Here is a 72,089-nt window from a genome sequence, read left to right on the forward strand (position 1 = left end):
AACCCAATCTTGTCAAGGCATGTTTGATAGTAATGTTCTGCTCTCAGAACTCTTCCTTACTAAGTTTTGTTTGTTTATAGCTTCACTCTAGTCTCCATGCTACAACACCAATGACAACCAGTCTTCTTATGGAGGAGTCTTTACAAATCTTCATACAGTCCACACAGAGTCTCTAATAGCATTCATGACCTCTGATAATGTCTCCACACATCTTTAGTGAGTCCACCATTAGTTGTACTGAGCTCTCCATAAGAACCAACTTTCTATTCAAGCATCTGTCCTTATTCTGGCTACTTCTCCCTTCAAACAAAGTTAGATAAAACTTTATTCATTACATCACATAATTATTCTTCAGGTTGCATTGTTTACTTGATTAATTGTTTCAAAGGGTAACATGATTAGCTGAGAAGCTCACCCTTCAAATGCCTTCTGTCCTGTTGGTTCTTCGGCCCTTTCCTGTTCTGTTGGACCCTACGGCTGCCTATGTTTCCTCCAGCTTTTTCAACAACATTGAACCCTGTTTGTTCTCTATTTTTGTATATTCCTGATGCCTCTGACCATCAGTTTCCTCTTTTCACTAGCTCTTTGGCTTCCTCCTCGGTCACTGTAGTTTCCTCTGCCTCGCTTGATCCTCGGTCGTTGTGGCTTCCTCTGCGTTGGCTTGCTTCTTCGGCTTCCTGATCCTTTGGCTTCCTCTATCTATTCAGGTTTACCAATGCTCACAGGACACATTCATTCATAAGAGAGGACCAAAATACACAGAGGAAACATGTTCCATGTTAAAACTGTAACAATGCTCCTTTTTCAATAATTATAGACATACACAGGACTTTACAGTTTAACGGAGAGACTATACCAATCATGGTGGACCCACATGCCACGTCACAATCGCAATCGTAATCGGCTCTGTTCAGGCCTATTGAACTATCAGAACTGTTATCATAATCCTTTTGGCCTAAAAACCCCGCGCAATGGAAATTTAAAATACACATAAATATATGAGAAAAACTGGCCGAAACGCTAAAGGGCGGACTTCAAAAAACATTACACCCACATCTATTCCTGTATCGGGTCCGCAGTGCAATCGCAATCTGTAGTCGCAGCTTATCGCAGTCCTGTATAGGTTGGGCCCATAACATCGCTGATGGCCAATGGCCGTGCTAGACATGATATAATTTTGAGCTATGTTACAATTGGACCATCGGGTCCATGACATATATCGCAATCAACGCTTTTGAAGTGGCAAGGCCTTAAGCACTTGCAATGTGTCAGGTGTGACATAACAATAAAGTCATATTGTAATGTTTAAGCGGGTCCACAACATATCGCTATTATATTATATTATATTTTATATATATATATATATATATATATATATATATGTATATGTATGTATGTATGTATGTATATATGTATGTGTTGCAAATCGCAAGTGTTAATGTGGCAAGGCTTAGAGCCCAAATATAACGATATATATGAAATATACTTAAACCCGCTTTGAAGCACTTACCCAGACTTCACCTGTTTATACACCTGGACATATATGTCATTGGGTCTGCATGTATATATTGTAATCGGGGGTTTTCGGGTGATGGCGTATAACCGAACCCACTGATTACAATATTGTTGATCTGATAGTGTATTTTCATATATATGTTATATGCTACTCTGCCTCTGCCTTTAACTCTTCCAAACACACACACACACACACACACACACACACACACACATATGTATTCCACTCTTTGGCATCAATGGCATATATTACTCCCGATATGGATTCGGTAGCTCTGATAGCTCTATTTTGCTCCTCCAATATGCTCTCCGATAGCTCTGTTTTGCTCTCTGCTTCCTCTGATAGCTCCATTTGCTCCTATGTTTGCTCTGTTTTCTCCTCTGTTTGCTTTGTTTTCTCCTCTGATATGTTCTTCTTTGGCATATATATATGACATATATATATATGGCTCCTCTTGTAACAAACTCTTGCTTATGGCTTGGCTATCCTGATGGCTTTGCTCTTGTCTCTTCATGGATTTACTCTGCTTACCCTTGGCTTCATATCATCATCTAGTATCTAGAATATTGCCATATTGACATCAATGACAAGCTAGGTCAACAATCTACCCCTTTGTTATTGATTGCAATATTTTTCTTCTCTCCCCCTTTGACATCAATGGAAAAGGAGTGCTCTAGGACTCCCCATATCAAACTGCTTATGTTCTTCATGAATGGTAGATCTTCATGGGTCTGTGACTCCCCTTGTCATAGTGCTCTTGTTTTTTACTCAAGATAGAAGGATTGATGCTTTATCATCAATTAGAACATTATTCCCTCTTCATGTCTCAGAACTACTTTATCATGGCTTCAACAGTGCTTAAAAAATGGTCTACTTCAATTCTTTCTATTAGATTGCAAATAGCCATACACCAAGTGTCCAAGTTTAGGTTTTTATGCTTCAATCCATGTTGTTATCTCCACAGTCAGAATTGAGAGGCCTTCATAGTCCAAATCAAGAGAAAATGCCACTGAAATTTTCTTTCTTGTTATCTTTCTTCAGATCTGAGTTCCTTTGTGTCTCTGTGCTTCTCCTTGAGTCACTGCCATCCAGTATTCAACATCACTGCATTTGGATGAAATGGTGAGAGGTTGTGCCTTACTATTGCTATATTTTCTCAGTGACTAGTATTAGCATAAGTTATATTTGACTGCACAACATTCTCCTTTCTATGAGCCATCTTTTCATTATGTTCTTGTACATATCTTAGCAAGTTATTTCCCTAGTATATTTAGATATCCAATCTGTGACTGTCTTTTAAAATCATTCTGCTGATTTGCATCTTTTTGCAATGCTTCAGTTTTGTTATATGTTACTAGCTACTCTTACTTCAAACTCTATTCCAGATGTATTTGGTTGTTTGAAGATTTCCTCTATTAGTGTCCACAATTTATCTATTCTCACATTAAATCCCCAAGTCAAGACATTTAGCATAGGTAAGATTAGCACCATAGTTATTTGCCCTATTTCTCTAGCATTAGATGACTTTCTTTGTTGCTCCAAATACTACTTAGTGATTAAGTGGATGCTTACAGTCCAAAGAATGGTTACAGGATCATGTTCTTCAATGGAGTGCCCCTGAGAAATGATCTTTATCAAAGAATGACTGTTAATATAGCTCAACAAGGATTTCATCGGGACCCTTTCACTAAAGCTTTTGCAATAATGATCAAGAATCACAGGCTCCCCCTAACTGTATCCATCATCTCTTTTGGCAAAGTCTTCCCATGAAATTCTTAGATTGTCAAAATTCAAGCCAATGACATATGTTGTTGGCTTGAGAGTTCAAGGGACTTTCGGATTGTATTTGCTTCCTTCTCCATACTTGTGTAACTTTCTTCTTTTGCATGGTTCCAGCTTGTGTAAAAGCCCAAGTTAAGTTACAATCACGTGCCATATGACCAATGTTATGACACTTGATGCATTCTACGTTGTTCATGAATAAGTATTCAAGATTTCTTCCTGCAAAATTGTTTCTTGGAGATTGTTGGGGACTATAATATCTATCTATCTTTATGATATGCTTTACAGTCTCTTGCCATGTGACCCAAGTTTGTGCAAGAATAACAATAACCAAAAAATGAACTTTTGTACCTGGGAGATGGAGATTTCCTTGATGTACTTCTGAAGCCTTTTTGCCTTGAGATCCTTCGATGATAACCATTGCCTCTCGCATCTTTGACATCATCTTCATTTCTTCTTGGAGCAGGATTTCTTCTTGGAGCAGGATTTCTTCTTGGAGAATGATTTCTTCTTAGAGCAGGATTTCTTCCATTGTAGCCTTGATGTTTCTCCTTGCCTTTGTTGGAACTGGGAGCATCACCATTTCTTTCTGGATTCTTCACATACCTTTTGTTTGAAGCATTATCATTCTTTTTTGAGGATCCACCTCCATAACCGAGACCTAATTTATCAAATGGAAATTTGTGATAGCTAAGCATATCATCCAAGGCTTGAGAGCTCTTCAAGATTTTTTTCATCCCTTCAACGTTTTTGCTGAGGAAGACAATTTCTTCTTCCAATATTTCACACTCATTATTCTTCTTAGCAAGTTGTTTCTCAGTTTCTTCCTTGATACGAGTAGCTTCATCTTCTTCTATTTTAAGGAAGATGATGTCTGACTTCATTTTGAAGATTTCTTCATCCTTTGCTTTTAGTTGACATATCATGGTGTTTCTTTCCTTTCCTACTTCATCAACCTGTCCTTCTATGACTTCCAATGCTTCCACTATCTTCTCAGCTCCTTGTGCTTGTTTCCTTGCTTCTTGTAGTTGAGATTTGAGAGAGGAGACCTTTACCTTGTACTGACCAATCTCTTCTTCAAGTTTGTTCAAGCTCTTGTGCCTTTGTTCAAGTTGATTTAACAAGGTATCTTCCTATTTCTTAGCTTTATCCAATTGATTTGTCATGGATATGACTTCTTCATGGTGCTTTCTTTTGCTTTGATGAAATTCCTTCTTAAGCTTGGCAAGCTCTTCATCCCTTTCTTGTACTTGAAGCTTGACAAGGTCAAATTTCTCCCTTGTTTGATCTTGGTCACCAGCTAGTACTATCTTCTTAAGTTCCTCATTTTACCTTTTCAAATTGTTAATCTCTTCCATGGCAGCCATAAGTTGAGTGAGGAGTTCTTCTACAAAATCTTTTTCATTCTCTTCATCTTCTAGGTCTGTGGTGGCCTGGGTGCAGGCAATATAGACAACCTCGCAAATCTAGCTACATTTTTTTCTATATCTAGCCAAATTCCTCCTTCTCCACTTCTTGGCATATTAGTCATGTACTGTTAAACTGACAGCCTCATGGGTTTTCCTCTAGAACCCCAATCCTTGTTGCTGTCACAATTTATTACATAGAGCATTTAAACTCTATCGGGACTGTAATTCCAAAGGAATTACAAAAAAACACTATTGGCTCTTTAAAAATGAGGAAACTCTGTTTTCAATTCAAAATACACAATCGGCGGGGATTTTGTTCCAAAGGAACAAAATACACTATCGGTGCTTTAAATGGCCCTTTCATCTGCCTTCCTCCAATGCAATAATATATATCTATATATATCTATATATATATATATATATATATATATATATTGCAATTGGTGATCCCACTATTCCAAGGGCTGAACTCCTCTGCTAGAAACTTGTGATGCGATACACTTGTGGACCCAATAACTTATCCACCTTGCTCTATATTATTTCGGTTCCAGACTGTCGGGGGTTCAGACTTCAGTGGCTCCAAAGGACCTTCCCACTCCACTTGCGATTCTCCGATGCGATAAGGTTTAGACCCGATAAGGTATGAACCAGAATCAATAAAATTTCAAATTCGGAACTCTGTTTGGACTAAGTAATTTCATTATTTTCTGTGGAAATCAGAGTTTTGGCCATGGAACTTTATATAATGTTTTAAGAAGCCTGCACTCGCCGATATGAAAGAAAAATGATTTTAAAGGCTCCACCCTAAACATTAATGGGAAAATAAGGCTAATTCATCGATATTCAAACTCAAAAGAAAGGAATTTAACTGATACACGCATAAAATTATCAATTAACATAGGACAACCAATGTAGATACACAGAGAGAGATTTTCTTAAATGAAAATAAGGCTAATTCATCGATATTCAAACTCAAAAGAAAGGAATTTAACTGATACACGCATAAAATTATCAATTAACATAGGACAACCAATGTAGATACATAGAGAGAGATTTTCTTAAATGATAATACTTCCGGGCACTCTCTAACTCTTAGCATCCCGTTATTTCATTTTATATATAGTAGATAAGCCCTCTCTGTCCTTATCCATACAAAAGCATGGCTTTTACATAGAGTTATTTAAAGCAATCATGCATAAAACTTATTATCACTTATCCATGAGCGATTATTACAGAAAGCTTTTATTCTTAATTCTATCCCTATCCTAAACTAGAAAAGCATGGAAATCGCTGGCTAAAGGACCCCACTCCTTTGCCTATAGATTTTTTTTGGATTTTTTGGAATTAAGTTTGAAGATTTTTCCTCCAAGTCGCATGGTCCTGCATCAGCCTACTTTTGCCTTGATGTCATCATTCTCATCTTCAGCTTCTATGATGGTCTCTGGATTTCCTTCTTTATTTCCATCATCTTCTTGACTAATGGTCATGGTCAATGCTCCTTTTGAGTGAAGGTCATGAATTTTGTCCCATATACCCTTTGCTGATGAATATTTTCCTAGATTGTTATTTATAGAATCAGGTAGCCCATTCAAGATTTCCTTTATTGCTTTTGCATTGTACTCCTTGGATTCTTCATCCATCCCGCTATCAACAATCACTGATTTCCAGATTTCAATGCCTTAAGTGTTATAGACATATTTGGGCACTACAACCCCGAACTCATATGTCCATAAACTAAGGGCTCCTTAAGTCCCTAAAAGTGTTGCTTCACACCCTAAAGTATCATGATCAACTGATTACATCATTTCCCAGAAGTTCCACATGAAAAACTACTCAGAACTGGCCAAAATTGGACCATACAGACTGCTCCATGGGCAAGGTGCGATGCATACTCAAATGGCCTTCTGTGGGGTTCGATGAGCGAGAATAGAAAAATGGAAGAGATAGTTTGCAAGGTGGATGATCATGGAATCTTCCAGAAACTTCTCCTGTGACACTTACCTCTCTGAATTCGCCCAGGGATGAGTAAGAGATCATCAAATCTCCAAGTGGAACCAAGAACTATCAGTTGAATGACACTAATAAAAAACCCCAGAGCTGACTCCCACCCTTGCAAGACATCTATAAATGGATCACTCATCTGAGAGATCTGGAGGCTGGAATTTTGTATTTTGTAAGGAAGTTTTGTTGGTTTGTTGAGAAGAGACATTGCATTGTTGGGTGATTTTCTTGTTCATGAGGTGAAGAGGGATTCTACAACTGGGAGGATGATGCTGGATTAGGCAGCTGGGTTTTAATCCTCTCTACATTACTATTAATAAAATTCTTTGAGTTTTCCTCCATATGATCTCGTATTTGTGAATCTTATTGTTTATGAATGCAATTGTATGGTCAATGTGTTTCTGATTCCACATTGTTTATGATGTTTTAGATAGAGATGCTTTGATAGTTTTTTGTTACTTTGACTCTACAGGTACTCTTTGAAGCAAGACAAGTAGGAGCAGAGTGGCAAATTCTATCAAGGAAAGGAGAAATCAAGCTAGGATCAAAGCGGAAGATCCAGGTTGGTCCTCTGTTCTTCTCTTCCATCTATCACACTTAAAGGAACTCTTGAAAAGCTTTCATTGTTTGTTTCTAAGATAGCTACCCGACTTAGTGGGACTAGCAGTTCAAATCAACACTAGTTTTCCCTGAAACAAAATGGCGACTCCGCTAGGGAACGAATAGTTTTTTTTGTTTGTTTATTGTTTGCTTTATAAAATACAGACGGAGCCTGAAGTTAGCCAGCAAGCCTTCAAAACACATTTGCTATGCAATTGTGAAGTAGATAAACGCTGCTTCAGTCAATCTTTGGGTTGGTTTATGAACTGAACATCTGACTTACAAAGCATCCTAAGTTCCCTTATGGTAGCTCAGAACCTCATTAGATCCTACCCTTATGCTTTGTGTTTACTGTCCATCATTACTCAGCCTAAATCACTGAACTTAGCTGCAAGTTTTGAGCAAAAAAGAAGCTCAGTTTTGTTCCCTGGCCCATCGCACTGTCTATAACTATGAAACCTAGATATATCGCACCTCTCATGTGTTTCAGGTGAGATGCATCCCTGTTTCTCTATGTTGCAGGTGCGATGATTGAGTAAACTGTGTTTTATTCTCTGAAATTTGGTTTTTTCTCTCTGTTTTCAGCTTTATTTAGTAGTTTTGCTATTCATGATCAGTACCTTCTTGCTGTAACCATATTCCTTCACATTATTTTAGCCTCCATCAGTTAGTAATTGTAAATCTTTTTGTGTATTTTTCGATCATTTGCAATCTTTCCTTGTCGAAAGTAGCCTAATCGAACTGTTGTTTTTTATGCAAGTGTCATAATTTTCATTCTGAATCAAAAGAAGAGTGTCGTAAAGTCCTCCTCTTCTAGATAGTTGATTGTACTTTTTTCATTATACTTGATTTTGAAATTATTAGTATTTCAAGTGTCGAAAACAATTTTAAATTTGAAATTGAAAAGTGTCGTCTTAGTCTTCCTTTCGTTTTGAAAAGAGAAATTTGTTAGTACTGTTGCTTTGAAAGAAAATAGTTTAGATATGTACTTAGCATTCTTTTTTTCATCCACACATTAAGAAAGTGGAAAGCAAATGCATGCATGTGCATCTGCATTTTGACTGCTTGCAAAATTTGATATAGGAAAGTGCATTTAGTGTGTGCTCTATGCTCTCTGCTGAAAGAAAAATCGTTATCTTCTTTCCTTTGCAGCTAGGATTTTCATTGCTAAAAGAACATAAACGAATGTTTATCATTTTAGATTGCATATTGAGGAATTTCACATCTACATCACATGGTGAACCTTGAAAGACAAACTTCTAAGAAAGATCAACTCTAAAATAAACCTCAATGAACATAAAAATGCTTTGGAATCTAACGCAACACATATAGAAGTCTAGGCTAGAGACGTGTTTCAGCGTCGTAAAACCTGGTAACTATAATTTGTATCAAAGGTTGGGTGATTCCTCCTCTTTGATACGACAAGTGCCAGTATGGACTTGTGCTACCCGTACCGTCGAGTATATATTGGGAGACCACAATAGGCTAATATTCTTTATCGTTAGGAAGCCGTGTTTGCCGCCCTATCGATTGTAATGCATTGAACACAACATTCAGGAAGATTGATTGCCGTACATAAGTCCTTCGTAATTTCTCTATCATTTATCACCAAGGTGTATTTTGCAGTTTTACGATCGATTTGGTAAACCCTCTATCTAGACTTCCAGATTAGTCACTGTCAATACTTTTCGAATCCTTAAAGGAAAAGTTCCTTCTAAGAACTTGTCACTTCAAGCTCATTAAAAACTGAAGGCGACTAGAGTCACCTTTAGCTTTTTCTCAACTCTTAAAAATTGAAAAAGCAAGTTGCGTCGAAGTGTCTTAAAATTCATTTAAATTGAAATAACATTTTTTCCTCTTTAATTTTGAGTTGATCAAGTAATCCACAATCGTGGAAGAAAGTCAATCAAAACCCCATCGTTCAAGGAGACTGGTGAGTCAACCATCTTTCACCGTAGAAATGAAACCATCCCGGGAAAAGCATTCTCATTTAACTGAGTCCAATTCACCTGATTTACTTGAAACTTGCTTTTCAAAATCGTCAGAGACTACAGTTACTCCAATTATCTCTGGTACATCTGCCTTTACAGAAGAAGTTCCGCAGTTACAAGAGGACATTAGAACTGATCCTAGTGTAACTTAGACACCTCTATTCTTGAAGCAACTCCACCTAGGACTGATCAAGAAATTGAAGTTCACTTACCTGAACATCTGGAAGTTGAATTCCAGAATTCAGAAGGTGTTACCCCTCCATTATCTGTTACTGTAGAAGCTACACATTCTTCAGCTCCAGAAATATTTTATGGACCTGATAGTCTGCCTCTTCCACCCATATTGATTGCTATAGAAGAGATAGTAGAGGATCTTCCACCCAGTACTCCAGTGCATTTTGGAACTGGTATCCACTTACATCCTTCTACTACAGAAGTTAGTTCTTTTTTATCGCAAGTTCCTGTCGAATCACTAGGAAATATTTTGGATAGACTAAACATGTCTGAACAACCATCAACATCTAGGACTGTGTCAACTGACACAGCTGCGGTGGAGCTTCCTACTATCATTCCTACAATGATTGCTGGTATACCATCTGTCCTGGCAAGTTATCAACAACAAGCCGGAGTCCAATCAAGGATTGTTTCGACAACATGGTCAGTTCCTATTTCTTCAAGAGGTAGGGATCTTACATCCTCTTCCTACCTCTTTGTGCCTAGACACATGCCAACTATCCCAAGAAGGATGACCCAAAGGTCCCAATCTCATAAATCTACTGATTGCCAGTTTTGTGTCCCCTCTACTTCCTTTCAGACTAAAGAATCTCATTCTCCTAAAAATGATTCTCAAGTCTTCCTTCCTGATACTAAAATCTTTTCTCTTCCAAGAGCTCAATCTGAGATATCTGCAAAAATAAGTGAGAGACGTTTAGAACCTAGAAATACTAGAAGGACATTCAACAATGGAACAAAGAAAGAAGATTTACAATGGTTATCTATGAAAGATATGTCTGATTTACAATGGTTATCTATGAAAGATATGTCTGATCCAGATCAGACAGAATCAACAAAGCTACACAACTATACAAACTATCAAATTGTTTGTATGTTGCAAAATATTGATGATACAACCAGAGATGTTTTAGAAGTCAGAGCATATTAAAAAATTGCATTCCGGCTACAATGAAATTTTGGGCACACAGAATGAACATACCCAGCAATTGAATGATATCAATTCTAATATGGGTATTATTTCCAAATCTCTTGGTCATTTACAAGATGCTCTTCCAGTCCCTACTTCTCCTTCACATTACAGAGAAGTAGACCTGTCAAGTTCCAAATTAACATTCACTTCTTCTGAACTTGAGTCCTCCCATAAAAGTATTCCTTTTAAGGGAGTAGAGAATATTGGTAAACTTCAAATTGAAAGAATTCAGAAAGGAATAGATTTAGCCAAGGAGAAAACAGAATTAATGAGAGATCAGCTAAACAGATTTCCTTCTCTTGATAGTCTGAGATTACCAAAACAGTATGTTAGTCTCAAAAGTTTTATTGAAAATGGTCAACCATCGGCTCCAAAAGAAATATTAGCCATGTCTGGAGTAACTTCTAACCAAGGTGAGTCAAGTTTAAAGAGAGATAGAAATGAGCCTTATTTCTTCTCACACAAAGGAAGGAAATACCAAGAGGACACTATTGCTCATGAAGCCTTTGCTTCTAGTCCTTTTGGTAGATATTTAGAAAGATTAAAAACCACCTCCACAAACCTAGATAATCCCTCAGGAAAGGGATATGGTAATACTCTGCTAGTGAATATTGATTGCTTAAGTAATGAAGAAGTGATTAATGTCCTACATAATACTCATGCTTGGGCATTACAAAGGAAAGCAGAAACTAAGGCAAGTTGGTCTGATATTGTTACCCAGATTGTTTGGTCTTTTACTGGTATTGCAAAAATGTGGTGGGATAAATTGTCTGATAGAGATATGACATAGATTGTTGAAAATGAAAATGATCCCTTGAAAGCCTTGTTTGATTCTTTAAAACATGAGTTTGTGGGATGTGTGCGAGAAGACTCAACTCATCATGCCCAGTTATTCCTGTCTCTGAAATTATTTGATATTGATTATCTACAAGAATATTTCTGCACTATGCAAAAATTGCTTTATCAAGCTCATGACTCTCATAATGTTGCATATCTGAGATATTATATAGCCTCTATGCCAAGAAAAATCCTAGATTTGATAAACCAATACATAGGCACTAATATGGTCAATATTGAAAATTGGTCTTTTGCAGCCATCCATCAGATGATAGTCTCTATACTTCAAAAAGAATGTGCTGTGGAAAAGGCTAAAAAGAATTTCAAGAAGCAGATGCATTTTAGCACTAAGTTATGCAATACTTTTCCTGAAACATATAATTTTGGTTGCCAGTCAAAATCCAGGAGCAAAGCATTGAAGAAATCTAAAGCTACTTGTTCATGTAAGCCTGAGAGGTATTTTCCTAAGAAAAAGAAATATTATCCTTCCAGAAAAACTTTTAACAAAAGAAGAGTAGTATTTAGAAAGAGATCAAAACCTTCAAAGAAAGTTACTTGCTTTATTTGTGGGAAAGAAGGTCACTATGCAAATAAATGTAGAGAGAAGAAAGATAAGAAACAAATGAAAATTATGGATATTTTCTCTACGATTCATGATCTGAAAGAATGGGATCTTATATCTCATTCTGAAGGTGAATATTTTGAGGTTTCTAGCTCCCCTTCATCTGATACTGAAGAAGATATTCTTGATATAAGAAGAATAGATATGGATGACAGTTCCTCTGATTCAGAAGAATCTTTTATTCCTGACATAAAAATGTTATACAATTCTTCTGACAATTTACAGATGAAGATTGCAATAGTCAAAGCTGAGCTTGATCCAGTCCAGTTCACTGCAAGAAGGAGATTGGCAGAAAAACTTGAAAGTCTAGAATAACAGCTACCTTCTGGGAAGAGGAATAAAGAAAAATTCACAGATAAAGAGTCCATAGAAAAATAATTTGATTCTGTTAAGTTATGGTATGTTCTATGCTTATAACAGTTTACTTCTTTTTCTTATTATATTCCACCGATTAGCAATCACATGTACATAAAGTAAAGTGCAAATAGAACATTAAACGATCGACAGAAAACAAGCCAAGACAAGAGACACAAGATGTGGCGGCTATCCAGGGACAAACCCCACAATGTGTGGGGAAATACTTTGATCAAATCTTCTTTTATCTTCAATAATTCAGCAGAGAGAAATAGTACAATAAATCTGATTCATATCAGTAGTAGCAAACCCTAGATCAGCAGCATCAGTATTAGCGGCTTCATTATCAAACTAGGGCGGACGATATCTCACAAACCGACCGTCGGATTGAATTCATTCCACCACCAAAAGTTTCAGCTTCCAGAGGAGGTTCAGATGAACCTACAGCACAGTTCAGATGAGGAGATCTTCTAGGCCACCCAAGTCAGTCTTTACTTCTGCAGTTGCAGCTTCAGTTTCAGCAGTTTCTTGCTTCAAACTAGGGCAGTCGATATCTTGCAAACCATTCGTCACATTGACTTCATTCCACCACCAAAAGTTGCGGCTTTCAAAGGAGGTTCAGATGAACCTACAGCGCAGTTCCAAAGAGGAGATATTCTAGGCCACGCAAGTCAATCTTTACTTCTGCAGTTGTAGCTTCAGTTTCAGCAGTTTCCGGCTTCAAACTAGGGCAGTTGATATCTTGCAAACCGTTCGTCGGATTGACTTCATTCCACCACCAAAAGTTGCAGCTTTCAAAGGAGGTTCAGATGAAGCTATAGCACAGTTCCAAAGAGGAGATATTCTAGGCCAGGCAAGTCAATCTTTACTTTTGTAGTTGCAGCTTCAATTTCAGCAGTTTCTGGCTTCACATGTGTGAGAGAGAGAGACCCATTTCAGCGCAGTAGAGAAGAGACTCATATCTGCACAATAGAGAGAGAGAGATGTGATGAGATGAGTGAGTCTAAATGAGGAAAAGTCCTCTTATATTTATACACAACGTTGGTGGGTGAATAGATGCGACTGTTGGGCTTCTGAGCCTACATGAGTTGTAGGTCACTTGATAATAATTCCATAATCAAAATAAATTCATATCTCCGTGAATACTTATCGGAATTGGATGATCTTTATATCAATCCTACACCTCTCGAGGAGAGGAATCTAATAAAAATATTATCAGCCATGAATAAGATGACCCACATGAAGTTTTTCCCTGGTTGCCAATTTTAACACTCCCTCTCAACCATGGAGAACTTCATCTGCAATCTGTCTATCAGTCGTTACTATTCATCCATCAAATGCACTACCCTGTACAGCCTGACCCTTGCCCTGCTCTGCTCTATTCTGCCTGTTCTGCTTTGTCTTGTTCTACCTGCACTGATCTGTACTGTTTTTCTTTGTTCTGCTCTGCTCTTGCATTGTTCTATTCTGCTCTGCTTTTGTCCGAATTATGAAGAAGAAGAAATGATCAAGGATGTATCATACTGACTCAAAGTCAGTCTCAAAGTATGTACCACTGGTCCCAGACCAGTCTCAACCAACCCAAAGTCAGCGTCATAGTGAGCACAACTCCAATGGTCCCAGACCAATATCATCCTCCACTGACTCAAAGTCAGTCTCAGAGTATGTACCACTGATCCCAGACCAGTCTCAATCGACCCGAAGTTAGCATCATAGTATGGTACAACTCCTACCACTGGTCCCAGACTAGTATCATTGATTCCAGATCAATGGAGGTCATCCTAGTATAGGGAGTACGGTAGTTACAACGATGCATCCATCGGTACTACTATGGTCCCTAACTTCATTTCCCTGCTCATTGATCAGATGAGAGGTACTTCCCATGAGTCCCAGACTGCATGGGTAGGATGCCTTGACAGGAGAACTAATCAATCCTGTCCTCACAGGAGAACACATCAATCCTGCTACAATTGCCATGGAGAACACATCAATCCAGGCCTCACAGGAGAACACATCAATCCTGCTACAATTGCCATGGAGAACACATCAATCTAGGCCTCACAGGAGAACACATCAATCCTGGTACAATTGTCGTGGAGAACACGTCAATCCAGGCTGCCATGGAGAACACATCAGTCCAGGCCTCACAGGAGAACTAATCATCCTGCTACACAGGAGAGCGAATCATCCTGTTCCACAAGAGAGCGAATCATCTTGTCCCACAAGAGAGCGAATCATCTTGTTCTAGTGTGCACCACCAGGGGAGGGTGAGTCACCCTGTGGTCATATGTTGCTCCAGTAGGAACCGCAAGCCCTTAGAGCTCCCAGAGCTCAATGTATGCAACATGCAGGACCCTTGTACAAAGGTTTCTTGCCGACTCCAAGTCGTTTTGGAAAATCACAGAATAGATCTTTCCTCGGGGCTTTGAAAAGGTGTATCAACCTGTACATCATCTTAATGTGATGGAGCTTCCTTGCTCATTAACTTACCATATCCCAGATGATGTCTATCTGCTAGAGCAATTGACGAATATGGGATTCCTCAATAATTGAATCCCACCTCTGGTTGTTACAGAGAATCACAGTGGTATCCAATGTAAATCCAAACAGCTCACTGAAGAGCTTTCGCAACTAGACTGCCTCACACGAGGTTATGCTAGCAACAATATATCCTGCTTCGGCGGTGATCAAAGCTACCGACTTCTGCTTCCTGCTCATCCAGGATATCGAAGAAGATCCCAAGGTGAAACAGTACCCGAAAGTGCTCTTACGGTCCACCACACTGCCTGCCCAATCAACATCAGTATATCTAAGTGGTCTCACATCTCCGGCAATGTATCTTAATCCATGAGAGATTGTGTCCTGAAGACATCTCAGAAGATTCTTGGCATCAATCCAGTGAGGCTCAACCAAATATGAGCTCAGAATGCTAACTGCAAAACATATGTTCGGACGGAGGTTCACCAAGAACATCAATGCGAATGAGTTTTTGAAACTCAGAGGCATTTCCCAAGTCTGGTCCGACATCACTACCATATAACTTCTAAAAGTTAAGATCCTCGAGGTAGTCATAGGCTTACAGTCCATCATACCGAATCTTTCCAATATATTTACCACATATTTTCCTTGAGATAGGAAAATTTCCCTTGGCTTCTGCCACACTTCAAGTCCTTGGTCCTTCATTTCAAATTCAAACGCCATCTCCCTCTAACATTTGTGAATGAGAGGGTTTGCACCTGTTAGAAAGAGGTCATCCACATACAATACCAGTATGAGAGGCTTGTCATCTTCAACCTTAAAGTAAAGGTTAGGATCGGCTTCACTCCTAGTGAATCCCAGCTTCATCAAGTAGCTATCGATCCTCTCATACCATGCTCGGGGTGCTTGCTTCAGCCCATAGAGAGCTTTCTTCAACCTGCATACATGAGATTTTCGATCATAAATCTCAAATCCTTCGAGTTGCTCCACGTAGACCTCTTCTTTGATCAAGCCATGCAAGAATGCAGTCTTGACATCCATCTGATGTAGGTTCCATCCTTGTGAAGTGGCAAGGGCTATGATCGAGCGGATGGTCGTATATCTAGCAACAGGTGCAAATATCTCATCATAGTCTATACCTCCCTTTTGGGAGAAACCTCGAGCAAAAAAACGAGCCTTATACTTTTCCGTGCTTCCATCTACTGCATTCTTTATCTTGTAAAGCCATTTGGAAGTGACAACAGTCTTGTCCTGGGGTCTAGGAACTACTTCCCAAACATCATTCTTTATGATAGACTCATATTCTTCGGTCATAGCATCCTTCCATACTTGATGCTTGACGACATCTGAGAATGATGAAGGCTCATTTTGTATGATCGTGCTCATGATGGTCAGGTATCCTTGATACCTATTAGGTTTCTTACTTTCACGAAAGGTTCCTCGGGGTGCAAGATGTCCTTCAGCATCATCAAGTAACCCCTTAAGCCATGAAGGCCTCTTCCTAGAAGAGGAAGGCTCATATGGAGGAGGATCAATCAGAACCATGGGTTCTTCTACATCAGGCATTGATTCATCATCCTTTTCTTTCAGTTCCCTGGTGTCGGCTTCTTGAGAGCTCCTCAAAGTTGGAAGATTGATCACCTTGCTGAGAGCCATATCTTCGTCAAAGGTGACATCATGACTAATTATGACTTCCCTTTGACTGGCTACATAGATTCTATAGCCTTTAGTATTTTCACCATAGCCCACGAAAATTCCCTTCTTTCCAGATGCTCCCAATTTATTTCTTTTCTCTTTCGGCAAATGAAAGTATACAGGGTTTCCAAAAATTTTAAAATGAGAAACATCATGTTCCTTACCGCTGAATTTTTTTCAGGAGTCTAGGAACCCAATGCTTGATGAGGGCATCAATTTTGTACATATACGACGGTGATTGTAGTTTCAGCCCATAGAAACTTTGGAAGTCTTTGATCATGTAGCATGGTCCGGACAACTTCCATCATCGTGTGGTTCTTCCTTCCTGCCACACCATTCTGCTCAAGAGTATGTGGTGTAGAAGTCTCCCTCTTAATGCCAGCCTCAGATATGCCTGAGTGAACCAACTGTAATACATCAGAGGTCTTTCTTTGGCTTGAGGGGAATGATCCCCTTTTGATCTTTCCTTCGACACATCCTGAACATACACCTTCTTTCTCTACTTGGAATTCGGGCATCCCTGTCACCATTTTTTTTACACCAAGTAGAGCTTTGTAATGAAGGTGGGAAAACCTCTGATGCTAAAGTTCAGACTGAAGAGTTGTGTCACAAGACATGACACCTAGAAAACTTCCATCGACCTGATATAATGAATCAACACTAAACCCAAGAGTAAAGGCATCTTTAACATTATTTTTCCATATACATACCTTGCCATCGCTGAAGGTTACCTTGTAGCCTTTGTCTTCCATTCCCAAGATGGACACTAGGTTCTTTTTGAGGTCAGGTGCATTTAATACATCCTGGAATTTCTAGCCTTCTTGAATGCATCTAGCCATTAATTCCTCGAAACCAGGAATTACATTATAGTTCAGAAGAGTAGTCCTGAACACATACCATTCAGATGGTAATCCTTCAAGAGTTGTGAGTGCCATTTCTTTGTCAGTAATAGTTTCCCCAATAGATAGGAGATCGTTCTTGATCTCGGTGATTCTTAAGAAGTATGCTTGCATACTTTCATCTTTACCCTTCTTGATTTCCCTCAGCTTATTTCTAAGAAACAAAACTTGATTTGTATCATTAACTTTAAATAAACTCACCAGTTTGTCGTAGATTTCCTTGGAGGTGTCTAGATCAGAGATGTAGGCCACCAAGTGCTTGTCAATAGAGTCTCGGATGATCTTCTTTGTTTTGACTTCTTCATTTTTCCATTTGTTCTAGGCAGCAGCAGATGCATTTGATGAAGGCTCAACAATATTGCCTCTTATATGGTCCAGCACTCCTTGATCTACAAGGGTTAGATCGATAGACATCTTTCATCCGTGATAGTCAGCTTTCTCACAGAACTTGTCTTCGGCAGGAAAGAGTGTTGAGGACCCCATAGTTCTTTTAGGATAGCCTTGCCAATCTTCTCTTCAATGATTGCTCTTGCTCTTGCTCGGGCTTTGTCTTCACCTCAGCTCCGATACCATGTTAAGTTATGGTATGTTCTATGCTTATAACAGTTTACTTCTTTTTCTTATTATATTCCACCGATTAGCAATCACATGTACATAAAGTAAAGTGTAGATAGAACATTAAACGATCGACAGAAAACAAGCCAAGACAAGAGACACAAGATGTGGCGGCTAGCCAGGGACAAACCCCACAATGTGTGGGGAAACCCTTTGATCAAATCTTCTTTTATCTTCAATAATTCAATAGAGAGAAATAGTACAATAAATCTGATTCATATCAGCAGTAGCAAACCCTAGATCAGCAGCATCAGTATTAGCGGCTTCATTATCAAACTAGGGTAGACGATATCTCACAAACCGATCGTTGGATTGACTTCATTCCACCACCAAAAGTTTCGGCTTCCAGAGGAGGTTCAGATGAACCTACAACGCAGTTCAGATGAAGATATCTTCTAGGCCACGCAAGTCAATCTTTACTTCTGCAGTTGCAGCTTCAGTTTCAACAGTTTCCGGCTTCAAACTACGACAGTCGATATCTTGCAAACCGTTCGTCGGATTGACTTCATTCCACCACCAAAAGTTGAGGCTTTCAAAGGAGGTTCAGATGAACCTATAGCGTAGTTCCAAAGAGGAGATCTTCTAGGCCATGTAAGTCAATCTTTACTTCTGCAATTGCAGCTTTAGTTTCAGCAGTTTCCAACTTCAAACTAGGGCAGTCGATATCTTGCAAACCGTTCGTCGGATTGACTTCATCCACCACCAAAAGTTGTGGCTTTCAAAGGAGGTTTAGATGAAGCTACAGTGCAGTTCCAAAGAGGAGATCTTCTAGGCCACGCAAGTAAATCTTTACTTCTGCAGTTGCAGCTTCAGTTTCAGCAGTTTCCAACTTCACATGTGTGAGAGAGAGAGACCCATTTCAGCACAGTAGAGAAGAGACTCATATCTGCGCAGTAGAGAGAGAGAGATGTGATGAGATGAGTGAGTCTAAATGAGGAAAAGTCCTCTTATATTTATACACAACGTTGGTGGGTGAATAGATGCGACTGTTGGGCTTCTGAGCCTACATGAGTTGTAGGTCGGCTTGATAATAATTCCATAATCAAAATAAATTCATATCTCTGTGAATACTTATCGGAATTGGATGATCTTTATATAAATCCTACACCTCTCGACGAGAGGAATCTAATAAAAATATTATCAGCCATGAATAAGATGACCCACATGAAGTTTTTCCCTGGTTGCCAATTTTAACAGATTCCCTGTTCAAACCACTCCAGATAAAAGAGAGTTCATCATCAGATTCAGGTATGGATAAAATCAGTTCTTTAAAGAACAAGATAGAACAATTAGAATCCTCAATTCATCATACTAGATCAGAGATGATTCAGTTATCATCCAAACTCCATATGCTCATCTTAGATTATGATGATTGTAATTCCAAATTATCCAATTTGTTACTTAAGAATGTGTCAGAAGAATTCCCTCAGAAAGATACCAACATAGAAGTAGTAAATGTAATGGTAATAGGGGATAGAGTGGTAATCCCTATAAAAATCAAATTGCCAAAAATAAAAGATTACACTCTAGATGCCCAAATTGATTTTGGAGCCATGAGTAGTTGCTGCAAGTATGGTGCAATTCCTTCCTATTATTGGCAGCCGACTAAATTGTAGTTTAGCACTATTACAAAGGATGTGATGGAAATCAATCACATAGCTCCAGGTTTTCCAATTTATCTAAATGATGTCCAGGTGAAAGTTACATTGTACAGATTTGATACAGGTTCTGACTTTCTTCTAGGACAAGATTTTTTGAATGATCTATTGCCTGTCACTTTTGGTAGAGGCATAGTAACCTTCACCACTTCTGAAGGACCAGTCAGCTTGCCCTCATCTAGTGATTATCAAATAAGAGTACAACTGACAGACCAAGATTTAGTCTACCACAGTCTCCAAGATCTAACCAAGATTAACAGGATTGTCAAGAATGCAGAACTTCATGGTCCTAAAACTTTGGAGAAAATATCAGACAAGCTTCGGAAAGATTGCACTACCTCTAGGCCTGATGCATTCTGGACCCGCGAAAAGTATTTTGTGGCCCTGCCTTATAAAGAAAATTATGTTCCAAAGCCACAAAAAGCCAGTGCTAATCATATGAGCTCCTCAGAGCAAGATTTATGTCGACAAGAGATATCACAATTATTAGAACATAAATTGATAGAGCCTTGTAAAAGTCCTTGGGCTTGTCCTGTTTTTTATGTGAATAAACACAGTGAATAGAAAAGAGGTAAGAAGCAGCTCATCATCAACTATAAAGCTCTGAATGATGCCTTGTTGCCAATTCGCTATCCTTTGCCCAACAAAGAGCTCTTACTTGCCAAAATAGGTAATGCCAATGTTTTTAGCAAATTTGACTTAAAAAGTGGTTTTTGGCAGTTAGGCATTCTTCCCGATGAGAGATACAAGACTGCTTTTATAGTCCCTCATGGCCAATATCAATGGACTGTAATGCCTTTTGGTTTGAAAAATGCTCCATCAGAATTTCAAAAAAGGATGGAAGACATTTTTGGTGGGGAGGAGTACATAATAGTCTACATAGATGATTTGCTTGTTTTTAGCAGACATGTAAATAGCCACAAGATGTATTTAGAAAAGTTTTATGAGCTAGTTTATAAGCATGGTATCGTTCTTTCAGATTCAAAAGAAAAATTTCAGATTGGTAAAGTCAGGATAGATTATTTGGGACTACATATAGAACAAGGACATGTAAATATGCAACCTCATGTTCTAACCCATTTGTTGAAATTTCCTGATGTTATTCTAGATATTAAAACATTGCAGAGATTTCTTGGTTGCTTGAATTATATAAGACAGTTTTATGAGAAACAAGCAGATGATACAAAAATCCTTCAGAAAAGATTAAAGAAGCAAGCAGCAGGATGGACAGAAGAGATGACCAATGCAGTCAGAAGCATTAAAAGAAAAATCACAGATTTGCCAAAGCTTAAGCTGCCAGATACTAATCTTCCATTTATTCTTGAGACAGATGCTTCGGATCATACTTGGGCTACAATATTGTTGCAGAAGCATGGAAGAAAAGAACTGGTATGTGCCTATTCCTCAGGTACATTTTATGATACTGAAAGAAAGTATCCTTCTTCACATAAAGAGATACTAGCTGTTAAAAGAGGAATAAAACAATTTCATTTGTTCCTAAAATGTGTCAGATTCTTAGTCAGAACAGATTTGAAACATATGAAGAGAATTTTGGCAAACAAAAGACTGCTTGAACAAGGAAGTACCAGGCTATTGAGATGGGAATTATGGCTTGATGGTTTTGATTTTGATATAGTCTATAAATCTGGTGAAAATTATCTTGCTGATATGCTCACAAGAGAAGGTTCACAAGAAATTAAAGAAATCAAAATGTTCATGCCATTGCGACAGGATGAAGCATCAAGTTCAGTCTAGTCTAGAAGAGTCAGTCAAGTAATAGTTTGTAGTCAATGTCATTACCATTTCTATTGGGATTGTTTTGTAAAAAAGTTTGAGTCTTTGCCATTAAGTCTTAGGGAACTAGTTCTGCAAAAATGGTTTGAGTCTGAAGATAGCATATGGTCATATGCTAGAGAGCTACCATATAGAGAGAGACCTTGGAGAGTTTATTATACTTTGTCTAGAGAAGTAGAGCCTTCATATCTTGCATTCATCCAGAAAACTGACTGGACATGGCATAATTACTTTACCATTCATCAAAAAGCCAGGATACATGGGTCTATCAAAGTCATTTTCTTTGCTATCAATATAGATAGTGTTGTCAATTGGTGGAGTCCTTGGTTCAAAATCTTTTTGGTCAAGTATATGCCGAGAGTCAATTGGATGTTAGAGCATGATACTAAGTGTACTCTCAGTACTCTAATGTGGGAGTTGCATATAGCTGCACAGAATGATCATGTCATAGAATTCACATTAGTTCATTAGGATTCATTGATAGTTGCAAATGAAGGGGACCAATCTTTTAGTCTCGTTGTAAGTTTGCAAGGTAGGATTTCTGTCGATGAACAATACATACCCCAAAATCAGTATTCATTCCCATTTTATTTTTGTTTCAGAGAACATGATCCCCGATGGCTATATATTCCTAATGAAGTTTTTTCTCCTGAGTTAAATAGCTTAGCAGATAATTATCAAGAAAGGGATCCTCATCATCAACATGATCATGAAGAAAGAGAAAACAATGATTGATTGTAGAAGATCACTCCAATGAAATCTTTGCACATCACCTCAATTGATATGGAATAATTGCTTTTGGTTTCCGTGGGATTTGGTCCAGTTAAAAAATCTCCACTGTGTAAATACTTTTGTAAAAGAGCCGATGTCCTAGATTTTGGCCATTCTGATAAGATTTGTTTTCTGTATGTCAAGATTTGGTCCCCATATGGCTTGGCCTCTAAGGGACGAGATAACAAGTGGTTGTCCCCACTTGCCCGAATCTTTGCTTTTAGTACATTTCTTTGGTCAGTTCTTGATTCATGTACACTTCATTATTGTACTCCTACATTCGGACTATGATATCTTGCATGATAATCTAGCCGAAAGCAGATTTTTCTGGCTTCCAGTTTCCGGTAAAAGTTATGACTAGATTACTGGTTCAAAGGCTATCTATTGATGATCCTTGCATAGTAAAGATCATTCGGGAATTAATGAAGAAATTCTCTCGCTAAGTGTTATGTGTTGTTATCTGACTTTCATTCTTATGTTTTGGTTTTGATATTGAGTTCTATAACTCCCTGCTCTGCATCTGCGCTGTACTCTTATTTGATAATCACTAGACGAGGGCAAGCTGACTGGTCCTTCATAAGTGGTGAAGGTGATTGTGCCTCTACCAAAAGTGACAGGCAATATATCATTCAAAAAATATTGTCCTAGAAGAAAGTCAGAACCTGTATCAAAACTGTACAATGTAACTTTCACCTGGACATCATTCAGATAAATTGGAAAACCTGGAGCTATGTGATTGATTTCCATCACATCCTTTGTAATAGCTCTAAACTGCAATTTAGTTGGCTGCCAATAATAGGAAGGAATTGTGCCATACTTGCAGCAACTACTCGTGGCTCCAGAATCAATTTGGGCATCTAGAGTGTAATCTTTTATTTTTGGCAATTTGATTTTTATAGGGATTACCACTATATCCCCTATTCCCATTACTTTGACTACTTCTATGCTGGTATCTTTCTGAGGGAATTCTTCTGACACATTCTTAAGTAACAAACTGGATAATTTGGAATTACAATGATCATAATCTGAGATAATTATCTGGAGTTTGGATGATAACTGAATCATCTCTGATCTAGTATGATGAATTGAGGATTCTAATTGTTCTATCTTGTTCTTTAAAGAACTGATTTTATCCATACCTAAATCTAATGATGAACTCTCTTTTATCTAGAGTGGTTTGAACAGGGAATCAAATTATTTTTCTATGGACTCTTCATCTATGAATTTTTCTTTATTCCTCTTCCCAGAAGGTAGCTATTTTTCTAGACTTTCAAGTTTTTCTGCCAATCTCCTTCTTGCAGTGAACTGCACTGGATCAAGCTGAGCCAATTCAGCTTTGACTATTGCAATCTTCATCTGTAAATTGTCAGAAGAACTGTAAAACATTTTTATGTCAAGAATAAAAATTTCTTCTGAATCAGAGGAACTGTCATCCATATCTATTCTTCTTATATCAGGAATATCTTCTTCAGTATCAGATGAAGAGGAACTAGAAACCTCAAAATATTCACCTTCAGAATGAGATATAAGATCCCATTCTTTCGGATCATGAATCGTAGAGAAAATATCCATAATTTTCATTTGTTTCTTATCTTTCTTCTCTCTACATTTATTTGCATAGCGACCTTCTTTCCCACAAATAAAGCAAGTAACTTTCTTTGAAGGTTTTGATCTCTTTCTAAATACTACTCTTCTTTTGCTGAAAGTTTTTCTAGAAGGATAATATTTCTTTTTCTTAGGAAAATACATCTCAGGCTTACATGAACAAGTAGCTTTAGATTTGTTCAATGCTTCGCTCTTGGATTTTGACTGGCAACCAAAATTATATGTTTTAGGAAAAGTATTGCATAACTTGGTGCTAAAATGCATCTGCTTCTTGAAATTCTTTTTAGCCTTTTCTGTAGCACATTCTTTTTGAAGTATAGAGACTATCATCTGATGGACAGCTGCAAAAGACCAATTTTCAATATTGACCTTATTAGTCTCTATGTACTGGTTTATCAGATCTAGGATTTTTCCTGGCATAGAAGCCATATAATATCTCAGATATGCAACATTATGAGAGTCATGAGCTTGATAAGGAAATTTTTGCATAGTGCAGAAATATTCTTGTAGATAATTAATATCACATAATTTTAGAGACAGGAATAACTGGGCATGATGAGCTAAGTCTTCCGGAACACATCCCACAAACTCATGTTTTAAAGCATCAAACAAGGCTTTCAAGGGATCATTTTCATTTTCAACAATCTGTGTCATATCTCTATCAGACAATTTATCCCACCACATTTTTGCAATACCAGTAAAAGACCAAACAATCTGGGTAACAATATCGGACCAACTTGCCTTAGTTTATGCTTTCCTTTGTAATGCCCAAGCATGAATATTATGTTGGACATTAATCACTTCTTCATTACTTAAGAAATCAATATTCACTAGCAGAGTATTACCATATCCCTTTCCTGAGGGATTATCTAGGTTTGTGGAGGTGGTTTGTAATCTTTCTGAATATCTACCAAAAGGACTAGAAGCAGAGGCTTCATGAGCAGTAGTGTCCTCTTGGTCTTTCCTTCCTTTGTGTGAGAAGAAATAAGGCTCATGTCTATCTCTCTTAAAACTTGACTCACCTTGGTTAGAAGTTACTCCAGACATGGCTAATATTTCTTTTGGAGTAGATGGTTGACCATTTTCAATCAAAATTTTGAGACTAACACATTGTTTTGGTAATCTCAGACTATCAAGAGAAGGAAATTTGTTTAGCAGATCTCTCATTAATTTTGTTTTCTCCTTGGCTAAATCTATTCCTTTCTGAATTCTTTCAATCTGAAGTTTACCAATATTCTCTACCCCCTTAAAAAGAATACTTTTATGGGAGGACTCAGGTTCAGAAGAAGTGAAGGTTAACTTGGAACTTGACAGGTCTACTTCTCTGTAATGTGGAGGAGAATTAGGTACCGGAAGAGCATCTTGTAAATGACCAAGAGATTTGGAAATAATACCCATATTAGAATTGATATCATTCAATTGTTGGGTATGTTCATTTTGTGTGCCCAAAATTTCATTGTAACCAGAATGCAATTTCTTAATATGCTCTTTGACATCTAAAACATCTCTTTCTATATCATCAATATTTTGCAACATACAAACAATTTGATAGTTTGTATAGTTGTGTATCTTTGCTGATTCTGTCTGATCTAGATCAGACATATCTTTCATAGATAACCATTGTAAATCTGCTTTCTTTGTTCCATTGCTGAATGTCCTTCTAGTATTTCCAGGTTCTAAATATATCTCACTTCTTTTTGCAGATATCTTAGATTGATCTCTTGGAAGGGAAAAGCTTTTAATATCAGGAATGAAGACTTGAGAATCATTTTTAGGAGAATGAGATTCTTGAGTCTGAAAGGAAGTAGATGGGACACAAAACTGGAAATCAACAGATTTATGAGATTGGGACCTTTGGGTCATATTTCTTGGGATAGTTGGCATGTGTCTGGGCATAGAGAGGTAGGAAGAGTATGTAAGATCCCTACCTCTTAAGAGTGGAGATGCATTGACAGCAGGCATGGAGTGAGTAAGTGTGGGATAACTAAGCTTTAATCCAGATGTGCCATCAGGATGTTGGATCAAAGACATTTGTTGAGGTGTCTTTGGAGTATTAAGCTGAGGGTATTTCTGTGATAATGGAACATAAGTATTATTCCACTTATCAGGTAAAGTACATTCACAGAAGCCAATTTTTTGTGGAGCAGTATTTCCAGGGCCAACAATTACTCCTTCCTTCAAATCTCTATCTTTCAACTTAAGATTGAGTGCAGGCATGTAGGTAGAGACAAACCTTAGGCAAATAGATGCATGTAGTTGGGAAATTTGAGATTGGGGAGCAACATCAAAACCATAAAATTGTATATAAGCATTAAGGAATTCATTGATATATGGGTCAGTTAATGAAACTTGATAGCGAGGAATAACAGAAGACCAATCTACCGTTTAAGTACCGGATTGCCACCATATGGGGGGAAGTATGCCTTTTAATTGTTCCCTCCTGAAGAACAACCATATGAGAGTTTACAACAAGGTTCAGGTCAAACTAGAATTACATCCAGTGGTTGGGTACCAATACTGCCTCAACAACCAAGGGTTGTATATTCAATGCAACCAGTCCATCCTGTGTCAAATATCCCCACTACACCTGCTATTGTGTCTGTATCATAAGTACAAGCACTACCTATTGTATGTAAACCTCAAGTTTCTTAGGTTGCAATACAACAACCTCTCATCTCAGCAATTCAATCACAACCTCAGGTCAGTGCCTCCTTATCTGGAGCAACTCAGGCTCAAACAGGTACTATGACTTTGCATCTTGGTCAATCATCCAGTATTGGACAACAACAAATGGTCCAACAACCATGGCTGGTTCAATACCAACAACCGCAATTCCAGCAATCATACCAAGGACCTGAGCAACAAGTCTTTGTAAGTAATGGGAAATTGCATTTCCAAAGTTGTTATCAACAACCATACTATAATGGTTATGCCCATCAACCTTATCAAAGTTACCAACATGAAATACATTATGCTGGTATGCAAAGACCTACTACTCAGGCAATTCCATCTTATCCTAGGTATGCTTCGCCTAACTTGAATCAACAGTTGTCCTTTATAGCAACTCTAGAATTACCAGATCTAAATCATTTGACGAATGATCCAATTGCTTACACCCCTTGGTGGCCTGTAATTCCTCATAAACTTCCCTATGATATTCCTAAATTCAATGGAAATCTAGGTGAAGATCCGTCGAATCATGTGATAACTTTCCATTTGTGGTTTTCATCCAACACCTTGAATGATGATTCGATTAGGCTTCACCTTTTCCAGCGAATGTTAACAAGTCCGACAGCTAAATGGTATATAGAATTGCCTAGAGCTTCGTTTGACAACTTCAGTACCCTTGCCACTAGCTTTTTAACCCATTTTGAGTTACCCATAAGGTACGAAACATGGATAGAAATCCTTACCAACTTTAAACAGACGACAACCACTCACATATCTGATCATATTCATGAGTGGCGGCATCGTCGAAGAATGGTGAAGATGTACGTTCCTGATTAGCTTTCAGCTGAATGGTTTATAAATTCATTGCTACCCTCTATTACAGAGGATGTGGCTAAAGGAGGAGTTGTCACTCAAGAGCAAGTGATTTCTCATGCGCAATATTTAGACTTGATCTATACTCAGTCTGGCATGATCTACAACAAAATTCTTGACGCTCCTAGACTAGAATTTTCTGTTCCCCCCCCCTCCTAAATTAAATAAAGACTCTCATGCTGGTGATGGTGTGATAGGTACGACAAGCACGAAAACCATTAAGGCTACATCTAAGAAAGCCCATATGGTTTCTAGTCAAAAAGCAGATGAGGAACCTCTCGTCTTAGAGGTCAATGCCATGTCAATCGACAAAGGAAAAAATGCTAAGCAACCTGGAGGCAAGAAGAAATGGACAAACAAAAAGAATAAATAGGAGGATTCGACTCCTGATAAACCTTATGGAAACCCTACTGGAAGGAAGAAACCTAATCAGCCATGTTTCATATGTGACGAGGACCATTACACAAAAGATTGTCCACATCAAGCTGAAGTCAAGAAGTTTTTCAAAAAGACTTCAAATACCTCAGCGGTATTGACTGATCAGTTTCCAAATCCAGAAACTAACCTGGTTGATAGTGATCGTGCTTCCCCATCCCAAGCGATTATGCTATCCACCTCAAAATAGCAAAATGACACTTTGATATCTACAAGGAATAGGGATTATGGAAATCCACAATCGTCGAACGGCAAGGCTACTGATCAACCAAGCAGTTCGACAACAACTTCGACAAAAGTTGTTCCACCAATCATTCCTGAATTAACAATAAAACCACCTAAAGTAGTAGTACATAAATCGACATTTAATCCTCGTGCTCGAGCAGCACAGAATTATAATATAGTAGAGGATCTGGCCCATTCGCCATCTGTTATGTCAACACTTGAAGTACTACAAAATTGTCCATCCCAAAAAAAGGCTTTGTTATCAGCGATAGGTGGGATTGATCCAACGGATTCCAATCTAGTGGCCTCTAATCATAAAGGATACGAACCTTAGTTACCAACACAACTTGCTTTCCTCATACTGGTAAAACCCCTCAACAAAACAGTTCATTGAACAATAATTGATGAGGGAGCATCTACCTGTATTATGTCAATGAGTTGCTATAAAACTTTAGGCTCTCCACCCTTGTCACGATCATCAACGACATTGAAATCATTCGATGGAAGAACATACACGCCATATGGGATATTAAGTAACTTGCAAATCGAACTGGGGGGCAAGACAGTAGAAATTGAAGTCGAGGTCATTGATGGAAACCTTGACTACAACATCCTACTGGGCAGGCCCTGGATTTATGCTATGGCTGCTGTTGTGTCAACATATTTTAGAAAGATTGCATTCCCCTTTCAAGGTGGAATTACAATCATTGACCAACTCACCTTCCTCCCCAACAGTTCTCAAGTTACCAGAAGCATTCCATTGATCCATGGAAGCTCTCAATCGCTTCAAAATATCGGAGTAGGTCTCCTAAAAGGCCCTTCTTTAATGGGCTATTTTGCCCTTCCACCTCCAAGTAATATAGCGGAAGTGGCCACTGTGGAAACCTGTCACATGATATCTTCTACATTGTCAAAGATGAAGAAGAATCCTGAAAATTTTGTTAGCATGGATCATCGCCAGGTGTTGCCCCCAAGCCCCATAGAATTGTTGTAGCAATCAATATTCTGGGCATGGGCGGCAAACCCAAATCAACGCTCGACAAGCGTTTGGATAGATAGGTCTCTAGAGTATGGTACCTCTTCTGATCCTTGGTTGCATGTACATTCTATAGATGAAGGAATCATTCAGTCAATGATGATAGGAGAAACACCATGGGAAGATCACCACCATCATTCCCGACCTCAAGATAACAACGAGGATTACTCTAACGACCTTAATCATCCTTCAGTTTTTTATTTTCTATCAAATATTGTAAATACGGTGGATTCAGAGCAAAATCTATCCAATATTGAAGAAACTATTGCCATTAATATCTCGACCAAACTAGATGTTGTAGAGAATATACATGTTGGCAAATCTTGTTCTCCTTCAGAACTGGAAATATACTGTGCTCTCTTTCGTGAATTCAGAGATGTCTTTGCTTGGTCATACGAAGAAATGCCAGGCATTGACTTGAGCATCGTTGAACATGAAATCAAGATGTATCCTGATGTCAAACCATTAAGACAACAACTTCGACTGGTTCACCCAAAGAAATCTGGTACCATTAAAGCAGAAGTTGAAAAAATTTTGCATGCTGGTTTTATTTACCCTATTCCTCTCACTGATTGGGTATCGAATATTGTTCCTGTGATGAAAAAGCAAGGAACGATTAGAGTGTGTGTTGATTACAGGGATGTAAATCAAGCTTGTCCGAAGGACAACTACCCTACACCCTTCATCAACTAGATAATTGATGAATGTGCCAGATGCAAAGTCTTTTCATTTATGGATGGATTTTCTGGATACAATCAAATCAATATCCGCCCACAGGACCAGTCGAAGACTGCATTTATATGTCCATGGGGCACATTTGCATACCGCAAACTACCTTTCGGTTTGAAGAATGCAGGGGCAACATTTCAGAGGGCAATGAATTACTCCTTCCATGACATCAAACACATCGTTCAACCGTATCTTGATGATTTACCAGCTCATTCGCAAAAGTGGACTGATCATCTGTAGCATCTGAGAGCTATATTTCTACGATGCTGACACTACAAGATACGACTCAATCCACACAAATGCGTGTTTTGTGTTGGTTCTAGTCGATTATTTGGTTTCGTAGTTTCTAAGGATGGAATTCGACTCGACCCATGTAAAGTTCAGGCAATCATCGACATGCCTCCACCTTCAAATTCGCTTCAGATTCAGAAACTTCAATGGAAATCAAACTTTCTAAGGAGGTCCATTCCAAATTATGCCAAACTTGCTAACAGTTATACACGTCTTTTGAAAAAAGAAGTTCCCTTCAACTGGGATCAGGTTGCGCAAGCTTCCTTTGATGCTTTGAAAAGTTCCCTAGTGAAAGCATCATTAATGTATGCTCCTGATTATCAAAAAGATTTTAATCTATATCTCGCTGCCATAAATACGACCATCGCAATGGTTTTAGTACAAGAAGACAATGGAATAGAACATTCTGTCTATTATTTAAGCCACAACTTAAATGATACAGAAAGCAAGTACTCCTACATTGAAAAACTGGCTTTGGAAATTGTTCAAGTAGTATAGAGATTTCGAAACTATATACTCTTTCGCAAAACTACCATCTTGTTAGATTGCAACCCTATGAGCTACATCCTGTCGTGTCAATTGCTAGGGGGGAAATATTCAAAATGGATAGCCATTTTGCAAGAGTTTGATCTGGAATTCACCAAATCAAAATCAAAGAAATCTGTAGTTTTCACGGAGTTACTTTGTGACCTCCCATCGCCATCCAACGATTTAACATCTCAAGCATTGATCGTCGATGAAACATTGTTTCTGATATCATCAAGCAACCCGTGGTATGGAGATATACTAATCTATCTCCAAACCCAAACCTTTAGGCCCAACACCTCTCGCTTAGAACAGCGACGTGCTCAATACCAAGCAAAAGACTACATGATCGTCGGTGATACACTTTAGCGTCGTGGTGTTGATAAAGTTTTGTGAAGGTTCCTCACGCATGAGGAGGCCGAAAAAGTCCTGAATGATTGTCATTTAGGCACATGTGGGGGGCGTCTATCTGCCTACGCTACTGCAAAGAAAATCTTGCAAGCTAGCTACTTTTCACCTACAATCTTCAAAGATTGCATAATAATAGTAAGAAGTAACCATGCTTGTCAAATTTTTTATCGTAAAACTAGATTATCACCCACACCTATACATATAGTAGTTGTTGTTGGGCCATTCACCAAATGGGGCATAGATTTCATGACATGTAACCCCACCTCGGCCGGGGGGCATGGGTATATCATAGACTCTGTCGACTATTTTACAAAATGGGCTGAGACGATGCCTACATTAAACAATAATGACGAAACGGCTGCTCTTTTCTTTTTCAATCATGTAGTCTCTAGGTTTGGTGTTCCACAGGCTATAGTCACAGATCATGGATCGCATTTTCGCAATCACATGATGGTTGAATTGACTGCCAAATTAGGACTGTCCCACGATAATTCTACTCCATATTGTCCGTTGGCTAACGGACAAGTTGAAGCGATCAACAAGGTCCTCAAGCGCATGCTGCAGAGAATGATTGGAGCCCACAAACGGGATTGGCATTAATCTTGTATTCAGCTCTATGGGCATATAGAACCTCGTGAGCAATGCAACTGGGTTTACACCCTTTCAGTTGGTGTACGGCCTGGAAGAGGTCTTACTGATTCAATGTGAGATTTCATCTCTAAAGCTTGCAATCAATCTACTCCCTGAAACTTCAGAGGAAGAGGCCCGTTTCTTGGAACTAATCCGTTTGGATGAAACCCGTCGTGATGCCGCATTGGCTAACGAAATGCATATGAAACATGTCAAAGCGTAATTTGACAAAAATATCAAGCCTCATTTCTTCTCTGAAGGCAACCTGGTCTTACTCTACGATCAGGACTCTGATAAATTGGGAGCAGGTAAGTTCCAATCATTATGGATGGGCCCCTACATTGTTAAACAAGTATTAACAAAAGGAGCCTATGAGCTGGTAGATTATAATGGAATTCCACTATCACAACCTCAGAACGGGTTGTATCTTAAGCGATACTATGCTTGATCAAGTGTAATTATCTCTTTAAATGCTTTTGTTTCATTTTTGTTTTCGTCAAGAGTTGTCATTTTGGTTAAGTAATCCACTTTCCATTTATTGCAGATGTCGGACTTTTCGGAACATTTGTTGGGTACGCCGACATAGCTAGTCGTAGAATGTGGAACCTATCTTCTGCAGCCTGGGCCATCTTTGATCCAAGTGGAGAGTTAGTGAGTTTCAAGGGGCTATTTATTGGTCAAACAATGAACAACATCGCTTAGTACAGTGCGTTTATAGAGCTTCTCTCTGATACCATTTTGCATGACATACGCCGACTTATTGTCAGGCTAGATTCACAACTTGTCATTCTACAGCTTACTGGCATCTATTTAGTTCGGAACCCAGCTATCTATCGTATGTTCCTAAGAGTCAAGATTTTGGAAAGGCAGTTTGATTCCATTCAATATCAACACATTTCTAGAAACTTAAACACTTTAACTGATTCATTAGCAAATTATGTGTTAGACAGACATTTGAAACATTTGTAAAGAAAAGCATTTTACATCAACACTTGCATCTGGATCACATAACTTAACCAAAATAAACTCCAAAAATCAAAAATATATAAATGTTTATAGTTTCACATAATGTTTTGTGTACAAGGAAAAATCAGTCATGTGACCAAGTAACTCAAAATTAAATGTAGAAAAGCATCCTATACTAATGATGCTGGTGATAACATGTCACCGCCTGTGCGATCATATGCAGGAGCCTAGTCCATCGACTTGGAATGCCAGTAGTATGGCGCTATAGCCTCAGAGGTAACTCGTCGGTCCTCACATCTTAGATACTAAGGGTAAGACCCTTGATCTGATCCTACAATATTGCCAGGGTCTCTGCTATGTCCAAATCACGAAGGACAGCCCTCCCTACAGCTTCTCCTACTGGAATGCCAGCTTCCGCACTTGGGTGCCTCGCTGGTCTCACTGGCCCAACATCTGCACAAGTACATGAGTTCAATTAGTCTTGATAAATCGCAAAAAACATTATAAAACTAATAAACAAAGATATGGTCAAAATCTTTACCTATCACACCCCACTGCTCGCCAGTCGGCAACACCAAATCTGGGTCACCTCGGAAGTCCATCCCAACATACGGATACTCTGAGTAGACCATATCCTGATGATCGAACCACTCAAAGAAGGCATTAGAGAAAGTAATATGTGGTTGACTAGCATGTCTGGCCATGAGATCGACCCATCTCTACATCCTGGGTTCCCTCAATGCTAGCAATCCTAGTGAAATATGATGTGGCTGCATCAGTGGGATCCTCTCTAAGGCAAAGGCAGTCAAAATGGAACCATATCTGAAGTTCTTGGATCTTCCATTCTTTACCTTGGAGAGTTTTTCTTTTATCACCAGAAGTACTGCATCGCACTAGTTGAATACCTTTGGTTCCAGGCATTCTAAAGCATACTGCACATAAGATCTGTTCGCCAAATGAAGATTTGTGCTACCAACCAATCTAGAGAAGGTGAATAGAATGGTCCTTAGAGACTGATCAGTGACATCTCGGATATTGATCTTTCCGTCTCTAATAGGCTAAGATCCATCTCTACAAAGATGATGGATATAATCTCTCATCGATTCACCCCCACGGGCGGATCTCGACAGTGAAAGAGGGGCACCACGCCTCGATAACCGCAACAAAAAGTAGATGTCCTCGACCGTCAGTGGGATGGATTTACCTCTAATCTGGAACACCTGGTTGATCGGATCCCATGCATTGAGAAAATATTGCAACAAGCTGATTTGTTGCCTCATGCTAGATATACGGAAGAATTTGAGCAAAGCACAGTTTCGCAATGCAGTAATAGTACCCTGATGATGCAAGGCAATCATGTCTTCTTCTTCATGCTCACGTTCACGCCACGTGATGACCATCTTGACCCAAAAAATATCTGAGTCACAGACAAAATATGAATTAGGATCCAAATTTGAGCAAAAACAGGAAAAAATTTCATGAGAAATCATTGTGCAAAGTTTCGCTTGTACTCCCATCGCACCCTGCCTTTGGACTAGGTGAGATGCATACTGACTGGCCAATGCACAACCTAGTAAGCATCGCACCTTTCAATATAGGACAGGTGTGATGATGGGAGAACGTTTTCTTCAAACCCCAGGGGCATAGAAAAATGGGAAAACTTGCTCAAAATTAGAAAAGGATGGAGTGAAAATGAAGAGCTCAGGGTTAGCTCCTACCTGGTCTTGACGGCACGGAGAATAGTCCACCGGATCTCCCAAAATCAGCTGATGAAGTTTGAGGCAGAAAACCACTCCAGAGCTCCAAATCCCAAATTTGAAATGAAATGGTAAAAATGAGGGGTAAAACTACTTTTTATGTTACTATTCATGTACCTCAAGTAAAATGTTAGTTTTTAATTCATTTTTCAAGCATATATATATGTATTTCTAATCAATTTGATGGAGCAATTGAGCAGGTTGAACGACCGAGAAAAGAATCTAACGTGTTAAAATGGTAAACTGAATATCATTGACCAATATCAAGAGCAATGTTCCTGCAAGGTTCAAGCTCGTTAAAAAATCAACCTGCACTGAGCACATGTTGGCACAAGGTTCAAGCACATTAAAAAATAAACCTGCCTCTGGTAAATAACCTTTTGTGATCACTTTGCTATCTGGCCTTTTTAATTTTGGTTGTGTTCCTTCCGTCACCTCCACTTCATTCGGCCTACCATATGCTTCCACTTGATTGCTTACCCTTTTGAGGAACATTTGCGATGAGTGATTCTGATTGCCACCCTCTTCACACTGCCATGTTTTGAGAAGTTCCAAACTTACCTGGAACCAGCTGCTACCCAGAAAAATCACTCGGTCCTAAAAAACAAGTCACTTTTAAACTCCTTTTAGACTCGTTAAATATAAAAATATCATCGAGCTATTAGCCTTCCCAACTCGTTAAAGTAAAGGGAACGTTATCCCTCTCATATATTTTAATCTTTTTGGACTTGAGGGATTATTAAACAAAAATATCGAGCGCTTGTCTTTGTTGGCTCGTTAAAACTATCGAAAAGTCATCCCTTTCGTCTTATTTTACACTTTTTTGGACTTAAGGGCATGAAAAAGGACTGTTGGAGTCTCCTTTTCGTCCATTTTCAAAATCTCTAAACAAGAAAAGGACTGAGTTATCTTTGTCGTTAAACTCATTAAAACAATAGCGATAAACTTGTCCACCCAGACAAGAAGGAGTCTCACTGACGCTAGGCTTGCTAAACACAAAGCGACAGGTTTTCCCGAAGGGAAAATTATAGACCAAGCATATGTTATCCTCCTCAAGCTTGTAAAAAAAAAGAGGTACCTGTTAGTAATAACTGGGGAAAAATGGGAAGAAAACTGGAAGAACTCTATTGGTAGCAAGTCGCTCTTGAACATGATACTTTCACTCCATCACCGTGATTGAGTTGGGTTGGGTTTCCGTTCTCCGTCACCATTGGTCTGTCGTGCCATCCATGTGGTTAATGCTACCAGTCCATATCAATGTCGCCAATATGTTTAAGAGGATTCATTCAGAGAATTCACCATTCAACAAACACCTCATCCAATGCATTACATCCACGCTTCATTTTTCATGACTGCCATTCCTGAACCTCATATCATCAGATCTTTTTCACCTCCACAAAAATCATTTGCTCCATTTTGCATCGTTGATGTGGGATACATCAAGGCCCTCCTATGACAGGTCACTTCTTATCGACATCAGCTCATTATCTAAGAAGTTAACTTAGAAACAACCCTTTCAGTACTTTGAAGCTTGCATGCCTCAATGGCAAGTTTCTCACTTCTGGCGACAGGTTTACATCAATGACCTTCGACCGAAAGACTTTGCGTGGTGTTCGAAATCAGTTCATATATTCACACCACGTGAATTGTACTGTAGTACCTTGAGGGTCATCATCATTATCGGTGATTCCTCTCATGTTTGTTAACAACTTACATCATTGGCTGGTAATCAAGCGATGTCTTTCCAGGTTCGACTTCAGAACATCTTTTCACATGGATCAACTTGTACATCAGGTGAATATTGCACGAGTTTTGAAGACCTCGAATCAAGTTTCATCCATCCGGGCTACGATATATTCAGGAAAATAAAGACATCAATTGTAAATAGAAGCTACACAGATAGTCATCTAGCCATAGAAGATGACACTTCATGCGAAGAATCACCAGTCTACAACAGCAAACGATTGTCTGTCCTATGTACATGAAAATGAATTTATAAAGCTGAGCATGGGAATGCCCGCCTCAGCTAGATAATGAAAATATATGATGATGATGTATTTTATTGTATCTTATACAGGTCACCTTCCAGTTCGAATACCTCGGATCCTCATGAATAAAGAATTTCACCCGACATCAGAAGATTTATGACCTCATGCTTTAGGGGGCAGCTGTTATAGGCATATTTGGGCACTGCAACCCCAAACTCATATGTCTATAAACTAAGGGCTCCTTAAGTCCCTAAAAATGTTGCTTCACACCCTAAAGAATCATGGTCAACTGATTACATCATTTCCAAGAAGTTCCACATGAAAAACTACTTAGAACTGGCCAAAACTGAACCATACAGACTACTCCTGGGCAAGGTGCGATGCATACTCAAATGGCCTTATATGGGGTGCAATGAGTGAGAATAGACAAATGGTAGAGACAGTTTGCAAGGTGGATGATCATGGAATCTTCCAGAAACTTCTCCTGTGACACTTGCCTCTCTGAATTCGCCCAGGGATGAGTAAGAGATCATGAAATCTCCAAGTGGAACCAAGAACTATCAGTGGAATTAAACTAATCAAAAACCCAGAGCTGACTCACACCCTTGCAAGACATCTATAAATGGATCACTCATCTGAGAGATCTGGAGGCTGGAATTTTGTATTTTGTAAGGAAGCGTTGTTGGTTTGTTGAGAAGAGACATTAGATTGTTGGGTGATTTTCTTATTCATGAGGTGAAGAGGGCTTCTACAACTGGGAGGATGATGCCTGATCAGATAGCAAGGTTGTAATCCTCTCTTACATTACTATTAATAAAGTTCTTTGAGTTTTCCTCCATATGATCTCATATTTGTGAATCTTATTGTTTATGAATGCAATTGTATGGTCAATGTGTTTCTGATTCCGCATTGTTTATGATGTTTTAGATAGAGATGCTTTGATAATTTTCTGTTACTTTGACTCTATAGGTACTCTTTGAAGCAGGAAAAGTAGGAGTGGAGTGGAAAATTCTATCAAGGAAAGGAGAAATCAAGCTAGGATCAAAGCGGAAGATCCAGGTTGGTCCTCTGTTCTTCTCTTCCATCTATCACACTTAAAGGAACTCTTGAAAAGCTTTCATTGTTTGTTTCTAAGATAACTACCCATCTTAGTGGGACTAGCAGTTCAAATCGACATTAGTTTTCCCTGAAACATGGAGTCTATAAGAAATTTCTCATTCTTGCTTCCCATATATTAAAGTTCCCATTGAACCATGGAGCCTCCTCAAATTGATTGTCTTCTATCTTAGTAGTAGAGGGAGACACATCCTTGGGAGGATTGGAGACTTTCTTCCTTGACTTCTCCATTTGTGTTCTAAAGATCAACCTTCAAGTTGTTATGCTTTGAATGCAGGTACTGGCTCTAATACCAATTGTTGGAAATACTAAGAGGGGGGTGAATCAATATTTCTTTTTCAACTATTGTTTTACCAGTTAAAACATTTTTATTCATAACACAAGATGAACAACAAGTATCAATGCTTTTATTAATATAATATTTTCAATAAAATAGATACAATATATAGATGGTTGCAATTAGTTTCCAAGCACCAACTTGGACTTTTGTGAGGCTCCAACCTCCAGAGCTCCAACTCTATTTCACCAAGGCAACAATATTGGACTTAGGAGCACCGACTCCCAAGGACTTTAATCCTTTGAGTTCTTGAGACACCAATCCTTCCTACTTCTGAGGCATCAACCCCAAGGACTCCAATCCTTCTTACTTCTGAGGCATCAACCACAAGGAATCCAATCCTTCTTACTTATGAGGCACCAACCACAAGGGTTCCAACCCAATCTTGTCAAGGCATGTTTAATAGTAATGTTATGCTCTCAGAACTCTTTTTACTAAGTTCTGTCTATTTATAGCTTCACTATAGTCTCCATGCTACAACATCAATGACAACCAGTCTTCTTATGGAGGAGCGATTACAACTCTTCATACTATCCACACAGAGTCTCCAATAGCCTTCATGACCTTTGATAATATCTCCACACATCTTTAGTGAGTCCACTATTAGCTTCACTAAGCTCTACATAAGAAACAACTTTTTGTTCAAGCATCTGTCCTTATTGCCACAGTAAATGCTTCAGCATGACTGCTTCTTTGTTGACTACTTCTCCCTTCAAACAATGTTAGATAAAACTTTATTCATTACATCACAGAATTATTCTTTAGGCTACATTGTTTACCTGATTAATTCTTTCACAGGGTAACACGATTAGATGAGAAGCTCACCCTTCGAATGCCTTCTGTCCTGTTGGTCCTTCGGCCCTTTTCTGTTCTATTGGACGCTACGGCTACCTCTGTTTCCTCTAGCTTTTTCAACAACGTTGAACCCTGATTGTTCTCTATTTTTGTATATTCTTGATGCCTCTGACTATTGGTTTCCTCTTTCCACTAGCTCTTTCGCTTCCTCCTCGGTCGTTGTAGTTTCCTCTACCTCACTTGATCCTTGGTCACTGTAGCTTCCTCTACGCTGGCTTGCTTCCTCGGCTTCCCAATCCTTTGGCTTCCTCTGTCTATTCAGGTTTTCCAATGCTCAAAAGACACGTTCATTCATAAGAGAGGACCAAAATACACAGAGGAAACATGTTCCATGTTAAAACTGTAACAATGCTCCTTTTTCAATAATCATAGACATACACAGGACTTTACAGTTTAACAGAGAGACTGTACCAATTAGGGCGGACCCACATGCCACGTCACAATCATAATCAAAATCGGCTCTGGTCAGGCCTATTGAACTATCAGAACCATTATCATAAGCCTTTTGGCCTAGAAACCCCACGCAATGCAAATATTCAAATACACAGGAATATATGAGAAAAATCGGCCCAAACGCTAAAGGGCGGACTTCAAAAAACATTACAACCACATCTATTCCTGTATCGGGTCCGTAGTGTAATCACAATCGGTAGTCACAACTTATCACGGTCCTGTATAGGTTGGGCCCATAACATCGCCGATGGTCGATGGCTCTGCTAGATGCGATATAATATTGAGCTGTTTTACAATCGAACCATCGGGTCCACGGCATATATCGCAATCGGTGCTTTTGAAGCGGCAAGGCCTTAAGCACTTGCAATGTGTCAGATGCGACATAACAATAAAGTCATATTGTAATGTTTAAGCAGGTCCGCAGCATATCGCTATTATTATATATATATATCTATATATATATATATATATATATATATATATATATATATATATATATATATATATATCTGTTGCAACTCGCAAGTGTTAATGCAGCAAGGCTTAGAGCCCAAATATAACGATATATATGAAATACACTTAAACCCGCTTTGAAGCACTTACCCGAACTTCACCTGTTTATACACCTGGACATATATGTTGTCGGGTCCGCACATATATATCGCAATCGGGGGTTTTGGGGTGATGGCATATAACCGAACCTGCCGATTACAATATCGTTGATCCGATAGTGTATTCCTCTATATGTACACTATTCTCCGCTCTGATAGTGTATTCAGATACAACTATGATTTCCACCTCTGATAGTGTAAATGCCTATATATATGTGTTTGTGCCTCCGATAGTGTATTTGCATATATATGCTATATGCTGCTCTGCCTCTGCCTTTAACTCTTCCGCATATATATATGTATTCTGCTCTTTGGCATCAATGGCATATATTACTCCCGATATGGCTCCTTGGCATGTACTACTCCCGATATGGCTTCTGCAGCTCCGATAGCTCTACTTTGCTCCTCTGATATGCTCTCTAATAGCTCTATTTTGCTCTCTACTTCCTCCGATAGCTCTGCTTGCGTTGTTTGCTCCTCCGATATGTTTTTCTTTGGCATATATATATGGCTCCTCCTGTAACAGAATCTTGCTTATGGCTTGGCTATCCTGATGGCTTTGCTCCCATCACTTCATGGATTTTCTCTGCTTCCCCTTGGCCTCATATCATCATCTAGTATCTATAATATTGCCATATTGACATCAACGACAACCTAGGTCAACGTAGAGTAGGTGATACTAGTTAGCGCGCAAGTGTTGTGTTTTCGCCAAGGTTCACTTTAAACAATACATATCTTCCATTGATGTATCATGGACTCAAGAAAACAAGTTCTTACATAAAAGAGCGAACAAAAGATAACTAAATGTTGATAGTTGTACAAGTCCTCTCATACTTTACCCATCTTGTTTCAAGAGTTACACACGGTGTTGGGTGCCAAATCTGCATACTTTTTCCCTCCATTTTTTCTCTCTCTCTCACTCCCTTTGTATCATTTACATTCACTAATAATTATAAATGCATAAGGTAAACCCTCTCCAATTTCCTTCATGGAATGTTTAGTTAATGAAGTAATAGTCATGGAGATTTTTCCTATGCGAGTTACTAATCTTGACATTTCCGTAGATACGGTGGTTAAAGGTCATGGGTGCAAAGCACATACATGATTCTGAGCTTCCAACATCATATCGGCAAGTGTTGTAACAACATAACAGATTCCAGGCCTATTCCATACCTTCCTTGTCTTTCTCTCGGAAACTAGTTGGTCGTTGTAATGATTGTATAATGATAGACATTAGCTGCCATATTGAGAGACATTTTTCTCTGCATACTGTACAAGAAGGGTTTCAATGCTGCAAATCGGGGCTAGCTGTGCAAGAGATTGAGACTATAATAGAAGACTATTTAAATTAATTGAATGCAAGTTATTTTTATGTTCTCTCTATAAGCTGTGAATCCATCGCAACCCTGGTCAGAGTGTTGGGCCCACTCTTCTGATCAGGTGTTGCATTATTTTCATGTGTTGTTATTTCATGTGTGTTGATCTAATTCGATAGATGTTACAGTATTTTAATTAATTGGTGTGATTGTCTTTTATAGTTCTGCAATTTACTCTTATTACTGTCACAATGGTTCTTTTCTTAACTCTGTCATTGAATATAAGATTGGTGATTGATTTTCTCATTGCTACTAGCATATATTTTGTGCGTTACCTTGAAACAAAATATGCACCCAGATTGATAAATTAAATGTGGAAAGGGGTTGAATAGGTATTCACACTCTGACACCAACATTTTGGCATTGTTGCGAGGGAGGCTAACAAGGTGCAAGAACATGATCTACACTGATCTACGTATCAATCTCTCATCTTAGGGAGAGAATTTATTGCCCTAATCTGAGTCCTAAGCGTAGTGTTCTACTTTATTTTATTTTTGTTTATTTTCTGTTTTGTTGATTCCTTAGAAGCCAATCTCTTGTTCTGGGGAATGAATTGATACCCTGCTCCGGATCCTGAGCCTTAGCTATTTTCTTTGGGTTTTCTTTCATTTTATTTTCTATTTTAATATAGGGTCCACTCTCTTGTTATGGGGAGGGAAAGAGTTTCCTCACCTAGTTACAGTTCCTGAGTTTTAGTTTTCTTTCTGCTGATTTATTTTTTTAAATCATCCTCTCATCCTGGGGAGGGGAAAGAGCTTTTTTCCCTGCTCCAGGTCTTGAAATGTGAAATTTTTAACGTTTTCTTTCCAATAAATGTATGAACAATGGTTTGAATAAGAGGGGCAGAGGAGGACCACAAAGGCAAGGAAGGAAGGATTTGGGGAGGAATACCTATATCCAGGAAATTATTACAAAACCTGCATCAGAAACCTCTTCGCGAGCTGCTGCTATGGTGAGAGTTCACACAAAATCTGAAGGAAATTCTATGGAACAACCTATATAGCCTCCAGGCATGGAAGTATCCCTTTCAACAACTACAGGAGAAGTAGGAAGCAGGGTATCAGAGAAAGAAAAGACACTTCCTCTGGTATCAGACAGGGAGGAGGTGGCTAACAGAGGGTGAGAAGAAGAAATATTCTCAAGGATTGAAGAAGGAAACATCAGAGGATTCTCTTCACCTCACGATCAAGGGAGTGCTGTTAAAATTTCACAACCACTTGTTGTTACACAAGAAGAACCTATTGAAGTTCCAAGTGAGTATTGGAGGGTATTTATGGCACTTGCAACATCTTGAATTTAATTCCCAATTGGGGAAATTATGGGTGATGCACCAATGAAGCCTATTCCACTGACCGCACTGCTAAACTTCCATGGGCTTTCCATGGAGGATTCAAACACTTTCGTATTCGATTTTGATATCATTTTCAGAGGGTATGACTATTTCAATGATGCTCAGAAGCTGAAAATTTTTCCTGCTACATTAAAGGGGACAACATTGCGATGGTTCATGGGTTTAGGATGGAAAAACATTTCTAACTGGGATGATATGAAGAAGACCTTCCTAGAAAAGTATCAGGATTATTGTAAATCCCAGGACATTAAGGAAGATATTTTCAAATTTATGCAGAAGGAGGATGAAAATATGGAGGACTGTGTAGAGCGCTTTAAGTACACTCTCCAGAGGTCTAGCTACAGTGACCTAGATAAGGATATTTTGAAAATTATTTTAATCTGAGCCTTGAGGGAAGAGTCTTTGGAGCTATTAAACATAGTAAGAAAAGGGGGTATATCTAAATTTTAATCTGAGACCTGAGGGAAGAGTCTTTGGAGCTGTTAAACATAGTAAGAAAAGGGGGTATATCTAAGGAAGACTTTGACACCATCTATGAACTTTGTATTCAATGTTCAAGAGGAGTTGCAAGGAGTAAAAAAGGAATCTTAACTTTCAAAGCATCAAGCAGGGAAATCAAAAAAGAAGAAATTGGGAACTTGCTGGATAATTTGAAAAATGATATCTTAAGTACATTATCCTCCCAAATTGACACATTACAGACAAAGAAAAATAAGATGGAGTTGGAAAGAATGATGGCTATTTTTTTCCCACAGTGTAGAAAGAAACACCCACTGAAAGAGTGTCCACTAGACACTATAGAAACATGTGCTATCTGTGAAGAGAGTCGCTCCAGTGGTGCATGTCCATCACTTCCAGCACTAAAAGCAATATTTCAATGGGAAAATGAAGAACTAGACCAACTATTCTTTATGGGGTCCAAGAAAACATGGAAGCCATGATCATCAGGCCTAAATCTAGGTACGTCTTATGATCCTTTTCAGTATTATAATATGCATCCTCAGTCAGTTCCTTCTTGGCCTTAGTACTATCAATACCCACCTTGGAAACCTTGGTGTCCTCAACCTAATTCAAGTTCTTCATGGTCTCAAAGTTTGTGTAGTCTTGTCCCCCCCGCTGATCAATTTCTTCAACCTACACAACAACAGAAGTTACAACTTCCCTCTAACGTCCCCTCCAATAATGCTCCTCTCCGGCCTCAATTTCCTATTTAGCCAAACCCAAATCTAGACAATAAAGGTCCTCAACAATCAGACACCCTCAACCTTCCTTCATACAACATTTATACCACAGGGTTTAATGAGATAAATCTACAATCTGGCTGGGTAGTAAATGTTCCTACATCGCCCATTATTGTTGAACATCTTGATGATGAGAATCCAGAGTCTCAAGCAGTCAAGGATGAGACAACTCAACCATCTGTGGAACATTCTCCTTCTCATCTGACTATTACTCAGGCCTGTCAAACCAATCCTCCTTATCCAGAATGATTAGCCTTGAGTAAACTAGTCCCTCAACTGGAATTTGATCTTTTAGGAGAATTGCATAATTTTTTTGTAAAAATCCCCCTGCTTCAGGCTATGAAAGATGTACCTATTTACACTAAAACTATCAAAGAATATTGTTCCAAGAGACCTGGGAAGAAAAAAAAATATCTGCTTACAATTCATGTTATGGGGAGATTATCAGACATTATGCTGGGAAAGGCTATGCCTGTAAAATATGGGGATCTTGGGAACCCAATTCTAACAGTTCAAATTAATGGGGTAGATATTCCGAATGTACTGGTAGATTTGGGCACTGTAATTAATGTAATTACTTCTGAAACCATGCTTACACTAGGATTGCATGATCTTAAGCCAACCCCTACAATCTTAGAATTAGCTGACAGATCTACAATCAGACTAATAGGGAAATTGGAAGACATAACGATTTCAGTGGACTCTTGGCATTACCCCGTTGATCTCCTAGTCTTGTATACATAGTCCCTAGCTGGTGGTCACCCCCTTATTTTAGGACGGTCGTGGCTTACAACCACTAATGCCTATATTGGATGTCGATCAGGAACATGATAATTTCTGATGGGTAAAATATGAAAATTATTATTCTTTATCCCCCTACAGAGCCTAGGTCGCAGAAAAATTTCAAGAAGAACTCTTTGTCTTTGGATGGGATCGAAATTGAACAGCAGGAACTCCATCTAGTGATTACCATGTGGCAAGCCCTCTTCTTTAAGAATGAGATAGAGGACGATACTATCATCACTTTTATTAGCAGCTGTCATGCTGTTGTAGATCCAACTCGACAGTTTTTGGAATCAGTCATGAGTTGTGAGATACAAGAATCTATCAGATTGGAAACCAAAGGTGAATACATTCCTGTAACAAAACTTTCTGACAACATATCAGTGGAGATTGAGTTAGGGAAGACATTGAATATCAACCCGAATCTTTCACCGGCCCAAATGGAAGAGCTCGTGAAGATCCTTCAAGCAAAGAAAGAATCTTTCACCTTGGATTATACTGATATGAAACGTATCCCTACCAATTTGTTTACTCATCATATTTATATCAAAGAATATTGTCAACCCGTAAGACAGCCTTAAAGAAGGATGAAACCTACCTTAAAGAACATTGTCAAAGTGGAGCTTCAGAAGTTATTGGATGCAGGATTTATTTACCCAATCTCCAACAACCAGTGGGTATCCCCGCTTGTTATTGTTCCTTAAAGGAATTGTAAATGGTAGATTTGTGTAGACTATAGGGAGCTGAATAAAGAAACCTTGAAAGATCATTTTCCTTTGCCATTTATCGACCAAGTGCTTGATACCCTGGCTGGGAAGAAGTTTTTCTCTTTCTTGGACAGGTTTAGCAAGTATAACCAAATCCAAATAGCTCCTAAGGATTAGGACAAGACTACCTTTACATGTTCTTGGGGAACATTCACTTATCGAGTCCTTCAGTTTGGTCTTTGTAATGCACCTGCTACCTTTCAGAGGGAAATACTGGGGATTTTTTCTGATTTACTCAATGACAGTGTTGAAATTTACATTGATGATTTCATGCCATATGGGGGTCATTCGAAGAAGGATTGGCAAACTTGGAGAAAGTTCTTAAAAGGTGTAAACAAATGCATGTTTCTCTGAGTACAAAAAAATGTCATATGATGAGAGAAGTGGGAGTAGTGTCAGGACATTTAATTTCAGCTACTGGGATACAAGTTGATCCTACCAAGGTAAAGGTAATTTTTCATTTTCCTGTACCTAAGACACCGAATTAGGTATGTAGTTTCATTGGTTGCACTGGTTACTATAGGTGTTTTATAGAACAAATTCTAAAATTTCATTTCTCCTTTTTCAACTGTTAACTAAAGATGCAGAATTTTTATGGAGAGATGATCATCAAGTAGCTTTTGAAAATATTAAGGACCTAATCTGCCAAGCTCCAATCTTATGTGGTCCCAACTGGGAACTTCCATTTCATATCCATATAGATTCAAACAGCTATAGGGTCGATGTTGGGACAACTAGAAGGTAAGAAGTCGTATGCGATCTATTATGTTAGCAAGAATTTAACGCCTACTAAGTTAAACTATACGGTAACAGAGAAGGAGTTCTTGGCTGTCATCTATGCTGTTAATAAATTTCGACACTATATTACTGGGTATCCTACTTTTGTGCACACTGATCACATAGCAATCAGGTATTTGATGAACAAACCTATAACTCCTGGGCGTATAACAAGGTGGTTGTTATTACTTCAAGAATTTGATATCACCATTATAGATAAACCAGGCAAGGATAACGTAGTTGCTGATTTTTTATCTAGATTAAATGTTGATAATGAAGGAGAACTTGTAGAAGATAGCTTTCTGGATGAACATTTGTTTGCAATTTCTACTAATACCCCTTGGTATGCAGATATTGCTAACTATTTGGCTATAGGAAAAGTACCTCAACATTTGTCATACAGGGAACAATGAAGGATTATTCATCATAGTGCCTGTTACTCATGGATAGCAGGATATCTCTTTTATACAGGGGGCGATCAACAGATTCATTGTTGTGTAGAAGAAAATGACATCTATGAGGTTTTGAGAGCTACTCATGATGACCGTTGTGGGGGTCATTTTGCAGAGAAATGAACCAGCCAGAAGCTATTACAGATGGGATATTATTGGCCATCTATCTTCAACGATGCATGGAACTATGTTCAAAGATGTGATACCTTCCATTGGATGGGTCAGCCTAGTCACTCAGAGGAAAAGTCATTACAGCCACAGGTAGTTCTTGAGCTTTTCGAAGGTTGGGCCATTGATTTTGTGGGTCCATTTAACCCACCTTCACATCAGAAAGTCCACATTTTAGTCTGCACAGATTATGTGATGAAGTGGGTGGAAGCAAAGGCTGTAGCAAAAGAGATAGAGTAGGTTGTCTCAGAATTTCTATTTGAAGAGATTTTTGCCAAATATGGTACTCCGAGATCGATAATTTCAGATGGAGGAGCGCAGTTCACACCACACATGATAGTGAAGCTTATGGAAAAATATGGAATAAAACATAGGATAACAACCCCATATCTTCCTTAGGCGAACGATCAAGTGGAGAGCACAAACAAAGTATTGGAAAACATTCTCCCTAAGACTATGGCAAATCATCGCCGAGGTTGGGTTGAAAAACTCCTTGAAGCTCTTTGGGCGTATAGAACAAGATGGTGGAACATGACAGGATTTTCACCATTTGAACCTGTTTATGGAAAATCTCCATTATTCCTAGTGGAATTTGAAATCAGTACCCTCATAACAGCTCTTGAAGTAGGATTGGATCTTTCGGATGCCCAAAAACACCAGCTGGAATAGATAAATGAGCTGGATGAAATTCATTTAATGGTTGTCCATAAAACTGCTGCCATACAATAGTAGAGAGCAAAATGGCACAATAAATTTATTAAAAATAAGGTGTTTCATAGAGGGGATTGGGCATTACTGTATGATTCCCGCTTTAAGGATTTTAAAGGAAAGCTTCACTCGCGATGGCTGGGACCATATGAGATTGATGTGGTATTTGACAATGGGACTGTCAGATTGATTACAATCGATGATTCCCATGTTTCTTTCATTGTAAATGGACATCGACTTAGACTCTACCATCCCCTAGTCTCCAGAGAAGCTTTCATCAAACATCTCTCTAAAAAAACTAGATTGAAGGTTGTTTGTGTAGAAGATACCTCCTTTGCACCCTTGAATTAAAAAAAAAAAAAAAAACATATATATATATAAATAAAATGTTGTTACTACTCACTTGTTTGTCTTTTTGTAGGAGCTACTATCAAGGCACAATAATTGAGGAGCTGAAAAATTTCTTGAGTAATGGGGACAGTCACTCCACTAATACTGATCTTCTGGAAAAAATTTCTAAGTAATGTTTGCTATTACTCCTGAAAATTTTCTAAGTATTGGGTGTTGTTACTCATTGGGTGTTGTTACTTGGATGATATTACTTGTTGGGTGTTGTTACTCGTTGGGTGTTGTTACTCCTCAGATGTTGTTACTTGTTGGGTGTTGTTACTGCTCAGATGTTGTTACTCATTGGGTATTGTTACTCCTTGGGTGTTGTTACTCCTCGGATGCTGTTACTTGTTGGGTGCTATTACTCCTCAGATGTTGTTACTTGTTGGGTGCTCTTACTTGTTGGGAGATATTACTCCTCGGATGCTGTTACTCATTGGGTGTTGTTACTCCTTGGATGTTGTTACTCCTTGGGTGTTGTTACTCACTGGGTGTTGTTACTCCTTGGATGTTGTTAGTCATTGAGTTTTGTTACTCCTCCGATGTTGTTACTCCACTGATGATGTCACTCCTCAGTTGTTGTTACTCCACTGATGTTGTTACTCCACCGATGTTGTTACTCCTCGGTTGTTGTTACTCCGTTGTTCCTCTGCCAACTGTCAGGTAGGTTGCTAGGTACATCTCCATTGAATTTATGTATTTAATTAAATATTCCATGGACAAGACATTGACATGCCATAGATGGCTATTTATAAGTTGGGGGGGGTGTCATCATAATTAAACAATGGTGTAATTAAAACTGCACTAATGATTAAACCATTACCATCATTAAACCTTGTGCGATGGTGCGATCCACGATCTCCATCATTACTCAACATAATCATTAACATGTGTCCGGATTTGAAATATGTGCCTTCTCATTTAATGCATAATAATTACCATACCATTCACTGCATCCACCATAATCCACCATGATTCTCTTCTTTTCTCGAGAAATTACCCACCATTTTACCATCATTCCACCTTATTCATTTTTTTTACCATGTTGTTACTGCAAGAAGTTGGTCGTTGTCACTCCTCCCAACAGTCTGCTACATCCAAAGTGTTGTTATAGTTTCTACAGGATGGGCGGACTAGCTGTGCATCGTGAACCCAAGGATACAACCCTGGTCTGTAGTAATGCAAATGTATGGTGGATCTTTGTAGAGGCAAGATGGGATTTTTATTTCCAAAAATTGAAAGGCTTCGACAAGGGGATCACGGTAGAGTTCACAATGAATTTGGATGATAATTTCTCGGAATTTAGAGGATTAGAAATCCCTATCACAGAAGAGGCCATTGCGGAATTTAGTGGGTTAACACAGTAGGGGCAGAAGTGGTTCTTAAGGAAGGCTCCTCTGCCCGAATTCTGGAATTTTTTTGTAGGCTGGAGAAAGTGTTGTTTTGAAGGGAAGGGGTTATGACTGTAAGTCCTTACCAAATCCATGGGGTGAGGTAGCAGGCTTTGTTATCAAATATATAACCTGCGAGGGGCGGTTCACCACCCTGTTCAAATACAACTTCAAAATTCTAAACCACCTTCAATTTCCATAGGCACAAGTTCATTCTCTGAACATGCCTTTATTATTGATGAAGAGTCTTCAACTTATGGCACAGTTCGCTTGGCACTCACACCAAGTTCTGGTGGTCCTCACAAACCATTTACTAGTTCAACTACTGGTCATGCATGCATTGACCCAATTGTAAGTACCTTGGGGACAATTCCTTGAGATAATGGAGGAGGAAGTGGTAGTTGTTATAGCTGCTAGAGAGGAATTGGAGGGGCAAGAACCAACATCTCCTGTTGGTACAGTAGGAGAGGAAGAAGAGCCTGAGCAAGAACTAGCATCTCCTACTGGTACAACAAGAGAGGAAGAAGAGCCTGTGGAAGAACCAGCATCTCTTGCTAGTATAGCAGGAGAGGAATAAGAGCCCAAGGAAGAACCAGCATCTCCTGCTGGTATAACAAGAGGAGAGGAAGAACCAGAAGGATAAGAGGAATGACCACATCCCCTACTGGTATAGCAGGAGGAGAAGAGGAGCATGAGGAAATGGAGAAAGAAGAGGAGGAACCAGAAGAGATCGAAGTCAAAGTGGAAGTGTTACAAATCCATTTGGGCACATTAACCCCAAATTACATATCAGTACTATTAGGGCCCATCAAACCCTAATTCAGTTGTTACATGCCCTAAATGAAGTCAACCATCAGAATGCCTCCTTCCCAAGAGATTCCATTACTGAAATCATCCAAAAACTGCCTCTAAGAAGATCAACACAGGCAGGCCTTTATCAAGGTGCACTGCAGTGTAGTCTAATACACTGCCAGGGTGCATTGTAGCATACTTGAACACTCTTTGGCCTGCACTGGGAAAATTTGAGTGAAATCTGCATTGGGTTTTGGAATATTCTTATCCATAGGATTCCTCTAGAAGTTTCCTATGGCTATCCACTCCTTTGGGCTCGAAATTGGATCAAGGATGGAGTTAAGGAACATCAATCCCTTTATCCATTCCTCCATGGAACTAAATCCTATGTTTGGGAGGGCATTCATTATCACCATTTATGGCATAACTTCCTTCATTCCCCTATAAAAATACCACTCATCTAAGTGATCAGGGACTGGAAATCATTGAATTATAGGGAGATACTGTTAGTATGAGACTTCAGCTGGTTTCAAGTATTGTAATGATGTCAAAATGTCTTGCTTTTTATGAGGATAAGATGGGATTGAACTGCAGGAGTGACACTGAATCAAGAAAATTGGATTATAACTCTTCCTTTTACTAATAAAGTGTTCAAAGCTTTTTCCATATGTTTGTATTTTTCATTGATGCTTTCATATGTGTACTATGCACTTGATTCCATTTTATGTTTAATAAATAGATCATTATCATATGCTTTGATCGGTTTTGTCTTCTATCTATGTGCAGGTACTTTTCAAGTGGATTAAGTATGGAAAAGAGTGACATAATTGGTCAAGGGAGATAAGGAGTAAGTGAAAGATTCAGGTAGGCTTCTTTACTGTCTTATTTAATCTATTGGTTATAGAAAAAGTAGAGAATGATTTGCACTGTTGTTCTAGATTTAGCTACTAGTCCAGGGGTTTAAGCATTTATCGGTAGACACTAAAACTTCCCAAAACAAATTGGTGACTCCGTTGGGGAACGATTATCCATCTTAGTAGCTTATCGGCCTCTTAAGATATTTTTACATACTATACTTGTGGTCGTTGATTGAATTTCAATCTTATTTCATTGAAAATTGAGTCAAAGTTGTTTCAAATTGCTTTAAGAAATGGCTTACTGCCACCAGTACAACCCAATGAAGGACACAGTGCACTGCAATGCACTTCCCACATAGAGCCAGTGCACTGAAGCGCACTGTCTCACACTACAGTTTGCGTTGATCCCTTGAGGGTCAATTTCCCATCTAGGAGCTGAAGTTTTGTGCCAATTTTCTCCTGTTTGAATCATTTGTTGAATGTCAATGATGTCTTGTCTCTGAAAACAGTTTTTCATCTCCTTAGCTAGCCCTACTTATACAAGGATTGATAAATGTTTCTTATGTATTTACTTTGTCATTTTCAATCTATAGTCAAAATTTAGTTTTTGGTTGATTGATCTTTGTCGAAAGAAAGTGTTGTAAAATCGTCTTTTCCTTCAAAAGTTGAATTGTCGTAAAGTCCTCATTCATGAAAGATAAATTGATTGATGTGTGCATATGATTAGTCTTTTCGTTGAAAGTATCATAATTCCCCAATTCTTTGAAAACGAAAGTGTCATAAAGTCTTCCTTTCCTTGAAAAGAAATTGTTGGAAAATCTTCTTTTTTATGAAAAGAGTTTATTGATCGATTGTGCATTAGTTTTCCTTTTTGTTCATTCACATTAAGGGAAATTGAAAAGAAATACATGCATGTTGGATTGAAAAGGTTTGTGTGCTGAGAGGAATAGTATAGGGAATTTTCATTTATATTGTGCTTTTTGCTCTTTGATCAAAAGAAATATGATTGCTCTATATCTAAGTAGCTAGGATTTTCATCGTTAAATTGAATGGAAAAAATGCTTATCATGATAGTTGAATTCCTAGGAATTTCAGAATACATCACATGGTGAACTTGAAAGGAAAATTCCTAAGCAAGATCAACTTAAAATAAACATCAATTTACCTAATGGAGCATTGTCATTAACGAGAACATTTAGTGGTTCTAGGCTAGAGAAGTGTTCTGACTTTGTAAAACAAAGCAGTTGTCACTAACTTGTTTGTAATACATCCCAAGTGTGATCCCTGATTCCACATATGTGAGTATATCGTAGCTTGTCCACATACCTTCGGGTACAACGTGTGGTGTTACAGTATGAAAAGTATATGGGAATGCTCTCACTGTGCGGTTTTGCATTAGACAACGCTTATATGGATTGGACCTCCATGTACTTTCGGGTATATATGGGAGGACAACACTAGGTTGCCATCCATCCTTAGGTAACCGAGTCAGTCGCCTTGTACACTGTGATACACCAAACACAACATTCAGGGAGATTGCCTGCCCGTACTTCTTGGTTCGCCAGGAGGTATTCTGTAGTTCACAATTGCTTGGTAAACCTTTTTCCTAGATTATCCCTCTTTTGTTTTGTTACGTTACTTTGATTGGAATAAAATTAATTGACTGCAGATAACATCCTCCACGCTTACTCCTTAGTTGATATTAGGTTGAAACATATGGCGATAAATCCGGAGACCACCGATCAAGGAATTCCTTTTGATGGGAATCCTAGTCCTTTTCCTCCTTTCCGAAATATTGGTGCTCCATATATGGCTACATTGTCCCTTCCGAGATTTGCCATTGGCTTGCTAGTATGGTTTTTTTCAACCTCCTTGGTTCAAAATGCCATGATTTCTTCGCAATCGAGTACACCTCTGACTGGAGAAAATCAACCTCCAGTTGATCCTAAAGTTTACCGTTTGCCTTCATTCTCAGTTGTTTCTTATTCCCCTTATTCCTCTTTACCTGGTGAAAGTATTTGTACTAGTAACTAGGTGGCTAAGAAGAAGAAGAAGCAAATTCGACAAAGGGCCAACCAAGCAACCATTGCTTTGAATGCAACATCTAATGAGGAACCATCCGTCAAGCCTCACAAAGTTTGATATCCATGCAAAATTTGTGCGAGAGACCATCTTCTTTGAAATTGTCCTAATATTCCTCAGATCTTAGAAGAATGGTCTTCTTGTTCACATCATTCTATGTCATCAACTTCTGGAGATCATGTTGGGGACACACCATCAACTAGTGGTAGTAAAGTTCATGGAAATAAGGGTAAAGTTAATTTTCCCTATAGGTTATGTGAAGGGAATCAACCCATTCACCTTTGTCCCTATCTGGATGAAGCCAAAAAAGTGTTGGATAACCGTTGTGCTTCACCGCAGAGACTTCGATCTGGTTACAGGAAACTCTCCCTAAATCCTTCACTAGTTGATGAATTGACTGACCAAAATCAACCGTTAGTCAAACCCACTCTCTCTGAGAGTGAATTCTATGAGTCTATACCCGACCCAAATCAACAGGTCGAGGTAACAGTTGACCCGATTTCACCTTCAGCTAATCATACCTTTCCCGAAGAGAGTGAATATGATACCACTCAGGTTCTTTTTGTTTCTTTAGATTCTAATGAGCTTGGGGGAAATCCTCTTGTTCCATCAAGACAGGAGGAAAATCCTCCAGTTCTCGTAACTCAAGGGGTTAATTCTTCCGTTCTTACAGTACCCCACCCCCAAGTTGTCTGGTCACTTCCTTCGATTGGAATCGACTGGCAGGATTTCGTCTTCCTTCTTATGTGCCTTTCCAGATCATAGTACAAGTTTGTAATATGATTGTATATGGCACTATTATAGATGAAGGTGCATCTGTGAGTATCCTTTCCTCAACTGCTTGGCAAGTGCTTGGTTTGCCGCCGCTTGTGCCAGTTACGCAGAATCTATTGGCTTTTAACAGAGGAACCAGTCAACCATTAGGGATCCTGCCTTGGTTACCCATCGCTTTGGGAGGAAAAATTGTTTATCTAAACATGATGGTAGTCACAGGACCTTTAGATTATAACTCACTTCTTGGGTGCAACTATCTTTATGACATGAGAGCTATTGTTTCAACACTCTTCTGAGTGATTTGTTTCCCGCATGAAGGTAGAATTGTCACCATTGACTAGCTTTCATTTCCTGGTCCAAATATGGTTTCCAGTCAACCATCTTCCCTAATTGGTCCTTTTGTACCAATGGTATCATCCTTGCCATGGGTTAATTATGTGGAACCCATTCCATACCTACATCAACTGATGATCATTTCAGTGATGTCGTACATCATCTACTGGGGGCATTGGAACCAGATCTCTCCTTCATGACCTCTTATGAGTTGTGATAAAAGAGTACGAGGATATTTCTTTGTCTTGTGTCAACCTCGTTAAAAAATGAAACAAGGAATACGAGTATAGTTCCTTGTCTTGTGTCAACCTTGTTAAAAAATGAAACAAGAGGTATGAGGACAGTTCTTTTACTGTGTCAACCTCGATAAAAGATGAAACAGGTCCATGAGCATAGTTCCTTGTCTTATATCAAGCTTGTTAAAAAATGAAACAAGGAATATGAGCATAGTTCCTTGTCTTGTGTCAAGCTCATTAAAAAATGAAACAAGGTTCCCTGGAGCAAAGTTCCAAGTCGAGTCTTTGATTAGATCTCGTAAAATCCCAGTCGAGTCTTTGATTAGATCTCGTAAAATCCCAGTCGAGTCTTTTACTTGATCTCATAAATAAACCTAATAGCCATGAGTACTCTACTTAGGTGAATGTAGTGAAGCTTGGGGGGCATGAACGTAGTGGTAAAGTTAAGTTTCCTTGTAGGTTATGTGAAGGGAATCACCCCATCCACCTTTGCACCTATCTGGACGAAGCCAAATAGGAGTTGGATAACCGTCCTGCTTCACTGCAGCGACTTCCATCTAGTTACAGGAGACTTTTCGTTTCATCATGTTAGGGGCATGTAAACCAATCTCAAGCATAGTTTTTTGTTTTAAGCTTGTGTAAAATTCAAACTGAAGTCAAGCATAGTTCTTCGTTTTAAGCTTGAGTAAACATGAAACTGAATCCAAGTATATTCCCTATGGTTCAAGCTTGTCTAAAAATGAACCCATTTCCATTTTAACCCTTGTGATTTCCATTCTATCAACTTCTTTCGTCATATGAGCCTTGGTTGTTTTCATCCCATCGCCACCATCCCTTTGACCGATCATACGCTTTCACTTGGTTGTTTTACCCTTTTTGAGGAATAGTTGCAATGAGTGGTCAGCCTCTTCACATAAATCAACATGCTTTGAGAAGTTCCAATATCACCGGAACCAGTTGCTACCCTAGACATCACTCATTCCTCAAAATGGATTCCTCTTTAAGCTTTTTTCAGACTCTCTAAACATGAAAAGGTTTCAGAGCGCTTGTCATTTCCAACTCGTTAACGGATTGGAATTGATATCTACTCAGTATAAGTTTAACCTTTTTTCGGGATGAGATATATTAACTATGGAAAAGGAATACATTGATTGAGCATGATCAATAGGTTCTCTCTCGTATTGTTTTATGCTTTTTTGGACTTGAGACAAAAATATACGAAAAAGAAATTTTGGAGTTTCCTTTTCGTCCCTTTTCAAACTCTCTAAACATGAAAAGGACCGAGTTATCTTTATCGTTAAACTCGTTAAAAACATCAAATAGCGACAAACTTGTCCATCTAGACAAGACCGAGTTTCACCTTCGCTAGACTCGTTAAAGCATCAAATAGTGATGGATTCACTTGAAGGGTGAAATTATACAACAAGCATATGTTATCCTCCTCAAGCTTGATAAAAATAAAGAGGTACTAGTCAACAATGACTGGGGAAAATTGGAAAAAGGGGAAAACACTTTATGGTAGCAAGTCGCTCTTGAACATGACACTTTCACCTCATCACCGTGACTATGTGGGTTGGGTCATTCAGCTTGATGGTTATCACACCGTTGGTCTATCATACTATCCATTATTTGTTTTGGGTCAATGCTACCAATTCATTTTAGTGTCACCAACACGTTCAAGAGAAGTCATTCAGTTCAAACTTCAGCATTTTGCAATAACGTAAACCTTCATTTTCATGACTGCCATTCCTAAACCTTTTGTCATCAGTCAATTTTCATCTCCAAAATCATTTGCCTCATTTTGTGTCATTGATGTGGGATACATCAAGGCCCTCCTATGACGAGTCACTCCTTGTCGACATCAGCATATTATCCAAGAAATTGACTTAGAAACAACCCCTCAGTACCTTGAGGTGTGCATACATCAATGGCAGGTTTCTCGCTTCCGGCAATAGGTTGACATCACTAGCCTTCGACCGAAAGACTTTGTATGGTGTTCAACATCAAATCATTTATTCACACCATGTGAAATGTACTGTAGTACCTTGAGGGTCATCATCATTATCAGTGATTCCTCTCACGTCTATTAACAGATTACATCATTGGCTGGTAATTAGACGATGTCTTCCCATGTTCGACTTCAGATCATCTATTCACATGGTTAGACTTGTACTTGAGCGAAAGATTGAATGAGATTGAAGACCCCGGATCTACTTTCATCCATCCGGTCTGCGATATTTTCAGGAGTACTAAATCAAATGCACAACGGCCTTACATTCATGGTCATCCATTCATGGGTATATATTTGTAGACAACTATATTTGTAATTGTAATGAAAGTTTATAAGTTGAGCATGGCTATGCCTTCCCTCAGCGAGTTCATGAGAAAAAATCAAATTATCATGATATATGTATGTTAATTGATGCAGGTCACCTTCTACTTTGAAACCTCCTCTCCACATCGTAAAGCATTTCATGGTTTAGGGGGCAACTCTTATAGATCCATTTGGGCACATCAACCCAACTTATAGATCAATACTATTAGGGCCCATCAAACCCTAATTTAGTTGTTACATGCCCTAAATGAAGTCAACCATCAGAATGTCTCCTTCCTAAGAGATTCCATGACTGAAATCATCCAAAAACTGCCTCTAAGAAGATCAGCACAGGTAGGCATTTATCAAGGTGCACTAGTGTGCAGTCCAATACACTGCTAGGGTGCATTGCAGTGCACTTGAGACCTCTTTAGCTTGCGCTTGGTGAATTTGAGCAAAATCTACATTGGGTTTTGGAATATTCTTATCCATAGGATGCCTCTAGAAGTTTCCTAAGGCTATCCACTCCTTTGGACTCGAAATTGGATGAGGGAGGGAGTTAAGGAACATCAATCCCTTTATCCCTTCCTCCATGGAACTAAATCCTAATTTTTGGAGGGCATTCATTATCACCATGTATGGTATAACTTCCTTTATTCACCTATAAAAAGACCACTCATCTAAGTGATCAAGGGTTGGAAATCATTGAATTATAAGGAGATGCTGTTAGTATGAGACTTGAGTTGGTTTCAAGTATTGTAATGATGTCAAAATGTCTTGCTTTTTATGAGGAGAGGATGGGATTGAATTGGAGGAGTGACACTGAATCAAGAAAATTAGGTTGTAACTCTTCCTTTTACTAATAAAGTATTCAAATATTTTTCCATATGTTTGTACTATTCATTGATTCTTTCATATGTGTATTATGCACTTGATTCCATTTTATGTTTAATCAATAGATCATTATCATATGCTTTGATCAATTTTTGTCTTCTTTCTGTGTGTAGGTATTTTCAAGTGGATTAAGTATGGAAAGGAGCGACATAATTGGTCAAGGGAGATAAGGAGTAAGCGAAAGCTTCAGGTAGGCTTATTTACTGTCTTATTTAATCTACTGGTTATAGAAAAAGTAGAGAATGCTTTGCAATATTGTTCTAGACTTAGCTACTAGTCTAGGGGTTTAAGCGTTTATCCATAAGCACTAAAAATTTCAAAAACAAGAAGAAACAGTTGGTGAAACAGTCATGGCTGTCACACAAGAACCAACCCCAACTGTGGAACCTATTAATGCAGAAATGGAAGTGGAAGGAATTGTGGAACTGGTTAATACAGACATGGTAGTGGAAGAAACTGTGGAACCTGTTATTGCATACATGGAAGTGAAAGTGGAAGAAACAATTGGTGACATAGTGGAGGTTGTCACAGAGGAACCAACCCCATTTGTGGAGCCTATTATTGTAGAAATGGAAATGGAGGAGACGATTGGTGATACAATCGAGGCCGTCACACAAGAACCAACCTTTCTTGTATCAAAGGTGATATGAAGACAACGGATGGAGTTGATGTTGTTTTTCAGGAATCAACTTTAATTAATGAAGCATAAGGAGAAGAAGTTCTAGTCAAAGAGCTAGAAAGTGATGTTGTTACACCAAGACCAACATCACTTGCCCAAATAAACTTGGATGTTGAAATGAGTGAGGGTGCTACACAAGAACCACCACCAACTTAGTCAGGGAAGGAAAATGTGGAAGAGGCAAATTCTAAGGTTGATGTTGTTCCATAAGAACCAGCGTCGACCGTAGGACAAGAGGCACCACATGAAGAAGGCTCGGCCCAATTGAGGAATGAAGGCGAAGAGGAAAAATAATTAGAAGTAGCAGGTGGGACTGGTATCGACCAGGTGGAGGACATTCCCCACTCTCCATTTTAGGCCACAATGCCAAGAGGAGCGAGGAAGGTCCGTTCCTCCCATGATTCAACATAAGAAATTGTTGTTCCTCCCATATTGAAGTACGTCAGCTTGAGGGAGGGCGCATCCATTGTTGGCTCATTACTTGCGTATTCCCAGTAGGGGCATCCTGAAGAACAGGTCAAGAAATATTTTTTATGGCAGGATTGGAGCAAGGGGCAATCGACGAAGGCACTGTCCAAGCGACGAATGTTCCTAAATTGAGTCAAGTTGAGGAAGAAAGTGCTCCTGAGGATAGGAAACCATGTAAGGAAGACCTGATGAAGGAACGAGCCAATGCCTCTAAAGGAAATCCACCACCTCCTGAACCAGTTGTGGGGCTGGGAAATGAATTTACTATTAAACAAGAGTGGGTAGAACAGTGTGAGAGAAGGAGACCACCTCTCAAGGAGAGGTATCAAATTCAGTTTGGAGAGACCATGCGGTTAAAAATGGAGGTTCAGAAGCTGAGAAAGTAGGTATCTCGGCTGAAAAAGAAGGTAAAGAAATATAAATGGAAGGCTATAAGGCCCAAGGTCGAGGTCTCCTTGGTAGTTGTACATACATAAGATTTTCCCCTCACTTCTGCTGCTACATAGACTGATCCTGTAAAACAGTTGTTTGAGGCCCAAGAATTCTTCTTAGTAGCTGAAATTCAAAGATGGAAATCTCCCGTGAATGAAAAAAAGAAGGAGACAATGAGGGTTGAGAGCAGGTTGTTGCGATTTTCACCGAGTATGTAGACCAGTTGGACAAAGAAAAGCAGAGGCAGGAGAAACAACAGAGAAAGATAAGGGATTTAGAAGGGAAGATACAAGTGTTGAAGGAAGATAAGGAACAAATGTTTACCCTAGCACAACAGGTAATGGAATGTCGACCTCCTGCCATAATTACGCTTTGTTTCTTCATGAGGAGTTCTTTTTCTTCTGCCTGGAAAGCATCTACAAGGAGATCAGCCACGAGATTGAGGACCAATACAATTCCTGCATATTATAAGAATCCATGATATCATGAACCAACACTTGATGTGTGAGCTCTACATGCATGGTTATTTCTTGAAGGATGATGAGAGCTTCAACCCGGTTCCATTCATGGGAGATGTGCACCTGAGAGCCTTTACCTCCTACACCATTAACCAGGTTAAATGGAGGAAGGCTTGTGATACTTTTGAAGAAAATCAAGCTACAAAGCCACTGATAATAAGGAGGGAGAATGGTCAGTCAGTGACTATTTATAACAAGCACTCCACTTTTCTACAAATTGAGGGGTCTAAGGAACAAATTTTGGCAACACAAGGTTGGTGTACTAACCTCTGTGTTAGACAGATAGTCACTTTTCAGGACAAATCCCTTGACAGTTGCCAAAGAAGATGGATGATGTCATCATGAGCTGTTAGAAACTAGGAGCCTTTTGGGGCACCCAATTTTACGCGAGCATTAGAAAGAGTGCCACATTTTGTTTCATGCATTCAGATCTGTGGGGTTAGGTGGATGGTGTTGATCTTTCATTTTCCCTTCCTTTGGTTGCTAGCAGAGCATTACACTCCAACATACAATGTGAGTAATGACTGGTGGAAGGATGTCCTTATGACAGAAGGATATAAACCTCCAGGTATAGAGATGGCCGAGGAATATGACCTTGTTCAACTACATGTTGACCACATTTGGTCCAACCCAGATCTGAAGAGACGATGATCTGCATGAGGACATGCAGAAAGACCAGTTGGGGGGAGATGTTGGGTGCCAAATATGCATACTTTTTCCCTCCATTTTTACTCTCTCTCTCACCCCCTTTGTATAATTTATATTCACTAATCATTCTAAATCCATAAGGTAAACCCTCTTCGATTTCCTTCATGGAATGTTTAATTAATGAAGTAATAGTCATGGATATTTTTCCTATGCCAGTTACTAATCTTGCCATTTCCGTAGATATGGTGGTCGAAGGTTACGGGTCCCAAACACAGAAGTGATTCCGATCTTCCAGCATCATAATGGCAAGCGCTATAACAACATAACAGATTCTAGGCCTATTCCAAACCTTTCTTTTCTTTCTCTTGGAAACTAGTTGGCCGTTGTAACGATTGTATAATGATAGACATTAGTTGCCATATTGAGAGATAATTTTCTCTGCGTATTGTATAAGAAGGGTTTCAATGCTGTGAATCGGGTTTAGCCATGCAAGAGATTGAGATTGTAAAAGAAGACTATTTAAATTAATTGAATCCAGGTTATTTTATTGTTCTCTCTATAAGTTGTGAATCCATCACAGCCGTGGTCAGAGAGTTGGGTCCACTCTTCTGATCAGGTGCCACATTATTTTCATGTGTTGTTATTTCATGTGTGTTGATCTAATTCGATTGTTGTTACAGTATTTTAATTAATTGTTGTGAATGTTTTTTATAGTTCTATAATTTACTCTTATTATTGTCACAATGGTTCTTTTGTTAACTCTGTCATTGAATCTAATATTGGTGATTGATTGTGTCATTTATACCTGCATTCTTGAAACAAAGTATGCACCCGAATTGATAAATTTAATATGGAAAGGGGTTGAATAGGTATTCAGACTTAGACACCAACACACGGTCCATGCGAAACTAACCTATAGATAATAACAATAAAACAAGCCAAAAATAAAAGCAAGAAGTAGAAGCAAATGCGGAAGCAAAGTGAGTAAGAAAACAAACAAGAAAGTAAACAAACACACAAAGAAAGAAGCAAGCATTCATGGAAACAAATAGATCAAAAGGAAACACTAATCCTACTCCTAAGCCAATAGTGCATGGGTCATCTCCCGTGAAGTGATACTTCCAATGCAGCCACTAACCATTGGTTGACCCATGTTGGTGAAGGCACGGTTTGCGAACATCGCATTTGTGCAAACCAACGAGCATGGAAGATATAACGATGAAGATAGACACACTTCGAGCTTACAAGCGACCACATAACAAAGATGAGTGAAAGCACATGACATGCACTCTGTGGAGCTACTATGGTGTTGTGCTACACTGCATGCAGATGTTGAGTGTATGAATTCTGTTGACTGTGACATGCAAGAAGACGTGAGAAAGGTAGACCACTTACGTTGCGCATGTGTGCTTGCTGTGTAAGATTCCTCCAACGCATAAGCGATGGGATCGTGTAGTTCAATTGGAGGAAGCGAAATCTAGGTGTTTGGTTGATCTTCAATGCAAAGCAGAGAGTGATGAGGAGTCTTGAGTGTTTCAAAAATTTCTTGAGCAGAAGTGAAACCAACCTCAGGACAATTATGGCTTGACATAACCATCAGCTCGGGCTGAAGTGCCTCGACAGTCTATAGGGTTTTGACTTCGTTGATAGATGGATCATTGTAGACCAATGTCTTAGACACATGAACAACGACTGAATCAACATGGTGATCAGATGAGGAAGTGGAGAGATCACAACAACCAAGATCATAAAATTCAGGATGTTTGTCGGCATCCTCATTATTTGATAAATCATCTAGAGTGGTAGATGAAAAGCAAAGATGTTCACCCTCTGTGTTTTCCGAAATGACAGATGACAGATTGGACGGGTTTTCAGAGGAAGATGTGTCCTCACCGCACTGTAATGATAGACTGACATCTGACATGTCCTCTGAATGATCGGAAATAGAAACATTCGTAAATGTGTTTTCACAGGGTAAATCAGCAGTGGCAGAATAAAAAAGGATGTCAGGATAAAGTGGATGAAGCGTGGCTGGAATAGAGTCATCCTTCAACACGGGTTCTTCCTTGGATTACCGCACACACTCATCATGAATGATGGTGTAGGTTGGCTGCATAACACCAACACCGTTGACAACTTGATCGTCGTTCACAACCGGTGAGGAGTCCGAAATGGGAGAACATAAGACAATAAAAATTGAAGGATCAATAGAAGCGGGGATAGAGGTTGAGGGAACGAATCCACATGACAGCCAATAGGATTGCAAGCCAAGTCTGCGCAAATATCAAAAGTAGGTGGAGTGGGATAATGTGACAATTCAACAGATGTGTGTGCATGATCTCCCACATCACTCTGTTGTGGTGGATTTGTTTGATGAGGTGAGGGTGGATAGTCACTTGTGATAACTATGCCTGCCTACGATTGTGTAGCTCCATTACCAAAGTGTGCTGAGCAGGGTTTGGATATGTGAAGAAGATACTCAAATCTTCCATAAAGAAATTCCCAATCAATTTCATTTTCAGGAAATCAATATGCAAGATTACAAAAACTTGCATAAAACTAATCAACAGATTCATCGGGTGCTTTTCCTAATTTCCTAATTTCTTGATCGAGTGCTTTATGGTTAAAGTGATTGAAAGCAAGATATATCTCTATGACTAGATGCAAGAGAATGAATATATTTGTCAGGAAGCGTGGCACGCCAGTGCATTAGGTGCCTTCGAAGTGTGTAGACAAACAATGCGCAAGTCATGTATTCTTTAGAGATTCCATGTCTTTTGCATGAGCCTACAATGCCGGCCGTGTGCCTAACCACGGCTACGTGGCCTCCACCATCATATGTTTTATGTGACAGATTATCTGAGAGCTCTTTGGAGATAATGAAGTCGTTTCCATAAGACACACACTCTAAAAGAGGAACTCGATAATTGGTCATGATAGATATGTAGAGATTCAAAAAGATGTGAGGACTCAGCTTGTCATCTAGCCCTCCTAGTACCAAAATGTTAATGGTGCTGGTCCCGCCAACATGTAAGAGGATCTCCTCGGTAAGAAGTCAAAATTAGACCTTAGACCATTTGGTGTAGGAGTCCCAATAATGGGTCATATGGTAATGCCTTAACCACAATTTTGCACAAAGGCAAGTAAGATGTCCCTGTTGGTAGCAAGGGTGTGACAACTACAATAAGTCAAGGAAGGTGCATAAGAGGTTCTAACACACTGAGGGTGAGGTGAGTGCACCCCTTGGAAACCTGTAATAGTACGCGGCTTGGAAGGGAGCACACGAGCGAAGATGCATTACAATCTGGAAAGCAAGTTAGCGAGCAATCCAAAGTGATGGTTAAACCAAAAACAAATTTCAGAAAGATCCATACATGCATGCGTAAGAAAACAAATACATATATCATTTAGAGTAAACCAGATTGTTTAGAACACAATACAACATATGCATGAAATGTGATAGCTCTGTTATATTAAGAAGTGTAAGTTCCAATCATACAATACATCCATGTCTAACCACTAGTTTCAACAGCGGAACGTTATAGGCACAACCGCCTCCTCCTCCAAAGAGATGTACAATATCTGTGCAGTGAAGAAGCCAAGGCTCATTATAATACTATCCAATCTCTCTCTAAGATAGTCCTATCGAAAGCTTGGCTGAACAAAAGCCTTTACAATGAGTTATGAGGTTCTATTTATAGCAAAGGGTGGGGTGACCCTTAACATTCCCCTTTGTGATAGTTCATCTACCCTCATGACTGTTCATCTACTCTATGAATTTTACATCCAACTATCGACACTTGAACTTCCACTTGACAAGACGTTACATTACAATGCACATCTACCATGTGAGACAAAATGGCTTGAGCAAGCCATACAAGACATCACTGACACTCGGTCTGTTGTGGTTAGACCAACTCTTTGACATGCTTGTGATGGTGAAAGTGGTGAGTTGATGCCAAGCTTGGTTGTCTGTGATGGTGTGCATGTGCTCCATGGTGACATCTTGCTGAAGCGAACTCTTATCTCCATTGCATCTAGGTGCATTGGTATGGCTCCTCCATCTAACTTGTTTGCTAGCATGCACATGGTCTTCTTCGGTGTGGCCAAAATGGAAACATAATGATGCATAGTGTCCATGTTGATCTTCCAGTGTGTGTTGGTGGTCATGCACATCACCTGTCAACTGCATGTTCAGCTCTAGTCAAACTTGCTTCTTGTCTTAGCCTCGGTGAGTGTGTTGAATGGGTGGGATTTCATTAGTGCACACAATGATATGCATACTTCTGAATTCCCTTGCATGTGATCAAAAACACTACTCACCATGTCTACTCTGTGCCAGCTGCTAGGATGGATCTATAACTTGTATGGGCATAATTTCATCCATGAGTGCATGTTGTGCCCTCTGATGTACCTGTTCCTACTACAACTCATTCTCTCATCTATGTAGCTCTTGTTCTTCCTTGAGTTGTTGCCTCAACACATGCAACTCCTTCTTTGATCCATTCTCTACCATCGTGCGATCTTCATGTCACATCATCACCTCATAGCTCGAGTCTCAAAAGTTGCTTTCATCACAAGTGATCTGTTTGAGCTTGCAACTTTGTTCTACCTCTGTGTTGTCAACAACCATCTTCTTGCATTCGTTGCATATGGTATGCTACCTTCAGCTATTGTTCATGGTGCTACTTGTTGTGATGCTACTTCCATCATATATTGATATCCTTGTCTACAAACAACTTGATGTCTTCATGGGTAGGCAAGTTCATAGACACCTGATCGACTGCATCCCCAACTGTTCTTTGAATGGTGCCTTCAACCCCTCTCTCCTGGAAACCATTGTACCAGTACTGCTAAGAGGCAGATGAACACATGCGATACTTGGAGACATGGCAACACTCGTGGCAAGTAATCTATCAGTCGAAAACCAAAATGAACTTGAGAACTGACTTGCAACATACATGTGTGATTGATCATGAAGGTCATGAAATTTTTGCCGAGAGGTTAGGAGATTGACTGCCAAAACTACATAAGGCATAGTCTGGGTTGTCAGGAGGATGACTGATTGTTGGAACTGCGCAATGCACAGTCAAGCCTAGACTGCTGAGGACTGAAACTGTGCAATGCACAATTTTAGTCAGTAGTGACATGCAACCAGGAAACTACATTGCACATTTTATGGGGCCAATAGGACACTACCTCTAAGAATTTCAAAATGAAAGCCTAGACGTCAATGCCTAGCTATTCTTGCGTAATTTCTAGAGAGAAGGCAGGGTCTTCATTTCCAGAAATGCGCAGTGCTAGCCAGGCAAGGAACGGTTTGGGCCAAGGTAGCCCAGTCTGGCCAATGAGTGACTGAAAACATGAGAAGTGTGAATGCATAATGATATGACTGCAAACAAGAGTGAATGATCATTCATGCAAACAACAAGTGCAAGATTCAGGAAATGAGAAAGCATGCATGTGTGTGAAGCGAGTCGCCGCAATGATGACCGTCCATGCAAAAATAGTTTCATACATGCGACAATAGTGAGATGTTAATGGAAGCTAAAACAATGCTAGTACAAGCTAGTATGCATGTAAACAACAACAAGCGCTCACTGAAATCAAGAAAAAACACTCACACAATGTGAAACAAAAAAGCGACAGAAACACAGCACAAGTCATGAATAGCTGGCTTACCCCAAGACAACTGAGTTGAATGTGTCGATGAGTCCAAGATGCAATGAACGATGTCAGAGCTACAAGGTCAATGTGAGGAAAGAGCTCTACACCGTCAGGTTCATGAGTTTTGATAAAATCAAAGATGTGACATGCATGCCACAAATATAGGAAGAGTGACACTTGGTGGGAGGTTTATGAAATGATCCTTGCATGCAACCTCTATCTGTTAAAAGTAGCTCCCTGAATCAAGGGATGCCTTTGCATGTTTCCTTGGGAGAAACAACCCATGGATGTAAATCAATTTTGGTTGGTCCTAGAAGGAACCTGTCAACTCAGCTGCACATGCAACATTCTGCTCAACTGGGAGGAAAAAATGTGCATTTTTGGGAGGTAGATGGGCTGGTTGCCTTGAAGATTAATGGAATTTCTAAGTAGAGCAGCTAACTGCTGCCTAGGATTACACAATTTCTGGGCTGAGTAGCCCTACTAGGAGGAATTGCACAATTTTTCCAGTGAAAAATGACATGAAAATTTGCACAATTTTGGAGCCCATCATGCTACCAGGCATAATTGCGCAATTTTTGGAGGGAATGTTGGTTGCCCTTCCGAATTACACAATTTCTTGAGGGAGTTGCTCAGCCTGTAGCTAGGGCAAGTCCAGTGAAACAACCTGTGAGGGGGATGCAACAAGCTTTGATGGACAGGTTGTCATTTTTCAAGAAAACCACTGAAGATTGTGTACTTGATAAGGCAAAACATGTTGTTGTGAAAGGTTGTTAAGGAGGCTCCAAAATGAAGCTAAGGATAAACTTTGGAGGGTGATTTTAGTCGCTACAACACTATGATACACTAAGAGCACATCCATCATTTAGTAACACTGTAGCTCGACACGGACACCAGCAGCAGCATGAACATACTAGCTTCGTCATGTCAAGTCATGTCATGAGTCATCTCGGCCACATCACTATTGTGGTCCATACTGTTGTAATCAATGTAATGTAACGTGGAAGTCCAAGAGATCCACATGTAAAGTTGAAGAGTCATGTAAGTCAAATAGCCATGAGGGAAGTTGAACAGTAACAAGGGTGAGTTTCACCCTTGGCTATATATACCCCTCATTTGCACAAGCAAAAGACTTTTCACCTTGTCTCTCCACATACATGAGCTTTGTGTAGTTTTTTCTTTGAGGAGCGAGCAGTGGATCCATCGCCTCACTATCGGGGATAGTGATGTAATGGTGTACCAATGTGTCTTGGAACTTTCGCTTAATTCAGAAGCCTGATAGCAGGCCAACACATTTTCATACATGTATTATATATGTTTGTAAGACTATTCTTTGGACACTTGTAATGCATGTTTCTTTAACCTTTATTAAGACAGTTTGACTATTTCAGTCGTTATAATACATATGCTTACGAAAAAGTGTTTTATAAGTTTTTAACGTTGTCTCGTCCGTGTGGGCTATCCTATCAGACACTCGATAGAAACATTCTAATAATATTGCTATAATAACTGTCACACTCGTGTGGACTATTCCGCTAGGTGTTGTATGTGTTATCTATTCACTGTGTGTTTGTGACTGCCACATCTGTGTGGACTACTATGCTAGAAGCTATGCTTGTCCTACTGTGTTATGTTTCTTTGATAGAGTTGGGACTATTCCCTTTCGACTTGAGACTCACTTCCAGCCTCTCCCTCTGTGGTGAAAGAACCTTGACACAAGTAACACTAAGCACTCACCGGGCACACGAACCTTGTTGTTCGAAGACAAATCAGACCACTCTCATGTGTTGACAAGCAAGAGCTAAGCCAAACCTTTAAGACAATGGAAACCGAGCCATTATACCAAATGGGACTCCTACACTAAATCGTGTGACGTCTAGCTGGGACTTCATACTGGGGACATCCCTTGAATGTTGGTGGGTCCAACACCGTCAACATTTTGGTGCTAGGAGGGCCGCAAGATTTTTATGGATGAATGTCCTCTCACCCCCACTCATCAATCATCTGGTCAAGGCAGTAACTCGCACTCCCTCTTGGCTACACGTAACTCTGAAGTTGTGTTGGGTTGTGTTATATTCTTTCCACGACTAGCCCACATAGTTAACGGGGGGTTAGAGGGGGGCGGAGCCCCCTTCGTTGTGTCGATTGTGTAGTGGGGGGGGGGGGGGTTGGAGTTACAGGGGGTTTGAGGCATACCCATAACCCCACTTTATGGGGTTTGGGGTAGTGCCCCAAAAAATTTTGGTTTTGGACCCTATGTTAGGATGGGCTGGCCCACCTAATAATGGTTTTGTGCATGATTTTTGCACATGTTTTTGGATGTGATGGTTTTCAGTCCATGGTATTGGACGCGATGGTTTTCGGTCCATGGTATTGGATGCTTTGACATGTATAAATATGTATTTTAACATTGAAAGGAACATAATGAAAAATGAAGCTGGTAGTCCCGGTTTTGGGATCCACGGGAAAATCTCTGTGTATATGTGTTTTATGTGTTATGCTCTCGCTATTGTTTATTTTCTGTGTTTTAGAATTTATATGCAGCTAATTTCTATACAGGGTTTAAACCTACATTTGGTATCATAGTAGTTTTGGCTTGAAGGGGACGCCTTTGTTGCTGAGGGGTTTCGCTCGTGCCTGTGGTAGACCCTATTCAGTGGAAGATATGCAAGATCGATTCTGGTGGTGAAAGAAGATGGTGAGCAATGGAAAGATAGAGATCGAGAAATTTAATGGTCAGAGTTTTGAGTTGTGGAAACTCAAGATGGAGGATCTGTTGGTGGATAAAGATCAGTGTTTCACGGTAGATCTGGGTACTAAACCAACGGAGTGTCCGATCAAGAATGGAAGAAGCTTGATCGGAAGGCAAAGAGCACAATACAGTTGTGTGTCTCAGATTTAGTATTTCTGAATGTATCAGGTGAAGCTACAGCGAAGGCTTTGTGGGACAAGTTAGGGACTTTGTACCAATCTAAGTCTCTGGTGAATAAACTATTCTTGTGGAAAAAGCTGTATAAACTGAGGATGAAAGATGGAGACTCGGTGACAGAGCATCTTAACGCATTTATTACTGTGGTAAGTCAATTAGCATCTATTGATATTAAAAGTTAAGATGAAGATATGTGCATCAGTTTGTTGTGTTCTCTACCAGATTCGTGGGATAGTCTGGTTATTGCAATAGGTAGCAATGCAACTGCCTTGTAGTTTTATGAAATAATCTCATCCTTGCTGACGGAGGAGATGAGATGGAAAAATATGGAGAGCCAGAATGGTGATGCCTTGTCTGTACGTCGATGGTCCCATAATAGAAACAAAAATAAGTCATCGAGTGGGAGATCTAAATCTCCAGGAAAACCTGTAAAGGTGGTGTGTTCAAAATGTTGAAAGGATGGGCACTACAAAAGGGACTGTAAATCTAAAGCTCTTGATAAAGTAAAAGGATCTGGCAATGCTCCTTTTGCAGAGGCGAAAACCACCTCAGATGAAGGTGGGGATGTGTGCTTGGCTTCTTCAAGTACACATGTAGATCATGAGGCATGGTTGATTGACTCAGGTGCATCCTTTCACTTCACTCCCCATAGAGAGTGGTTCTACAAGTATGAGAAATACGATGGTGGTGATGTCTTGTTAGGGGATGATAGGAAGGCTAGAATCATTGGTCGCGGAAAAATAAAGTTGAAGTTGCAAGGTGGAAGGTTTAGAACACTTTTGGGTGTTCTACATATTCCTGCATTGGCCAGAAATTTGATTTATGTAAGCAAGCTGGATGACGCAGGTGTAAAAACAGTGCTTGATAAGGATACCTGCAAAATGGTTCGGGGAACATTGGTATTGATCCGGGGAGTTTGAATTGGAACTCTATACAAGCTACAATGTAGCACTGCTATTGATGAGTGCAACAATTTTGTGGTTCCTGAAAGTGGAGCAGAAAATCTAGTGGTCTCTTGAGAGAAGACCATGTTGTGGCATCAAAGGCTTGGACATATTGGAGAGAAGGGCCTTCAAATACTTCATGGTAAAGGTATGGTAGAAGGTATGAGTAATAGCTCTCTAGATTTTGATTTTGTGAAAAATGTGTATATGGGAAGCAGAATCGGGTGAGTTTCCCCTCTGGTAGTAAGAGGGCGAAACATATATTAGAACTTGTGCATAGTGATGTGTTTGGACCTATGAAGGTTCCATCACTGGGTAAGTCTATGTACTATGTATCATTTATAGATGACTTCTCAAGGAATATATGGATATATTTCCTTAAGAATAAATCTGAAGCGTTTGACAAGTTTAAAGAATTTAAGGCTCGTGGAAAATCAGATAGAGAAGAAGATAAAGGTGCTGAGGGCAGATAATGGTGGAGAGTTTTGCAGCAAGGAATTTGAAGAATTCTGTAAGAAGTGTGGTATAACACGATAGAAGACTACTTCATATACACCTCAGCAAAATGGAGTTGCAGAAAGAATGAACAAGACGTTGATGGAAAGGGCAAGAAGCATGCTGAGTGGTGTTAGGTTAGGACAGGAATTATGGGCAAAGGCGGTGGATACTGCATGTTACTTGGTCAATAGGTCACCTTCATTAGCGTTGGAGGATAAAACTCTACAAGAGGTATGGAATGGTAAGAAACCCTCTCGTTCACATCTAAGGGTATTTGGATGTGATGCATATGTATATGTTCCAAAGGAGAAATGAACCAAGTTGGATAGTAAATTTGAATAGTGCATCTTTATTGGGTATAAGGATGGTTTAAAGTGTTATAAGCTTTGGAACCCAACAACAAGGAAGGTTGTGTACATCTGAGATGTGGTGTTCAAAGAGGTGAAATATGTTATTAAACATGAAGTCCAATGAAAGGAACCTAAGAAGATAGAGTTTGAGCTTAAGGAGGAAGAATCAGACTCTACAGCAGAGGAGGAATCAGAAGATGAAGAGCCACAAACTTCGTGTGTGAGAAGATCAGTTCGAGAAAGAAGGTAGCCAGAAGGGCATATTCCATATGCTTTCTATTCAAATTTTGCTTTATCTATTACTGACGATGATCCCATAATTGTGAAGGAAGCAGTAGATTTAGAGGATGGAAAACTCTTGAAAGAGGCCATGGTTGATGAAATGGCATCTTTGCACAAAAGTGAGGCTTGGGATCTGGTGGAGTTTCCAGCTGGAAGGAAACCCATTGGAAGCAAATGGGTGTTCAAAAAGAAGACAAATGCAGAAGGAAAAGTGGAGAAATACAAAGCTCGGTTGGTAGAAAAAGGTTATTCCTAGGTGTCGGGAATTGATTTTGGTGATATTTTTTCTCCTATTTCCAAGGTAACTTCTATTAGATTACTTTTATCTGTCGCTGATGTTTTTGATTTTGAGGTAGAATAGATGGATGTGAAGACAACATTTCTTCATGGGGATATGGAAGAGGAAATATACATGAAGCAACCTGAAGGATTTGCGGTGAAGGGCAAGAAATAACTGGTATGCAAGTTAAAGAAGTCTCTGTATGGGTTAAAATAGTCACCAAGGATGTGGTATCAGAAATTTGATACATTTATATGGGGACTTGGCTTCACCAAAAGCAAAGTAGATCATTGTGTGTATTTTAAATTAATTGGTGACCATGTTATTTATCTGGTCTTGTATGTGGATGATATGTTTCTGTTTGGAAATGACAAAGAAATTATCCAAGATTTGAAGACCCAATTGTCCTCCAAATTCGACATGAAAGATCTTGGTGCTGCAAACTATATTTTGGGCATGGAAATTAAAAGAGATCGGGCAAAGAGGAAGCTTTGGTTAAACCAGGATACTGCAAAGGTTTAATATGCAGGATAGGAAACCAGTGAAGGTTCTTATTCCTGTAAGTGTGAGGTTATCTACTGAAAAGTATCCCAAGACACAAGAAGAGGAAGAGGAAATGTCCCGTGTTCCATATGCAGGTGTAGTCGGTAGCCTGATGTATGTAATGGTCTGTACTAGACTAGATGTTGCACATGCAGTGGGAGTATTGAGCAGGTTTATGTCAAAACCACGGAAGGAGAACTGGACAGTAGTGAAGTGGGAAGGAGCACTGGACAGTAGTGAAGTGGGTTTTCAGATATTTGCGTGGCACTAGTGATTATGGTTTGTGCTACCAAGGAAGATCGGGATTGGACAGAATGTTGGATATTCATGGCTTTGTTGATGCAGACTAGGCTGGAAATTTGGATCAGAGAAGATCTAGAAGTGGGTATGTGTTTAACCTATTTGGAGGTGAAGTTAGTTAGATGA

This window comes from Pinus tabuliformis, chromosome 5_2 (assembly GCF_031772625.1).
Source record: "Pinus tabuliformis cultivar Carrire ecotype Pingquan chromosome 5_2, CPIR1, whole genome shotgun sequence".
NCBI lineage: Eukaryota > Viridiplantae > Streptophyta > Pinopsida > Pinales > Pinaceae > Pinus > Pinus tabuliformis.